General features: G+C 51.5%; 3 protein-coding genes and 1 non-coding gene across 5 annotated transcripts; 3 read left to right on the plus strand and 1 right to left on the minus strand.

Moving 5' to 3' along the window:
- Nucleotides 1–4,102: 4,102 nt before the first annotated feature.
- Nucleotides 4,103–15,024, plus strand: EEF2 (eukaryotic translation elongation factor 2). Its single transcript, XM_044998646.1, has 15 exons — nt 4,103–4,254; nt 5,560–5,774; nt 6,498–6,679; nt 6,770–6,981; nt 7,342–7,520; nt 8,103–8,208; nt 8,579–8,692; nt 8,863–9,001; nt 9,427–9,622; nt 9,909–10,167; nt 11,783–11,890; nt 12,507–12,860; nt 13,383–13,565; nt 13,701–13,833; nt 14,220–15,024. Exons 1-15 carry the CDS (start codon nt 4,252–4,254, stop codon nt 14,411–14,413), a joined length of 2,577 nt encoding a protein of 858 aa, XP_044854581.1. The 5' UTR covers nt 4,103–4,251; the 3' UTR covers nt 14,414–15,024.
- Nucleotides 8,268–8,338, plus strand: LOC123356136. Its single transcript, XR_006575291.1, has one exon. It is a non-coding gene; the product is annotated as a small nucleolar RNA SNORD37 (small nucleolar RNA).
- Nucleotides 15,025–19,649: 4,625 nt separating the features above from the next.
- On the plus strand, nt 19,650–38,617 carry DAPK3 (death associated protein kinase 3). 2 transcript variants are annotated; one of them, XM_044998625.1, is made up of 9 exons: nt 19,650–19,750; nt 22,005–22,127; nt 27,079–27,439; nt 28,770–28,899; nt 29,297–29,345; nt 30,587–30,613; nt 30,896–31,048; nt 31,769–31,814; nt 33,036–38,617. In XM_044998625.1, the coding sequence occupies exons 2-9, from the start codon at nt 22,066–22,068 to the stop codon at nt 33,576–33,578; spliced, it is 1,371 nt and encodes a 456-aa protein (XP_044854560.1). In that variant the 5' UTR covers nt 19,650–19,750; nt 22,005–22,065; the 3' UTR covers nt 33,579–38,617. The 2 variants fall into 2 exon arrangements, with proteins under 2 accessions (XP_044854560.1, XP_044854561.1); XM_044998626.1 differs by lacking the exon at nt 19,650–19,750 and adding an exon at nt 21,037–21,236.
- Nucleotides 38,618–46,244: 7,627 nt separating this feature from the next.
- NMRK2 (nicotinamide riboside kinase 2) lies at nt 46,245–54,921 on the minus strand. Its single transcript, XM_044998903.1, has 7 exons — nt 54,896–54,921; nt 53,143–53,233; nt 51,021–51,069; nt 50,665–50,836; nt 48,086–48,157; nt 47,002–47,108; nt 46,245–46,545 (listed from the first exon to the last, which is right to left on the minus strand). The coding sequence occupies exons 1-7, from the start codon at nt 54,919–54,921 to the stop codon at nt 46,460–46,462; spliced, it is 603 nt and encodes a 200-aa protein (XP_044854838.1). The 3' UTR covers nt 46,245–46,459.
- Between the last annotated feature and the right edge of the window lie 2,298 nt (nt 54,922–57,219).

The raw sequence follows: 57,219 nt of genomic DNA on the forward strand, positions 1-57,219 counted from the left end.
TGCCGGTCGCCGGAAGGGCGGCAGGCAGAGTGCCTTCGGCAGCTTGCCTGCGGGAGGTCCACCAGAGCCGCGGGACCGGCGACCGGCAGAGCGCCCCCCGCAGCATGCCGCCGTGCTTGGGGCGGCGAAATGTCTAGAGCTGCCCCTGCTTCAATGAAGTTACTTCTGACTTATATCCGTGTGAGAGAAGAATCTGAAGATGTTTTTGAAGCACTCTGAGCTGCTCATGGGGCAGAGTAAAGCATGAGGTGGGGCAGGGCAGATAGCTGATATTTAGGTCATGTCTACATGCCATAGTGTAGATGACGCTACCATCAGCTTAGCCATGTCTACACTTGGGGTTAGGTTGTCTTAATTTTTCACATCCCCGAGTACCTAACTTTTAAGTATAGACCAGGCCTTAGGGGTCATAAGGGTGTATTTTCTGAGTCATACTTTGATTTTTAGATGTATTTTCAACAGGAAACAAACCATCCAGAGTAAGAAGAACAGGAGTCCGTGTGGCACCTTAGAGACTAACAAATTTATTTGAGCATAAGCTTTCGTGGGCTACAAGCCCACTTCATTGGATGCATGCAGTGGAAAATACAGTAGGAAGATGTGAATATACACAGAGAACATGAAACAATGGGTGTTACCATACACACTCTAACGAGAGTGATCAGTTAAGGTGAGCTATTACCAGCAGGAGATCTACTGCATCTGATGAAGTGGGCTGTAGCCCACAAAAGCTTATGCCCAAATAAATTTGTTAGTATCTAAGGTGGCACAAGGACTCCTGTTCTTTTTGCGGATACACACTAACACGGCTGCTACTCTAAAACCATTCAGAGTAAGCTAATTGCAGAATGGTTAAATACTGAGCAAGGTGCAACTTCTGAAAGGGTCTGGATGACGAGTGAATTTCTCACCTGGAGGGTGTGAATCCCCAGACCATCCTCTGATACAACTGGGCTTGCAAAAAAATTACCATCCAGCCTGAGCCAAGCAGGTGGCCTCAACTCAGTGCCAGACTATATTGCCCCACCCTCAAAGCACTCCACTCCCCTGTGCACTTTGGGATCCTGATTTGATCCATCCAACTTCATTGGCCTTGCTCCAACCCTCTCTCAGCTCCTCCTTTCATCTAGCAACAACCTCCTCTCTGTGCCTTCATGCCATTTCACCGCTGTTGTGAGAGCCTTCCCCTCTGCAGCTCCTGCCACCTGTCCCTCTTCCAATGGTGAATGTGCTTTAAGGGGAGCCTGCCTTTTTAAGGTTTCTGCAGTTAGTCTCAGTCTGTGAAGGGAACAGAGCCAGGACCCCACCCTGCCAGGAAACAGGATGAGTTTGCATTCTTCGGGGCCCAGTGCAAGATGCATTTGTTTGCACAATCTTCTCATCCATGCTAGTAAGGAATAGATAGGCCAGCACTGGCTCTTCTGGAGAAAAAGCCAGAGCACTTAAGGGAGCTGGCTAAAACCATGGAGATCGTTAGATGCTATGTTTCATTTTATTGGTTGCTTAGATACCCTAGTGATGAGCCCGCTGAAAGTGCCTAACTAGACAGATATGGGCCACCCATTCCTCCACCTGCAATGAGCTGACCATTCTGCCAAAGCGGGAGGAGGTCTGCAGCATGTATTTCAAGGAGACATTTTAAAAGCCTCCCTCGCTGCCGGGCGCGGGCCGAAATCTCCCCCCTCGAAGATCTTTGCACAGGTGACGCCTGCGAGAATCGAAGCGCATGACAGAGCCATATACACAGGCCCCCCAAGAGCCAGGTTTCAGTGGAGGCTCTAAAAATAATTCTCTTTAGCACATGATTTATGCAGCGCTGCAGAGCAGCCCTGATCTCCCCTCCTGGCATGCCAGCAAACACATGAGCCAGCTAAAGCAGCACCTCTGGGAGTGCTTGGCTTGCAGTGGAACCTCCTTTCCTGTAGGTGTAGCTGCTGCCCCTCCTCTTGCAGGCATTACATGCGCAGCACAGGCTCCCTGCAGAGGTTTTTATTTCCCTTCCCTGACCCCTCCTTCAATATTTAATGCAGGCCTCTGAGGCCTTCCCACCTGCCCCCACCCCTGGGTATTTTGGTTATAAGCACAGAAATGATTGAGCTAATGCAGCAGCAAAGAGACAAAAAAACAAAATACAGAGGCCAAAAAAATCCAGGGAGGTTAATATCAGAAAGGAACACAAAGTGCTGAATGATTCCAGCTTCTGTTGAATTGTAAGCATCTGGCAGCAGCTGCATTTGAAAGCTCTGACAGCAGCCCTATAGGGGGCAATAGTTTCAAGGAGAATAAGGGTTCTAAGATTCAGCCTGCAAATTAAAAGCAACCCCCAGCAATCGGCAGTGCTATATTCTCACAAACTCTTTAGATGTATATTTAGGGTGATAAAAGCTTTTCCTTTGATTTACAGCAAAGGAATGGACCAAGCTGGGGCCCAATCCGGAAAACCTTCACTCACACAGCCGTTTCCTTAGGCTTCAATGGGACAACACACGCAGGATTACTTGCTTGCCTAGGGAATTGCAAGATCAGGTCTCGGTTTCCAGCTGACCAAACGTTAACACAGTGAGCTAAAGGTTAGTGCTTCAAGAAGCGGTGGCGCTTTTTAAAAAACACCCTTATTTGCATCTTGCTTCTAAGAACAAGACTAGAGAGCCTGCAATGAGCAAAGCCCAGGTGCAAGCCTGTGCTTCTGCAGAGACCCTGTGACTTAACCAGGGCTCCGCATGGAGTCTGCCCATGCAGAGCTCATTGCAGGATCAGGGCCAAAGTAAGAAATAATGTATACAGGCTATAGTCTAGGGTGTTTTTGCACCCCCAAGTGAGAAAGTTGCAGCGCTGTTAATTGCCAGTGTAGACAAGCCCCAGTCATAACTTGTTTTCACCAAAGAATACTGGGAATTCCCTTAGAACCCAATTCTCCTTCCAGTTTTAATAAATGGCAAAATTTCCCTTTGACTTTAATGAGAGCTGTATCTGACCCTTGGTTATAATTTATTATACAAGAATCTGAACAAAAATTAACTGAGGTATAAGAAGCCAAACTACTACAGTCCTATCTAATCATCATGGTGAAGTGAGTCATATAGAGATAACATCATCGGTAATTAATTTTTGTGCTTAGAGGATTATATTCATATGCTTAATTCCATTTAATCACGGTGTGTCAAACAGAACCAACATCCAGGACTAGCTTGTATTCTTGATAAATGTTTTAAGCAGAATGCACTTTCATTCACTATGTAGTGGTTTTACTAACATATTTTACATAGACTCATAGACTTTAAGGTCAGAAGGGACCATTATGATCATCTAGTCTGACCTCCTGCACAATGCAGGCCACAGAATCTTACTCATCCACTTCTATAACAAACCCCTATGTATCCTATGAAATCTGGCCCCAGTCCTGAAAAGGGATTTGAGTGGACAGATCCTCGTGCCTTGCTGGAATCCCTCTGATTTCAACAGAACACCAGGCAGGGCCCTTTGAGGGATCATATATCTGTGACCCATAACTAGAGGGTCGGCTGCGGGGGATTTGTATTCCAGCCCTGCACCTTAGCCCTAGGTTGTGAGTGTGACTCAGATCAGAACTCCCCATACCACCCTACACTAAAAATGAAGTTGATTTCGCCCACAGAGGAGGGCCCTTTATGGACAAGTATTAAGGGATTCCCAGTTCCCCCAAGGAGCTTGCAAATATGAAATGTGTTACTTATGTATATGCCTCAAACCCGCAATATCTAATACCATCCTTCGTATGTCTTACCCACGTTTTAGTCTTCCTTGACTTTACTTTTAAAAGTGGAGAGCTGGTTATTCCCTGTTGTGTTGCTTTGAATCATACATGGAATTCTATAACTGGTGTTAAAGGTTAAACAGCCCAAGTCTCCGCCTGTCTAGCGTTTAGAGCAGCCCCAGGGCTCTGCCCTGTAGGAGATTTGAGCAGACTGGCGTCTGGGGCTCCCCCTATGCACAGCCACGTGGTTGCAGCATGTCCCTTGTTAGTTAAAGGCCCTTCGGACCATAGAGATCCCTTAAGGGCACGGGGGAAATAGAGCGGCTCTGGCGCATGCGCCTTGAGCAGCCCGCTGCCCCCGCCTCCACGCCGGCTCCGGCCTATAAGAGGGCTGGTCGTTGACGTCAGCTTTCTCTTCCGCCCGCTCTGTCCCCGCCAGCGAGACAGGGCCGCAGCCGCCGCCATTACCGGTCCCCTCCTTTCCTCCGCTCCCGGAGAATCCGCCGCCATCCGCAGCCATGGTGAGCCATCCGCGCCCCGGGGGCGGCTGGGGGGACGCGGGGGGCCCGGACCCGGGCGGGCCGCTGGGTATGGCCGCCCCCTGGCCGGTATCGATCGACGGGGCGGCCTGGGAAGTGGGGGGTGGGGCGGCGGCGGCCTGGGAAGGGGGGGGCGGGGCGGCTGGACCCCTAAATACTCCTCCCCCCTCCCATACCTGGGACTGCGGGGCCCTGGAGCCGGGTAGGGGGAGGAGGGGGTCCGTCCCTTTCCTGGGTGTGGCTTGTGCCGGCCAGGGCAGTGCCCCCTAATGGGAAGTGGGGAATGGAGGGTTAACGGGGGGTGGGGTGGGGTGCCCCTTCTCTAGGGTAGATCTGGCCCGTGTTGGAGCGGGCTGTGCTGCCCCCGTTAAAGGAAGCCCCGTCCCCGGGGGAACTGGGTGCGCCTCTCGCAGTGGGGCGGTTGCCCAGTGGGGTCTGCTAGCCCCCCCTTTTTTGGGGGGGTGATCTGTGCCCTGGCACAGCGAACACAGACCTTCCCCCTCTTCTGCCAGGTGTGGATGCGCCATTGGGGCGGGGGGCGGAGGCTCTGGGGCCTGCTAGCTCTCCCCGGCCTCCTTGCTGAGCACTGGGGGTAGGCGTGAGCGTGCCCTTGTACGCCCAGTGGCTGTGCAGGTTGCTCAGTGATGCTGATCGGCCTCCTCCCCACAGAGACAGGAGGGCGGGGCGGGCCCCCCCAGCCCCACTCTCCCGGCGAGGGGTTGGTTTGGTGGCGCCCCGAAGCTGCGGTGCGGCTAGGAGTGATGTGGCGGGGTGGGGGAAGGCAAGTGCCAGGATGATGTTTCTGGTCTCTCCTCTCTGGTCAAAGGGAGGTACTGCAGCCCGGGGGGGGGGGGGGGAATATTTCCTGCAATGAGGCAGTAGCGCTCTTATGTAACTCTGCAGTCTGGAGTAAAATCCGAGCTCGGGTGCTTGGGTTGTGAAAGAGTGAGCTGGTGCGGAAGGTGTCCTGAGTGGGCTTCTTTTGTGACCTAGTGGGATAGCTGTGTGTGGTCAGGGTAGGAGCCCAGGTGTGAAATGTGAGTGATGGTGATCTTAAGACGGGGTTACAGGGGAATTTATTGACTGTCAGAGCCTATTAGGCTGTGGAAGAGTTGCCCCAAGGCAATTGTAAAAGCCACTGGTTGGGGCATTCAGCTAGATGGGAATGCACTGGGAAACGCTGCTCCCTGTAATGTCTGCCGCAATAAACAGAGTGACTAAGCTTGGCATTGCTATGTTTGGATTCCTGGAAGAACTTGCCCCTGATCATATAACCTTCTCTTCAAGGTGAACTTCACAGTAGACCAGATTCGGGCCATTATGGACAAAAAGGCCAATATCCGAAACATGTCTGTGATTGCCCATGTGGACCATGGCAAATCCACCTTGACTGACTCCCTAGTATGCAAAGCTGGTATCATTGCTTCTGCCCGTGCTGGTGAGACCCGGTTCACTGACACGAGAAAAGATGAGCAGGAAAGGTGCATCACTATCAAGTCAACGTAAGTTCCTTCGCTTCAAGCATCCTGGTGTTCAGTTGCTTCTCTTCCTTGAGTCATGGTCTGATCACAGGACTGGGACCTAGGAACTCCTCCTGGGTTCTAGTTTAGTTTCTGATACTAAGCTGGGGGAAGAAGAAACTACATAATAAAGTGCTTTGGTTGCCACCAGAGGCTTACTTCCCTGCAACCTAGGGCAATGTAGTACGTCTCAAACTGGGGGTTGGGACCCCTCAGGGGATCATGAGGTTGTTACATGAGGGGGTCACGAGCTGTCAGCCTCCACCCCAAGCCCTGCTTTGCCTCCAGCATTTATAATAGTTATATAAGTGGTTTTTTGTTTATTAGAGGGGTCACACTCAGAGGCTTGCTATAAGAAAGGGGTCACCAGTACAAAAGTTTGAGAATCACTGGTAGGAGTACTAAATACTGGCTTGTACATGGTGCATCAATTACTGTCTCTAGGTAGTCAAAACTGTAAACAATCTTTCGTGCAATCATAAATTAAAATGTTCCCTGTTAGTATCTACTTATGTTAACTGATGTGGAATCCCTGGAGCTGGTTTGTTTAATGCATTTCTTTAGCCAGCAACTTTCTGGTCTCTTTTATCAGGAGTATGCCAAGCTACCTGAGCTAAATGTCCTATAAATGCATTGCCAAAAATAGAATGCATTAAAGAAGAGTATTATCACGTAGCACTACTTTTGTGTATCTTTATTTTTCAGAGCTATCTCTCTCTTCTACGAGCTGTCTGAAAATGACTTGGCCTTCATCAAACAGAGCAAGGATGGTTCTGGTTTCCTGATCAACTTGATTGACTCACCTGGACACGTAGATTTCTCTTCTGAAGTCACAGCGGCTCTCCGTGTCACTGATGGTGCCCTGGTTGTCGTAGACTGTGTCTCTGGTGAGAACCTGTAGCACGTTTAAATGCATGTTGTATAGAAATAGCATGCTTGTCCTGCAGCAGTAATCACCAAGATTCTGCCTCCTCCAGGTGTGTGTGTACAGACGGAAACTGTGCTGCGACAGGCCATTGCTGAGAGGATCAAGCCTGTCCTGATGATGAACAAGATGGACAGAGCACTGCTGGAGCTGCAGTTGGAGCCAGAAGAGCTGTACCAGACCTTCCAGCGTATTGTGGAGAATGTCAATGTCATCATTTCTACCTATGGGGAAGGAGAGAGTGGCCCCATGGGAAACATCATGGTAAGGAGAGGAATCAAGGGAATGTATTCCAAGTGAACACCTGTCCAGAGCTTGCCCTCGGGTGTTTTGAGACATCCTTCCCCTTTGAAGCAAGGAGCAGTTGTCTGAGATTCCTCTGGAGGTTACTTCCATCGTAAATTGACATTGGGGACCCAGAAGAATGTTTACTATAACACAGTATGGGTAGTTGGCTTGAAATACAATTGACTTATAGTCATGCCTCAGTTTGGATGCACTGAATTACAGGTTTAATCATATTGCGATCTGACCTACTTGGTGTCAAACCACAGTTGGTGGGGGTGGGGGGGAAGAATGTCAATACAAACTTCACCTCAACACTAATCTTCTGATCTCTTTCAGATTGATCCTGTGCTAGGTACAGTTGGCTTTGGTTCTGGCCTGCATGGCTGGGCTTTCACCCTGAAACAGTTTGCTGAGATGTATGTTGCAAAGTTTGCTGCAAAGGGTGATGGGCAACTGGGTGCTGCTGAGCGTGCCAAGAAGGTAGAGGACATGATGAAGAAGCTGTGGGGAGACAGGTAAGTGACCTGAGCTCATGGGTTTATCGTGCTGCTGGTTTCCGAGCTTGGGCTTACCCTATCTAGTATTACCTGAGCTACACCTTGAAGCAGCTAGCTGAAACAGTGACCCCATAACTAGAGATGGCAGAGCACAGAGGTGGTCTGTAAACTCAGACCAGGCAGTGGTGGGGAATACCTGTATAACAGCTCCAGGACAGGGGAATACTTGCGCTCTCCTGAGCTGGGAGCAAGGAAGCAACAGTATGGTAGCACCCAAAGGAAGGAATCCTAATTACGGTGGGTGGCTTATTGTGCTGACTGCTTGCAAATCCTTCATGGGAGGGACTTTAAATCTAGATTTAATCAGACAAATATTAGGGGATGGGATCAGGAATACACCATACAGGCAGATCTCTCTCAGTTTTGCTTTTGAAGCAAGTGACTGAAAGTGCATCAAATCTCAGGAAATAGAGGTAAACTCATCTCAAAACAGTCTTTGACTTGATAACCCTTCCCTCCATCTTGAAAGGCCAACAGAATAAGCAGTGCTAATTAAACAAGATGGCAAAACCACAATCCCCTCTGATTGGATTTTTCTAGATATTTTGATCCTGCTTCTGGCAAGTTCAGCAAATCTGCTACCAGCCCTGATGGAAAGAAACTGCCCAGGACTTTCTGCCAGCTGATCCTAGACCCCATCTTCAAGGTAACTACCATGGTACTAAGTCTCCTCTTAACTGGCCGTGGTCTGTGCCTCCTTTGTGTGTGCATGATGATGGAAAAATTTCTTCACTTTGACCTGACTTGACTGTTTGAAGAAATTTAAATATCTGACCCACACACAGAGCTGAGCTGTGCACTAAGGGCTGGGAGAGTTACTGCTCTCTAGACAAGAAGCTGTTTATAAACCATGTATCTGATCAGCTGACCTACTAATTGGCCGATACAAGGGTTGCTGTTAATAAGGCAGTTAAACTGCCTTTTACTGGCTGACCCTGGAGAAGGAGCATGAGCTGCTTTCTCTGTGAACTGGGTTGCTTGATGCTTTCTCCCCTAACTTTGAACTCTTGCGCTAGGTCTTTGATGCAATCATGAACTTCAAGAAAGAGGAGACTGCTAAACTGATCGAGAAACTGGACATCAAACTTGACAGTGAGGATAAAGACAAGGAGGGCAAACCCCTACTGAAGGTAAGAACTGCCGGGCATTGCAGTGGGATGCTGAGCTAGTCTTTCAACACTGGGCTGTCGGTAGATAACTGAAGTCTTCATAACTTGGATGAGAAACTTAAAGGGGGGAGGCAGTAGTATGAGCAAAGATGGGTTTGCCTGAGCCTCATGCCTCCAATCTGCTTTTTCAGGCTGTGATGAGGCGCTGGCTGCCTGCCGGAGAAGCTCTGCTGCAGATGATCACCATCCACCTGCCTTCCCCTGTCACAGCTCAGAAATACCGCTGTGAGCTGCTGTACGAGGGCCCCCCTGACGACGAAGCTGCCATGGGTATGACGCACTTGTAGTGTGCAGGAGCATAACTGCATTAAGGCTCTAAAAGGCCCAGAGCTGTTTGTTTGCTTTTCAACAAGTATACAGCTGGGCTGCAGTCGTAATTCCTGCACCTGCAGCCTTTCTGGTGTGGATCAGACCAGCTTATTAGTGAGCAGCTTTCCTGTGTATAGCTGGGCTAGCCAAGTACCTGGATAGTAGCCAGAGTATATACTAAAGGCTCAGTCTATGTTGATTACAATGATCTCTTGGCACATGGCTTTTCCTTGCCAGTTGGGCTAGCCAGCTACTTGGATGGTAGCCAGCAGGCAGGTGTCACAACTGCTGCATTCCATCTGAGTGATTACCTTGCTCCAAAGCAGAGAGCACTAGTAGTGGAAGAAAGGACCACAGGTCAGCACTGATCACGTCTTCTCTCCCAGGTATTAAGAACTGTGACCCCAAAGGGCCCCTGATGATGTACATCTCTAAAATGGTGCCAACCTCAGACAAAGGTCGTTTCTATGCTTTTGGACGTGTCTTCTCTGGTCTCGTCTCTACTGGCTTGAAAGTCAGAATCATGGGACCAAATTACACTCCTGGCAAGAAGGAAGATCTGTACCTGAAACCAATCCAAAGGTCAGTAAAGGCAGGGATTGATCCCATGTTGAGATTAGATTTAATGCCTCATTTTCCCCCACCCCCTTGATGCAGGTTCCATATTTACATCTACATTCCCAGCCCTTGGCGTGACCGTTTAGTAGTGTCCTGATGTTTGTCTGTCTTCAGTGGCCCTTTTCTGCCCCTCACTGGTCTACTCAGTCAAGAGACAAGGCATCTAGCTTTCCTGTGCAAACCTGTCACTTGTAGGCTGGTATCCTTTCTAAGGAACCATCCAGATTGACTAGAGTTTTTCTTCACCCAGGACCATTCTTATGATGGGCCGTTACGTTGAACCCATTGAGGACGTGCCTTGTGGTAACATCGTTGGGCTGGTCGGTGTTGACCAGTACCTAGTCAAGACCGGCACCATCACCACCTTTGAGCATGCTCACAACATGAGAGTGATGAAGTTCAGCGTCAGCCCCGTGGTGCGTGTGGCTGTTGAAGCAAAGAACCCAGCTGACCTGCCCAAGCTAGTAGAAGGACTGAAGCGTTTGGCCAAGTCTGACCCTATGGTGCAGGTAAGGGTCCTCTGAGGGAAACTCTTCAATAGCAGTTCCTTGGCGATCTAGGAGATTTGTTGGAGTATTGTCCACAAACTACACATGTAATGATGCAGCCCAGTACCATAGAGGAACAATGTTTGCTCATCTCCCCAAGCCACAACATTTGAGTAGAAGAGATTTGAGGGAATACTGGCAGAGAGCTTCCAAAACTCATCCATGTGAAGGCCTTCACTTGGATGAAACCTGCAGCATGCCATGGAAGCATGGGACAGGGATAAGATTTTTATTTTTTGGGGTCAAGGTCCAGACTCTAGAGCGGGGGTGGGCAAACTTTTTTTGGCCTGAGGCCCACATCTGGAAATAGAAATTATATGGCAGGCCATGAATGCTCATAAAACTGGGGTTGGAGTGCAGGGTGGGGTGAGGGCTGGGGATGAGGCGTTTGGGGTGCAGAAGGGTGCTTTGGCCTGGGACCCAAGGGGTTGGGAGGGGGGATCAGGGCTGCGGCAGGGGGTTGGGGCACAGGGGTGCAGGCTCTGGGCGGTGCTTACCGGAAGTGGCTCTCAGAAGCAGCAGTATGTCCCTTCTCCAGCTCCTGCACAGCCAGGCAGCTCTACATGCTCCGCTGTCCACAGGCACCGCCCCTACAGCTCCCATTGGCTGGGAGCTGCAGGGGCAGCATGCAGAGCAGAGCCCCCGGCTTCCCCATACGTACAAGCTGGAGGGTGGTCATGCTGCTGCTTCTGGGAGCTGTGTGGATCAACCCTGCTCTCTGGTCGGAGTGCCAGAGCAGGGACAGCCCCAGACCCTGCTCCCCAGTGGGAGCTCGAGGGCTGGATCTGGCCTGTGGGCTGTAGCTTGCCTACCCCTGCTCTAGAGAATAAATTGACACTTTTGAATGTCCTGCAAATGGGTTTTAATCAATTGGGTTTGGCCCATGGTCTGCATATTGACTGACTACCCCTGGGTTGGGATCAACTGCATCTCTGGCTGGGGTGAAATGATCTCCCTGAATGCTCCACCACATGAAGGTCAGTCTGGGGACCATTGGCAGGATCCTGGATAATCTTCAGTCTTGACTAAGCTCCAGAGTAGCAACCCAAGATCCTCAACAGCATGATTTAGTTAACACATCACTATCCGCTGTACACCTATTGAGGGGACATTTGCGCATTGAAAGGCTGCTGGAACAAAGCATGTGGCATGCATAACTATTTTTTTGCCACCTGAGGCTACATACAGCTTCCATCAAAGTTCTTAACAGAATGTGGAAAACACCTTAAGGGTCTCCTGTAACTTAACCATTGCAATGGATGTCATGGTGATTCCTCTTCCGGTCAGAAAAGGAAGGGACTGGGAAGCACAGCATCTCTGCTTCTCCTGTTCAGAGGCAGAAAACTATCACCCTGGCAAATATCTTCAGTGACAAGACTTACTAACCTTGCTGGGCCACCACCAAGTTTTTTTTCCTCCCCCCCCACCCCCCCTGTAAATCATTGATAGTGTAAAGATCCAACGTCTCAAGTGACTTTTTTAACAATATAGACCAGCACACACAGGTGCTTTAATGGAGTCCTAGTAAGGAGTCTCCTCCTCCCTACCCCCACTGCATGACTGGTCTCTGTTTCAGTGCATCATTGAAGAGTCTGGAGAACACATCATTGCTGGTGCAGGAGAGCTGCATTTGGAGATCTGCCTGAAGGATCTGGAAGAGGACCATGCATGCATTCCAATTAAGGTAAATCTGCCACATCTTCCCTCTTGGTCTAAGCCTAGAAGAACTCAACTGAAAGCTGAGTGGATGAAATGGCTGCAGATCTAGTCAGTCTGAACTCCTGGATTACTGGGAGCAAGTACAACTGCTGAAGCTGTTTTCATGATGGGGAAATGCAGTAGCTCTGTAGGTACCAAATCCATGAGGCTGCAGCAGGGTGTGGAATACCCTGTCTCCACAACAGAGGTGCTGTGGCTAGTGGACTGACCATAGGGCTGAGTCAGGTGTTTCTAACCCAGCTGAGCTACTGACTTCTCCTAATTCTGCTTTCCTTAAGTATATACTAATCTATAAAATGGAGACGGATGCCTAAAATGAGTGAGTCTCCTACAAAAAGGGTGGCTGACGTCTAGTGCAGGAACACTTCAGAGTAGTAACAGTTGTCTTGTGTTTCTGGTATATTAATAATGCTGACTGGATGTCCTGCTAAATTTTTCTATGCTGGATACAATCTTGCACTTCAAAGGCCTTTCATATGGCTTGTGGGTGTAGAGTAGGCTTCACAGCTCAGTTAAGTGACTGACTATTGCTTTACTCTTTCCAAATCCTCTGGAACTAACTGGTGACTGTTTGTCTGCAGAAATCTGACCCTGTCGTGTCTTACCGCGAGACGGTCAGTGAGGAATCCGATGTGCTGTGCCTTTCCAAGTCCCCCAACAAGCACAACAGGCTGTACATGAAGGCCCGACCCTTCCCAGATGGATTGGCTGAGGATATCGACAAAGGCGACGTCTCTTCCCGTCAGGAGCTGAAGCAGCGTGCACGCTACCTAGCTGAGAAGTATGAGTGGGATGTCACTGAAGCCCGTAAAATCTGGTGCTTTGGTCCAGATGGCACTGGCCCCAACATCCTGACTGATATCACCAAGGGAGTGCAGTATCTGAATGAAATCAAGGACAGTGTTGTGGCTGGCTTCCAGTGGGCTACTAAGGAGGTAGGTGCAGTAAACTGCTATTGATCAAAAACAGGAATTTGTTGCTTTTGCCTCTTCTCCCCTCTCTCCACCCAGGTACTACATGGCTCACTAGTATGGCAGTACAACATACTGCAGTCCTCCCCTGGGTAGCTAACATTGACTGGCTGGCATATCTTGATGCAGCTGCTAAAATTGCCTTTAATTTCATCCCATAAAATAGGGGAGACTTTCTCCGTTTATTAAGGATTCTGATATGCTAGGACCACAGTAACTCTTGGCAGTACTTTCCCTTGGCATCTGGAGATGAATGGATGTTTGGCCTGTGTGAGACACTGACTCTGAGCCAGCAGTGGCATCTGTTTCTAGCGCGTTGCTGTTAATAGCACCTGGCATGCCCCTGCTAGAGAACTGTTTGCAAAGCTCTGCAGGACATGGCTGGCACTGTCCTGCATTTGGGATCTGTCCCAACAAAGTGGTACCTAGTGAGTGGCCTGGGGAATCTCAGCTGGCCGCTGATATCTGGGCTATGTTCTCTTTCAGGGAGCTCTGTGTGAGGAGAACATGCGCGGAGTCCGCTTTGATGTGCACGACGTGACCCTGCACGCTGATGCCATTCACCGTGGTGGTGGGCAGATCATCCCTACTGCCAGGAGGTGCCTGTATGCCTGTGTGCTCACTGCTCAGCCAAGACTTATGGAGCCCATCTATCTTGTAGAGATCCAGGTACTTGCACTTTGCTTAGATTCAGATCTAACGTTTGCAGCTCTTTGAGACACAAACAATCCTACAATTAAAGGACTGACATTTTAAGCTTTAAGATGAAAGCAATGCCTGTAATACAAACTTTCTGTGTCCCAGTGTCCAGAACAAGTAGTTGGTGGGATCTATGGTGTCCTGAACAGGAAGCGTGGCCATGTCTTTGAGGAGTCCCAGGTGGCAGGCACTCCCATGTTCGTTGTTAAGGCCTACCTGCCTGTCAACGAGTCTTTTGGTAAGTGACCTTGTTCTTGGTCATCTGATTCCTTCTATAAGCCTAGGGACTTCTGCTAGAGTGCCACATAGCATGCCTCTAAAATGTTAATTGGGGGGAGGACCCATCTCTGCTTCCTTCACGGGGTCATGGTGCATGGGCCTAGTAGTTAGTCTTCCCTTCACCACCACCTCCCTTTTTTGAGCCTAAACACTATCTCCTCCCTCAAGTGAATGGAACACAACAGTGGCTTCTTGGGGCTTAAATACCATGTGCTCTAATTTCTCTTGGAAAGTACTTGGTTTGCTCTTGGTGACTCTGTTCCTATTTTGGTTTGATCTCAGAACCTCATAATCAAATGTGCTTCTCTTTAAGCTCTTATCCCAATGGACTTTTTTCCTCCATAGGTTTTACAGCTGACTTGAGATCCAACACCGGTGGCCAGGCCTTCCCCCAGTGTGTGTTCGACCACTGGCAGATCCTGCCTGGGGACCCCTTTGACAACACTAGCCGTCCTTGCCAAGTCGTTGCTGAGACCCGCAAACGCAAAGGGCTGAAGGAAGGCATCCCGGCACTAGACAACTTCCTGGACAAATTGTAAAAACTACCCCCCAACACCAGTTTAAAATCACTGTCGTTGGACTCTGAATAAACTAACTAGCATAACATCAAATGCAGCAGGCAACTGTAGACTGCAGTGACCATCTCTTTGCATTATACTTAATCGGTTTCATAGCAATTTGAGACTTTCAGAAAACACGTTGATATTCAGCCTTATAGGTTTCTGTGTTGCACATGACTCATGGGGGCCCCACTTGGTGCCATTGTAACTTAAAAACATTTCCACTTGATGCAACTCAAGTTGCCCAGTTCCATATTTATTTGACACAGGAAAGATGCTTTCCTCTCTGCAGGGATTGGGCAAAAGGGGTGGGGAGGTAAGAGGGCACCTGCCGCTTCAAAGGGGGAAATTCATAATGCCCAACGACTTGCAAACCGAGCAAAACATTGCCCGAAGAGGGTTTGCTTGAGTTAACGGCCTTTAGTATGTTTTTTTTTTTCTTTCTCCCCAGGGGAGGGGGATGTGTAAGGGGACTTGTAGTTGGGCAGAAACTCAAAGGCAGGAAGATCTTGTGCAGTGTGATTGTCATCATGAACATCAACCAATGTATTAGTGCCACTGGAATAATAAATTTGATATGGTGATGAGTATTCAGCTGGATTCTTGTTCAGTTTCACTTCATTCCAGACAGTCCAGCAGAGAGGAAATCTTCCAGCTCCAGTGCAGGCACTGAATCTAGCCCCCCTTCATTAGTGATCCAAAGCTGCTGGGGTGTCTTAACACAGAGTATCACCCCTGCCTGATTCCTAGGGGAGAGGCTCCTGTCACAACTGCCAGGCTCAGCCAAGGGCTTGTATGGAATGTCACTCCAGCTTGTTCTATATGCTACTTTCCCCAGTCAGGAAAGTGTGAGCAGATAATCAAACCTAGGACTGTAATTCATGGTTAGCAGGAAATCTGTACGCCGAAGGTTGTATAGCTCCACTAAAGCAGCAGTGTGTGGTCCAACCTGAATGGTTTGTTTCTGCCATAGTTGTCAAGAAGTGCAGTCTCTTCAGGCTGTATACAAGTCAGGGATTGTTTGCTAGCATTTTATTGCTATTTAATCCTCTCCTACAGGGTTTAGGACTCCTCTGTCCAAAAAGCAGCACTGGTTTAAAATGGAAACTGCTGCAACTTTTCTTGTAGACAAGTCCTTAAGTGTGCTGAATGGAGGAGGGGGATGGTGAACCTGATGTAATGAGTGCAGAGACCTGCCCCTCATGTGTATGGGATGTAGTTGTAGCCACATCAGTCCCAGGATATTAAAGACACAGTGAATAAGGGAATATCTTTTATTGGATCACCTTCTGATAAGCTTCTGAGCCACCCCAAGCTCTTCTGGGAAATGTACTCCCCCTGTTGCAGCAAAATGCAAGGTGGAACATTAAGTAGTTAGCACGCATAAGGGACCATTCAAGATGAAGTGGCTTTAAACATTCTGAAAAATCTCTTCTGAACCCTCCACTTCTGGCCTTCAGACATACCCCTTCTCTTCTCTCCCTCCCCCCAAAAAACAAAACAAAACCAGAAGCAAAGCTCCCCACTGACCAGGCCTTGCCGGAAGTACAGATGCAAAATCTGGACCCATCTCCCCTGCTACAATGATCAACAAACCTTTCAAGATCAATGGATCCTACACATGCCCATCACAAGAGGTGGTATACATCATTCAGTGTGCTAAATGCCCCAATAACACTAGGTGGGTAAAACCAGACAATCCCTATGCTCTTGAATGAACTCCCATAGGGTGTTTGTCTTATTTTCCTATCACCTATTGTTAAGCATATGACTCAGACACATTTTGGGACCTCTGTGTCATCTTTTTGGCCAGGGCTGGATCAGCAGTCAGCCACTAGGCCAAGCCTGGGGATGCCAAAGAGCTGACAGGCAGCTAGCCCTGAGTCCGCTGGGGTTAGTGCAGCAGGAGCAGTGGTGGGGATGGAGCAGCTGCAAGCAGTGCTGTGTCCATCCTGCTGGGTGTTTCTAGTAAAAGTCAGGGACAGGTCATGGGCTTCCAGGAAGTTTTGTTTATGGCCCATGACCTGTCCCTGACTTCTACTAAAAATAGCCATGACAGAATCCTAACCCTACTTATGGGTGAACGCTTCTTTCCATAAAGCAATTAAAACAATCTGTAACCTCCCCACCCACCTTTTTGTCCTATGACTGCAGTGGTGTTAATGGGCCACTCCCCCTTGAATGGAAGATCTTTTCCAGACCTGAAGAAGAGCCCTGAAAGCTTCTCTCTCTTACCAACAGCTGGTCCAGTATTACATCACCTGCCTTGCCTATGTCCTCCCAATTGATGCAACTCCTTCTGCTAACAGTAGGTGGGTGTACTGAGCTCACTCACATAGGTACTTAGCTTCTTAACTATAGTTTGGTCTGTAACATGGCCCTCCATGCTCACCTCTAGCACAAATTAAGGATGCCTTAAGCTCCAGCTAACTGGCCCATCTGTGTGGGTTAGGGTGACCAGATGTCCCAATTTTATAGGGATAGTCCTGATTTTGGGGTCTTTTTCTTATATAGGCTCTTATTACCCCCCACCCCCATCCTGATTTTTCACACATGCTGTCTGGTCACCCTAGTGTGGGTTAAGTTCAACTGCTGCTGGTGGTCCAACTAGTTCCATGGTGTGGGTGCAGTAGCTTGAGTTGCAATATATCTGCTACCCATCCCGTCGGTGTGTTGCAGTGCGGCGGCCCCCTACTCAAGTCGTGCCACTGGTGGAGTGAAGCCACGTTCAAAGGCAAAGGAGTAGCTCTTACTCTTAAGTTTGATTGTTCATAGCATGTCTACATTGCAATAAAACAGAGCTGGCCTGTGTCAGCTGACTTGGGCTGGGGCTGTGGGGGTATAAAACTGCAGTGTAGATGTTCGGGCTCCCTGCTGTGCTCCTGACAGCTGTTAATTCAGCTGACTCTTAGCCCAATTCTACAAGAGAGGAGGTGGGCAGTCCCCTTCAAGAACATGGCTTCTGTGCTGTCAAATAGAATGTGGGATTTGGCTCAGAAATTTCAGGAGGAATTTTTTTTTTTTTTTTTAAGCATTTGAGAAACATGTTCTGTTCAAACATTGCTGTGTCAGCCCAGCACAGAGAGATGTTTGAAGAAAGAGCAGCAACAGGCTCTGTCTGCTGCATTCTGCGCAAAGCGCAGTGCAAGTGTGTGCAGTCTTTTCTGCCCACCTTGGGAGCTTAATATAAAGCTTGGGGAGTGAAGAGTCCAGGGGCCCTCATGTCGAACCCAAAGACTCACAATAAATTGACACACCTGCAGCACTTAAGGACACTTGCCAGTACAATACCATTGGAAAGGACTTGGAAATCTATGGATGAAAAGCACCAAAAGGTGAAATTGTGTTAAAATTACATGTACCTTTCAAGATGGTCCCTGCCCCAAACAGCTTCCAAGCCAGTGCAGCCACCTCTTCCATGGAGGATAGGACATAAAAGGCTACACCAAAATGTGGGAGGGGGATATGGAAGGACCGTGGGGCAAACTTTCCCATACAGTAAGTGCCATGGGTTCACCCAAGCAGCGCGGGAAGGGCCTCTGTTCTTAAATTGTATAGTTAAGAAGAATGGTTTAAAAATCCACACCCATATGACTAACAACCTACATGTCGCTGGCTCTGCCGCGTTGGAACATTGTGGGTGTGGAAAGGCAGGGAGGTCTGATCTCCCAGCTCAGTAGCTGTTAGACACTGATACACAGCACTCCTTGAGCTGTACCTGAAACGCCCAGTGGAGGCTGGGAGACCAGCCCCACTGCAGCCTGGCCCATGGAGGAGCCTGCCTGTTTGCAAGGGTTAAAACAGACAGAAGCGTGTCTGGCTCCTGCGTGTTTTCTGTGACTGAGGTGGAGGGGAGCCCCCCTCCCTGGAGAAGGGGTGTGTGGTACAGCGGTGGGGGATTTTTCTAGGGCGGGGCCATTCAACACATGGCGAGGAACGAAGGAAGGGATGTGAGAACTGGGGGGTGGGGTGGGCAGAGGACGCTCGGGAGATGGGGCAGCAGCAGCCAGGCCACGGGGGGCACTAAGAACCCTGGGGATGGTAGAGTGGGATGGGGCGTGGGTGGGCCTATAGCAGGGGCGGCTCTAGGAATTTGGCCGCCCCAAGCACGCATGACTGTGGAGGGTCCGCTGGTCCCGCGGCTCCAGTGGGCCTCCCGCAGCTGCGGAGGGTTCGCTGGTCCAGCGGCTCCGGTGGAGCATCCGCAGTCATGCCTGCGGGGGGTCCACCCGAGCCGCGGAACCAGCGAACCGTCCGCAGTCATACCTGCGGGAGGTCGACTGGAGCCGCGGGAACACCGGACCCTCCGCAGTCATGCCTGCGGGAGGTCCGCTGGTCCCGCGGCTCCGGTGCACCTCCCGCAGGCATGACTGCGGAAGGTCCACCGGAGCCACCTGCCGCCCTGCCGGCAAAATGCCGCCCCAAGCGGGCGCTTGGGTCTGGAGCCGGCCCTGGCCTATAGGGGAGCCCCGCTGCCCGGGGGGGAGGCAGGAGCGGCGCCAGGGTTTTTGGCGCCCTAGGCGCAGGGCCGGCTCTACCCATTTAGCCGCCACCTCCCGCAGGTGTGCGGATGCTCCACCGGAGCCGCGGGACCAGCGGACCCTCCGCAGGCACGCCTGCGGGAGGTCCACCGGAGCCGCCTGCCGCCCTCCCGGCAAAATGCTGCCCCCCCCCAAATCCTGGCGCCCTAGGCGACTGCCTAGGTCACCTAAATGGAAGCGCCGGCCCTGGGGAGAGGGATGGGGATAGGCCCAGGGGGTGCACGGGGGAGCCCCGCCGGCGGGGGGAGGGGCGGGGATAGGCCCGGGGGATGCACGAGGGGGAGGGGTGGGGATCGGACCGGGGGGAGGGGCGGGTATAGGCCCAGGGGGGTGCACGGGGGAAGCCCCGCCGCCAGGGGGGAGGGGCGGGGATCGGGCCGGGGATGAGCCCGGGGGATGCACGAGGGGGAGGGGCGGGGAGGGGCCCGGGGGGGCCCCGCCGCCAGGGGGGAGGGGCGGGGAGGGGCCCGGGGGGTGCACGGGGGGGAGGGGCGGGGATAGACTCGGGGGGGGGGGGGGGGCGGGGATAGACTCGGGGGGGGGGGGCCCGCCGCCCGGGCGGGGGAGGGGCGGTCCCGGGGAATCCCGGCTGGTCCCGGAGCTGCAGCCTCTCCCCAGCGCGAGGCTTTGCCCCGTGACGCGCTGCCGGCTCGGCCAATGGCGCGCACGGGGCCGGGCTGGCTGCGGTGACGTAGCAGCCGCGGCTCAGCCAATGGTGGGCGCGGGGCGAGGGGAGCGAGTCGGGAGTGTCGGAATGCAGCAGCCGCGGGCCCAGGTGGGGGTCCGGATCGGGGCCGGGGCTCGGGCGGCTGCGGCTGCTGGGGAGTGGGGGCCTCGAGGGGCGAGGCGGGGCTCGGGCCGGGGTTGTGGGGCGGCCCCTGGCGGGGGGTGGATGGTGGGGGCCACAGGGATCGGGGCAGGGGGCTGTGTGGGGGCTCGGGGGCAGGGTGGGGGGGGGGCACAGGGATCGGGGCAGGGGGCTGTGTGGGGGCTAGGGGGCAGGGTGGGGGGGCACAGGGAGCGAGGCGGGGTGTGTGTGGGGGGGGTGGGGGGGCACAGGGAGTGAGGCGGGGTGTGTGTGGGGGCTAGGGGGCAGGGTGGGGGGGCACAGGGAGTGAGGCGGGGTGTGTGGGGGGGCTAGGGGGCAGGGTGGGGGGGCACAGGGAGTGAGGCGGGGTGTGTGTGTCGGCTAGGGGGCAGGGTGGGGGGGCACAGGGAGTGAGGCGGGGTGTGTGGGGGGGCTAGGGGGCAGGGTGGGGGGGCACAGGGAGTGAGGCGGGGTGTGTGGGGGGGCTAGGGGGCAGGGTGGGGGGGCACAGGGAGGGAGGCGGGGTGTGTGGGGGGGCGAGGGGGCAAGGGTCGGGGGCACAGGGAGTTAGGCGGGGTGTGTGTGGGGGCTAGGGGCAGGGTGGGGGGGCACAGGGAGTGAGGCGGGGTGTGTGTGGGGGCTAGGGGGCAGGGTGGGGGGGCACAGGGAGCGAGGCGGGGTGTGTGTGGGGGCTAGGGGGCAGGGTGGGGGGGCACAGGGAGTGAGGCGGGGTGTGTGGGGGGGCGAGGGGATAGGGTGGGGGGCACAGGGAGTGAGGCGGGGTGTGTTTGGGGGCTAGGGGGCAGGGTGGTGATGGGCCACAGGGAGTGAGGCGGGGTGTGTGTGGGGGTTAGGGGGCAGGGTGGGGGGGCACAGGGAGTGAGGCGGGGTGTGGGGGGGGGTTAGGGGGCGGTGGGGGGTAGTGTGGTGCTGGCCACAGGGAGCGGGGGCTGCGTGTGGGTGGTGAGTGGGGCAGGGGGCTGTGTGGGGGCTAGGGGGCAGGGTGGTGATGGGCCACAGGGAGTGAGGCCGGTGTGTGTGTGGGGGGGGGTTATGGGGCTGGGTGGGGGGTAGTGTGGTGCTGGCCACAGGGAGTGGGGGCTGCGTCTGCGTAGGGAGTGAGGCGGGGGCTGTGTGGGGGCAGGGTGGAGCACTGTGCGGAGTACTAGGGGGCTGCGTGGTGGGGCAGGGGACTGTGTTGGGCCGAGGGGTAGAGAGGGGGTGAGGGGTTAGGCGTGGAGGGTTGTGTGGAGCTCCAGGCAAGTGTAACTTGGGGACAGTCAGAGGTGCTGGAAGTGGGGCTACTGCCGCCCCCCGTGGCTTGAAGCGGTTTCCATCACATCCAGGGTTCACAGTTTGGTTCGATGGCTCTTAGCACCCCCCCCCTGTACAGATTGTTCCTGCACCCCTGGGGACAGTGGTTCTTGTATTGTAGTTGGAGTGTGGTGAGAGGGTGAGGCCTGAAGTTCCTTTGTGTAGATCCCTCTCTCCTCCAGTGCACCCCAGTGGGCAGAGTGGAAACATCAGAACAAGCTCGGCTTTGCTTCCTCCTCTTTCAGATTTATAAAATCAATGTGCTGATTGAGCCCCTCGTCGCCTCCATTCAGGGCCTGGTGACTTATTTAGGGGTCTTACCCAGTGCTGTGTCATGGGGCTGAGTAGGGGAGGGTGAGCTTTCCTCTCCCTTAGCAGAGGATGTCGGGGAAGCTGAACAAAAAGGGTGGGAAGGAGGGTGGCTGAGGGACAAAGAATGATGGTTTGGGGGTTATAGCACTGGACTAGGACTCACGAAATTTGGGTTTAATCCCTGGCTCTGCCACAGACTCCCTCTGTGACTATGGGTCAGTCCTTGGGCATGGACAGTCTCTTGCTATGCATCTATACAGCACCTACCACAATGGGGCTCTGTCCGTAGCTCCTCGGGGCTACTGTAATAATCTGCTAGACTGAAATATCTTCCCACAAGCAGGGGGGCGGGCACTGAATCATAACCCTGGAGAGCAGACGGCAGGGATCAGTCCTGCCTTGGCTGGGTGCGAATGAACTAGAAATAGATGCAACGTAAGAGCAGAGCTCATCCATCTCTTGTATCCATTCACGTGCCAGTTTAGAGCAGGTGCCGCTGCGTCATGCAGGGGTTCTGTTGCTCATCCCACAGCGCTGGAATGTCTGTGGCTGATTGGGGCATGACAATTCTCTTGTTCCCCTTGTCTCCTTCCAGGGTTGAACTGAGCTGTCTGGCTCTCTGAAGGGTGGGCTGGGCTCCTTTTGGTCTGACAGCCATGTCCACCTTCAGGCAGGAGAATGTGGATGACCATTATGAGATGGGAGAAGAGTTGGGCAGGTGAGTGTGCTAACTAGGGGGCGTGCTCTGCTGCGGGTGGTGCAGTCTCCTGGCCATAAAGCCAAGAGCCTGACTGCTTATAGTCATTAAATAAACTCATGGCATTTCTTTTGCAATTTCCATTTCTGGTCGCTACACCCTGTCTCCATGTTCCCACCCTGCGTGTTCCATCAGGTGTGGGATTCTCTACCACTTGCTGTTTTAAAGTGTTGGGCAGTTCTGCTGTTCAGCTGCTGTGTCTTTCTCCAGAGCCAGCTTTATTGCTTAAGGGATCTGTTTATATCCCTTATCTACCTCCCAGGGGTGGGTCGGGGGAGGCTTAATGAATATTTAAAACTTGAGCTGGTTGGGAATTTAACACCTCTTTGTTTTGGCCAGACAAATGTTGATTCATTGAAACAAACTTTTTATGGGAATGGGCCAGTTTTGATAATTCTTTAGTTGGGAAGGTTTCTCAGGTTCAGGGTGGAGTTTCAACAGAGCGCCCGCCAGGCAGCCTGATGGGGGTGGGCGTGGGGGGAGGTCTCAATCTCTCCTGCTGGAGTTGTTCCAGTTTGTATAAATATTCATTGGGCCAATCAGAGAGACCAGACGGTGACAGGCTCTTATACAAAGGCCAAGCATTTTTAGTCACAATTCGCTCCTTTTTCTAGTGGAGCTATGGCTCTTTTCCCCATAAGCCGCTCACATCATGTCCCTGTTTGGCTGGATCTGCCCTGCCTCAAAAAGATCACTGTGGCTTGCTTAGCATTCTTCATTGGTGTCTCAGTCGCTCTGCATGTTTGAGGCATGTTCCTGCTATGAATCATCTTTGCCTCTCAGCAGAAGCTCAGCTGTCTTTAGAACACAGGAAGAGGAGGCTGTTGGGTTGCATGCAGACTGGACTTATTCACATTGGATGCAAAACCTGTGTGCATCTTAGCTGTGCTCCATGTCTTAGCGTCAACAGAAACCCTCCCCAAGTTTTTGGTGTTGATGATGGAGCTACTATTTATTGCAGCAGTGTCCAAAGGTCCCACTTGGTGGAGGCCTTTGCTCCAGGTGCTATACAAACCCATAGGAAGATGCAACCCCTGTTCCAAAGGGCTTATGGTCTAACACAGTGATAGTCAGACAGGCTCGTGAGCTGCGAGTGGCTCTTCAATGTGTCTCCTGCGGCTCTTTGTAGCACATATTAAAACACCGTGTGATTGAATTATTAACCAATCAGGATGCTCTTACTATGTTATTAACCAGTTGTAGTTGCTAAGATAATAATGGTCAGTCATTTTGCTGTGAGAATAATATATCCAAATAGGAAATGAAACAGTGAATTCACATGACTGTGGCTCTTTTGGGTAACGCTGCTGGCTAATTTGACTCATGAACCACTGAGGTCTGAGTATCACTGGAGTTTGACTCTGTAGGGGAATGCTTGCTTGTAAACAGTAAAATAAAAGTGGAAAAATCCTGTGTTGAGAACATTTCTGATGATCTTCGGCTTCTTAGAAAACCTTTCCCCACCAAATTAAACTTCTGAATCAAATTGAGGTTGTTGGTGTCCCTTGAAGTCTGTATTCCAAGTCTGAAACGTAGAAGGAGAGTTAAAGTGGTTCAGATGTAGCAAGCCCAGAAAATTCTGGTGTGCGTGTGTGAGAATGGCGTTTAAGTTTGGCATTAGACTTCGACATCTAAACCTAGCTGGTGATTGCCATGGTGTCTCTGGTTTAAATAACATGCAATGTTAGATGTTTTGTGGACTGCCTTCAGCGTCCGCCGCCGCTAGCTAAGGCGTGTTGTGTATTGGAATACAGCTCGGGAGTTCCTTAGGGGCAGTGTTTTCCTTTTGAGTGCGGTAACAGCACAGGTGGCCTTGTTGGTGTTTAAATAAGAATGGCGCTCGTTGGAACCCTGCACTGGCTCAAAGCGTTTTCCAAGCAATCCTCCCGGCCTGTCCACCTTACAGGAGCGGAGGGAGTGTTACCTGGGCAGTGGTATTGTGTGGTGCTTTGTGGGTCTGGCCCACGCTGCAGTGCATATGTGCCTCTTTCTGTTTACTTTGAGATGGTAATCGGTCTTCTCCATTGCCGAGAATGTGTGTGGGCATAAGAGCTGGCAGTTCTCAGGTGAACTCTTCGGAGACTGTTAAGGCTACATTCCTGGGCCTTTTGACCTTTAGTTGAATTCTCTTTTCAAGTCTGCTGGACCAACCTGCTGCTGCTGTAGTTCTGCCTTCTTGGGATGCGGCCGAAAGTTTGTTTCATGGGTTCCTCTAATCCCTGGGCTCCCCAGCCCCTTGGGGAAGGAGTTTTGTGTCACCATCCCGTCCAGCTGAGCAAGGAGCGGCATGGGTTCCCCTTGCTCCCTGCTGTTCAGGCAGCTGGAAGGTTGATGACTGTGGCAGTGAAGAGAGATGGGTGCAGAGGGGGACACAAGATGTTTAAAGGAGGAAAGTGGCTCCCCCCTTCCTCTGTGCTTTGGGTTTGACTAATGTGCTCATAAAGGGGTGAGCAGCTTAAAACGAGTGTGCCTATTGTGCTCCCTGGGGAAGGAATCCAGGGAATCTAAGGCTTTGCTGCTCTGGCGGTAGCTCTCCTTCGGTGTGTGACTATTTCATCACTTCTCTGTCCCGACAAGGTGACCTCCTTATTTCTGCATTTCCTAGAAGACATTGGTTTGTTAGACACTTCACCCGTCACAGCCCACTTCTTCCTCCCCTGCTCAGTACGCTCTAATCCAGGCAGGCTGCTGGGAGGTAAGAGGCTGTTGGTCTGGGAAGTTTTTAGCATTTGATCAGCTCTGACTGTTTCCTGTCCAAGCACAAGCCTTATATGGAAAGTTCAGGCCTGGCAGCCGCCAGCCAGTGAAGCAAGCCTTGATGTCACTGTTTAAAAATGTAAATAACCCAGTTGGAGGCAAAGATGCTTGCAGTGTAAGGGGGGGGGGGGAGGGTGACCAGATGTCCCCATTTTATAGGGACAGCCCTGATATTTGGGGCTTTGTCTTTATACAGGCGCCTATTACCCCCTCCCGCTGCCAGTCCCGATTTTTCACACTTGCTATCTGGTCACCCTAACGCAGGGGCAGTTAATTTTGATCCTCCCAGGAAGAGGAAGAAATCCATCTAAATCTGGGCCTGTAACTTCCGGAGGCAGCATAGTTTTGTGGGTCCGGGGGGGTCAGGATTCCCTGGGTTCTGTTTTTTGACTCTGTCGCCAACCCCCTGCGTGTCAGTAACATAACCTCTCAGAGCCTCAATTTTCCTGCTTGTAAAATAGGGGTGTCACTGACGTAGACCACAGGGGGAGCACGTGTTATAAATTAGTATTCACAAAGCACTTGCAAATCTAAAGAGCTCTGTCAGTGCTGAGCATTGCTGTCTGGGTCAGTTGCACGGGCATGCTTCTTCCCAAATGCTCCTCACGGTGAAATCGACATCTCGGGGTGCTCCAGAATGGTGATTGGAACTCTTGAGCCACTGGATTCGTAGATCTGAAGGCCGGAAGGGACCTTTGTGATCATCAGGCCACGGGAACTGCCTGATTCCGGCACTGAGCCTTGTAACTTGCGGTTATATATCAGCAGGATATTGCATAAATGCCTAAGCAGCCTAATCACATTGTTACCATGATAGGCTTCCTGATACCTGGGTAGATTAATACGTTTCAAGGAAGGGCTAGAGATTTGTATGAATCAGAACAGCATCTGCGGTGACGTACTTAGGATAAAACCAGCATGAACCATCAATCATGCTCTAGGACAGGAGTAGGCAAACTACGGCCTGGGGGGCTGCATCTGGCCCTTCAGACGTTTTAATCTGGCCCTCGAGCTCCTGCTGGGGAGTGGGGTCAGGGGCTTGCCCCTCTCCGCATGTGCCATGGCTCTGCGTGGCTCCTAGAAGCAGCAGCATGTCCCCCCTCTGGCTCCTATGTGTGGGGGCAACCAAGGGGCTCTGCATGCTGCCCCCACCCCAAGCGCCACCCCCACAGCTCCTATTGGCCAGGAACCATGGCCAATGGGAGCTGCAGGGGCAGGGCGCAGAGCCACCTGGCTGAGCCTCCGCGTAGGAGCTGGAGGTGGAAACATGCTGCTGCTTCTGGGAGCAACTGGAGGTAAGCGCCGCCCAGAGCCTGCACCCCCAACTCCCTTCTGTGACCCGACCCCCTGCCCCAGCCCTGATCCCCCTCCTGCCCTCCAAACCCTTTGGTACCAACCCGGAGCACCCTCCTGCACCTCCAACCCCTCATCCCCAGCCCCGACCCAGAGCCCACACCCTAGCCGGAGCCATCACCCCCCTGCCCCTTTCCCACCCCCCTGCATCCCAACCCCAAATTTCGTGAGCATTCATGGCCCGCCACACAATTTCCCTACCCAGATATGGCCCTTGGGCCAAAAAGTTTGCCCACCCCTGCTCTAGGATGTTAACTGAACTCTAGCTGCAGCCAGGAGGGAAGTCTTTTCCTTCCTTCTTTCATCCTACCCAGCACAGTGGCATGTAGTGGCGGTATCGGTTTATTCCAATCCTGCCTCTGATGCCTCACAGACTGACAACCACAGGGGATGAGCTGGGGTATTGATCTGTCCTGGCTTGGCAGCAATTCGGTCTGTTTGTACGCCACAGGCGGTGGAAGTGTGCTCTCCAAGAAGGGGCTTTTATTCTGCCTTGGTGCTCAGCTTTCAGTGTCCATGATGCCCCAATCCCTGAGTTGGCCAAGTGGTGCATGGAGAAGGCAGACGCTTAGACCTAGAGTCGAGTGGAAGGGCTTTACCTGCTGCCCACGGAAGTACTGTGGCTCCCAGCAGATTTGTAAGGAGTTGCACCCTTCTCAGTAAGGAAACGTACCTATGGGAGGTCTCTTTAGACTCCAAGCTTTGCAGGCTGTAGATACCCCACTGCAGTCACTGACTCCTCCAGGCAGGTGCCAGTGAGGAGAGGTCTTATTAACTGATGCGTCCTTTCTCCTCCGTGCAGCGGCCAGTTTGCCATCGTGCGGAAGTGCCGGGAGAAGAAAAGCGGCCTGGAGTATGCGGCCAAGTTCATCAAGAAGCGGCGCCTGTCGTCCAGCCGGCGGGGCGTGAGCCGGGAGGAGATCGAGAGGGAGGTGGACATCCTGCGGGAGATCCAGCACCCCAACATCATCACGCTCCATGACATCTTCGAGAACAAGACGGACGTGGTGCTGATCCTGGAGCTGGTCTCGGGGGGCGAGCTCTTTGACTTCCTGGCCGAGAAGGAGTCCCTGACGGAGGAAGAGGCCACCCAGTTCCTCAAGCAGATCCTGGATGGAGTCCACTACTTGCATTCCAAGCGCATAGCGCACTTCGACCTGAAGGTAAGTTTCGGCCTATGGTGCCCAGGGCCCTGGCCTGCTAGACACAGCGGAGTCAAGGTGCGGACAGACTTATTGACTGTGAGGCCGACTCCATCTTGTGCGGTGATCTCATGAGATCGTCTCAGCTCAATGAGATCAAAGCCGGTGGATACCGGGTGGCAGATCTCCAAGGGCTGCTGCGGGGAGCCGTTTGTGGTCCAGTAGTTGGCGCTCCTTTTTCTTGGGTGTGGTGTGGTGCTGCGGGGGATAAATGAGGTGCTTTTATCTCTCACTTGGAAGAAAAGTCCCGATTGCTTGGTCTGTCTCCGCTTCCCAAGCCCTCTGAACCCGAACCTACAGGCTGAATTCTGCTCTCGTTTGCACTGGTGCCAATCCACTTACTCCGGTGGAGTACTCTGGGTGTTTGCTAGCATCAGACTCCGGCCTGTCGGTTTGGAGTCAAACCGAAGCGTGTATGCACAGAGGCAAAGGACTGAATCCAGATTGGACACCCTGTGCTTCACATAGGCAGGTGAAGCTCGGAGAGGTGGTGAAGGGCTCTTGAGAGAGAGACAGTAAATACAACCACAGCAGTGAAATAATGCTCAGTGACTTTACACAAGCACTGTGTGTAAGTCCAGAGTCTCAGCTGCAGCTGAGGCTTATCCTTGGCATTCTGGGTGGATGTTTGAAATAGCCACGTGGAAATGGTCCCATACCAGTGCTGCTTAGTCTTTACTTCCTGACGTGTGCATTTTTAACTCCTCTCAGCAGCGGCTGTGGGAGAGCAAGCTGGAATCTGTGCTGTTTCACAAGGCAGCATCAAAGCAGTTGTCAGTGGAGCTCTAACCACAGGGTCTCCGTTACTGATGTGGCAGGAAGGAACCCAGCTTGCCTTTCAGATCCCAGGCAGAGTCTGCAGGGCTGGCAGCTTGGAAAGCCGTGTTCTGAGCAGAAATGACTAAGCTAAAAAATTAATTTGGCCTGAGCTAGGTCGATGTACAGCTGCGGGGGTTCATGTCCATGCTATGCCCCCTCTGTTGGCTATCACGCACTTACCAGGAGCACTTCCACTCACTCAACTGTGTGGAGCACTGAGAGCTAGAGCCCCAGCCCCTGGCACCACCATGCGGGGCTCTCGGCTGGAGCCCCCACCCCTGCCTACAACGTAAGCTACCTTACGTCGACCTAACTCTGTAGTATAGAGTTAGACCAAGTCTGGGAGGGGGGAAGGAGGATAGGGAATCACAGGATGTCTCTTTCCAGTATAGAGTTGCACTCAAAGGTACAGGGATCTTAGTGTTGTCGGAAGCCAATATGAAAAAGCCCTGCTGCGTTTGCTTCTCTCCAGCCCGAGAACATCATGCTGCTGGACAAGAACGTGCCAAACCCCCGCATCAAACTCATCGACTTCGGCATTGCTCACAAAATCGAAGCAGGGAATGAGTTCAAAAACATCTTTGGGACCCCGGAGTTTGTAGGTAAGAGGGAAGTGGGGTGGTGGCGGCTCTCGGTGTTCTGGAGGCTTGTTTGAATCTTGGAAAGATGCTCTGGGACTTTGCAGTGAAGGAGAGCCAGGGGGGCGGTGGAGAGCTGTATTCCTGTATGGTGCCCCTGTGTATCAGAGCCCACAGCAGCCTCCCTTCGCTCTATCAGTTGTGTATCCAGGACCTCCCTGAGTCTGAGGAAGCTGCTAGTGCAGCCCTGGACAGGGCGAGATTTGGGTACCCTTGCTACAACTCTTTGACGTCCCCAGAAGAAAAGTATCACCAAAGCTCTGGCTAAGTCCAGTGGGGGTTTGAGTCGTTGCACGAGATGCCCCAAGCTGCTTGCAATGGAGTCTCCCTGCAGCATAACTTTCTCTCTTTCCTTCTAAAGCCCCTGAAATAGTGAACTACGAGCCCCTGGGGCTGGAGGCTGACATGTGGTGAGTATGCCATGACTCTCCATCATAGCCACAGGCCCGTTGTAGAACAGCTGCTGATGTGGGTGGTTTCGGCCCAGTTCTTAGTGGGCAGGTGTTTGCACCCTCTCTGTGGTAGACACCAGCTGGCAGCTTCCTGACAGAGGCCAAGAATTAAATGCACCTGGGGACTGAACCGTTGTCTTTAGCTGGAGTGGAGTCCCTCTAAGCCAGGGTTGAGGGGTGCTGGTTGGGCAGGGTGAGGGAAGTGGCCCATACTAGCTGTGCTATCTTGGCCCATACACTAGCTTGCAGTGCTAATATGCATGTCATAGAATCATAGAATCTCAGGGTTGGAAGGGACCTCAGGAGGTCATCTAGTCCAACCCCCATGTGGCACATTCATGTAGGTAAATGGGTTGCCTCAGTCTGCGGGGCTGTCAGCCTGGCACTGGCAATCAGCCCAGGAGGAGGGAATTCTGCATCTTTGGGGCTTGTTTCAGTTCCTTGCTTGTCTCCCGTAGCCAGGCAATGTTCTGGCTGGGGTCTGCTGAGCTTGTTGCTGTCTGCTCAATGCCATAGAATCTCAGGGTTGGAAGGGACCTCGGGAGGTATCTAGTCCAACCCCCTGCTCAAAGCAGGACCAATCCCCAACTAAATCATCCCAGCCAGGGCTTTGTCAAGCCTGACCATCTAATTCCCTCCTTTTATATCTTTTTGTCCCTCGCTCCTGTTCCTGTTTCATCTGTTGTCCCAGGTCAATTCCCGGTTCTGTGGTACCCCTCTCGCTGAAGAGGGCAGGCCTTTAATTCCTGGTGGGCCCCAGCAATCTGACTTTCAGACAGGCTGGTCTCTTTGAATGCTGCTAAATCTAGCTCTGGGGTGGGGGTGGGTGGGTGTTGGGTATTTGCACCAGGGCTCGGGATAGGCCTGTAATCGCTGAAGGCTGAGTGGGATTTGGTTGACTTGCACATCCTGGAAGCTTCTAATGAAATAACCAAACCCCGGATTCCCTGACCTGAGCTTTGATCCTTAACTCGGGCAGCTCAGAGACGTGAACGGGGAACCTTGTCCTAGACCTAGAAAGCGTCTGTGCTAAGGGAAAGATGAAATCTTGGGGCAAGCTGGCTGCAGGGTGGACTGATCTGTCACTAACACGTGCCCTCCGCTGGAAAACCTAAAAGACTTAAGGCTGGAGTGAGGAAAGACCTGACTAAAAACTGCTCTACAATGCAGTGATCTTGTGTCCTCTCCCTCTCTCCTAGGAGCATCGGGGTCATCACATACATTCTGTGAGTACAAGGACAATTATTCTTCTCTCTGGGTAAGAATATGCTCTGCTGTGCTTGAGGAGACAGTGTTGTCAAAGGCTGGGATTCAGACGTCCTGGGTCCTACTCCCAGCGTTGCCACTGAGTCACTGCCTGACCTGGGGCAAGTCCTTTTTCCCCCTCTCTGACCCAAGTCAGGGGAACCAAAGTAATGTTAGTGCAGGTGTTTGGGAGCGAGCGGCAGGGCTTGGCGCTGTCGGCACCGAGCGGTGTCTGATGGTAACTGTCTGATCTCGCCCTGCAGTCTAAGTGGCGCCTCTCCGTTCCTGGGCGAAACGAAGCAGGAGACGCTGACGAACATCTCCGCCGTGAACTACGACTTCGACGAGGAGTATTTCAGCAACACCAGCGAGCTGGCCAAGGACTTCATCCGGCGCCTGCTTGTCAAAGATCCCAAGTACGAGACCAGTCGGTTGAAACGAACCGCGGGGAGCGAGGCATGGGGACGGTCTGCTGTGTGCCTAGCACTGCCCGCTGCCAGCAGCCTCCAAAAGCCCCAGCCTCTCTCTTGCTGCCGCTGTGCAGTGGATGAGCTTGGCTAACCTGCTGCTTGTTGTCACCACACAGCACACTCAGTGTAAGAGGAATGGCAGGCGACTGCCCCATGTTTTAGGCCAGAAGTGCTGTTTTCTCACGTCCGTAACCTCCGACAGCTGCTTCTTATCTGCCGTCAACAGGGTCCAGTCTCTCACAATATCCTCAAAGCAAAAATATCTGCCGCTCCAGGTGTGCAGGTTTAATGGGAGCCGTTGGACTGGCTCTCGGCTCTCCAGGACGATAGTCTGGTACCAGACTGCCGTTGCAGCATCTCTGGAAGCCAGCTCCCCTCTAATGGGAATCCTGCACTTAGCAGAGAAGCTAGCTTGCCTTGGGCAGCGGTTGGGTCTGCAGGGCAGCAAGGCAAATAATTCCAGTACAGAGTGTGTCGGCTCAGCTGATGGAAGGGGGAAGCTGCTGCTGATTTGACGGCTGGCACTTGGTGGGATTAAAACAGAGACTGAGAATAACTGGCTCAGCTCTCTGCGTGCGGGTTTCAGCTGAAAACTAGTGACCCCGAGCAGGCCAAAAACTCGGTCCAGCTGCTGTAGCATAACGAACAGACCTAATGTCGTTGCAGGAAGCGGATGACAATTGCCCAGAGCCTGGAGCATCCCTGGATTAAGGTAAAAATCCATAAATTCTTGTGGCCTGGCTCTGTTTCCCAAAGGTACCGAACAGCCCAACTCCCACGGATGGGAACAGCGTGCACTCAGCCCCTCTGGAGAATCAGGCCATTTGTTGTGGCATCTAATTGCTCTTGGTATCACCCTTTAAGCAAGAAGCGTTTGCTTCTCATTCACTCCACGAGCCTGGAGAGAGCTAGCAGCTGTGCTGACTTGGTCTAGAGGGAGCTGATTCCTGGCCAGCCTTGAAGCAGGGGTGGGGACAAAACAATCTGGAATTCTCTACAGGCAGGGGGCAGTGGGGGACCGGTGGCCATGTCTCCATCAGTATTGGCTTGCACCATGGAGGTAGGGGAACTGCACTGCACGTGGGTTGGCTCTGAACCATGCGCAAAGTGTATGGCGTGAATGCAACTGCCAGCTTGCTGTTGGCCTGCACTGCTACAGACTAGGGACCGAATGGCTAGGCAGCAGTTCTGCAGAAAAGGACCTAGAGGTTACAGTGGACGAGAAGCTGGATATGAGTCAGCAGTGGGCCCTTGTTGCCAAGAAGGCTAATGGCATTTTGGGCTGTATAAGTAGGGGCATTGCCAGCAGATCGAGGGATGTGATCATTCCCCTCTACTCAGCACTGGTGAGGCCTCATCTGGAGTACTGTGTCCAGTTTTGGGCCCCACACTACAAGAAGGATGTGGAAAAATTGGAAAGAGTCCAGTGGAGGGCAACAAAAATGTTTAGGGGGCTGGAGCACATGACTTATGAGGAGAGGCTGAGGGAACTGGAATTGTTCATTCTGCAGAAGAGAAGAATGAGGGGGGATTTGATAGCTGCTTTCAACTAGCTGAAAGGGGGTTCCCAAGAGGATGGATCTAGACTGTGCTCAGTGGTACCAGATGACAGAACAAGGAACAATGGTCTCAAGCTGAAGTGAGGGAGGTCTAGGTTGGATATTAGGAAACACTATTTCACTAGGAGGGTGGTGAAGCACTGGAATGGGTTATCTAGGGAGGTGGTGGAATCTCCATCTTTAGAGGTTTTTAAGGCCTGGTTTGATTTAGTTGGGGGTTGGTCCTGCTTTGAGCAGGGGGTTGGACTAGATGACCTCCTGAGGTCCCTTCCAGCCCTGATATTCTATGAAATGTGCAGCCTGGGGGTGGGAGGGAAGAGTCATTGACCCTGGACAGTACCTGAGAGCTGAGTTTTCCCTTCTCCTCCTTGCAGGTGATCAAGAGGAGGAACGTCCGCAATGAAGACAACGGCAAGAAGCCGGAGAGGCGGCGTCTCAAGACCACTCGGCTCAAGGAGTACACCATCAAGTCCCACTCCAGCATGCCCCCCAACAACACCTACATCAACTTTGAGCGCTTCTCCAAGGTCCTGGAGTACGTGGCTGTGGTTGAGGAGAGCCTCCGGGAGATGGAGAGGAACAAGAAGTCCTTCCGGGAGGACATCGAAGCCTTGCGCTCCATCTACGAGGAGAAGGAGTCCTGGTACAAGGAGGAGAATGAGATCATCCGCCAGGACCTGCGCCAGATCCGGCAGGAGCTGCAGAAGACAGAGGCCCTGAAAAAGCAGACCCAGGAGGAGACCAAGAGCACCCTGCTGGTGGCCAATGGGCTTAAACGGCGCTACCGGAAGCTGGAGAACCGCTATGAGGCTCTGGCCAAGCAGGTGGCCTCGGAGATGAAATTTGCGCAGGAGCTGGTGTGGTCAGTGGAGCAGGAGAAGCTGCAGGGTGGAGAGGGGGACTGCAGCATCCGCTAGCCTTCATCCTCTGAGCTTGTGGGGCTGGCGAGGAGAACACGCTGTGGGGGAGAATACCTTTGCCATGGCCTGTATAGGGGAGACACCCAATCTGTGCCCACCTGAGCTTCATCTATTCACTAGGAGCCCAAGAGGCTTGGCCTTAATGGCATAAAACTGGAATAGACTGCAGCAGTATTTAGTATGCAGGTATGACAGCCTGGACACTACAACTCCCATCATGCAATGCTTCTGATCCAAACTGTAGTCTGCTGAGCCCACTGCATGCTGGGACCTGTAGTCTTCCCCAAATTGCCCCACCATATTAAAGGAGAAGGCTGCACTCTTTATGGGCTGGTCTCCGGCCAGCCCCCTGTTTTGAGGGTATATTGGCAATGGCAGCTTTTAATTACTTGCGAGTGGGTCCAGCCTTTGTCCAAGGACTTGGGCTGTTTCTTACTCTGATATTAACAAAATCCCATGCTGATCATTGGTAATGTTCCATCTCTCTTCCCTGCTGCCTCTGACCACCAGCAGTGAAGCTTTGACTTGTCTAATTCCCAGGAGCCACGACTGTGGCTATGCTGACCTGGGTACTGCAGCCGTTTGGATTTCGAGAGCATCCTGGCAGCGGGAGCTGCTCTTGCAAGTTCACAAGACTCTTGCCTGTCTGGGGGGAGAGACCAGCGGGTGTTCCCAGGGGAGAGCTGAACGGCTCAGGGAGGGGGCCTTGATCTGGGCATTGTACAGACTGTCTCGATAGCTCCTGACACGTTTGGAGAGCGAAGAGCCAAACCCTTTGGAAAAGGGGCTTCTAGCTGGCCAGTCCGTAACCTGGCTGTCAAGCCCTCCTGACCTGGGCAACTTGCCTTAGCCGGCTCGTGCGGTGGCGGCCTGTCTGTACTCTCGCCCGTAGAATCTCTCTCTCTCTCTCTCGCTGATTTGCAGGCTCCTTGAGAGCGGTTGCCTCAGCAGCGTGACCTTCCTTCCTTCCTTCTCGGGAACTGCCTTTGACCCTCAGCGACCCAAGTGCTGCTTTATTCCCTGGTGTGAGGGGAGGGCTTTAATTTCTTTTTAACCTCTCCAGGCCACTCTGCTGTTGGAAATATGTTTTCTTACCAATCTGGGCGGAGAATCGATCACCTTGCGATAATGCGAACCATTGAGACTAGAGCTGCCTCCCGTCCAGCAGTTACTAGCTATAACCTGTGGGGCTTGGGCTTGCTTTAGGGCTTCTGGGCACTGGTCCCCGCCGCAAAGGATTCTCTGGAATGCTAGGGTGTCCTCTGCGTGATCCTTGCCCTTTTCCAGGGTTTAATTTGCACCTCTCTTGGTCCTGGCCATGGAAGAGACTGGCTGAGCTCTCCTGAGCCAGTGCTGGGTTGGAGAATTGAATCTCCTACCTAATGAGGGCAGGGTTTGGCCTTCTCCTGCCACGCTTCCTCCCTGCTGGCCTCCATATCAAAGACCCAGCTTTATTTGTGGCAGGAGAGCACTGGGAGTCTAGGATCTTGAACCCAAGCAGGCGTCTTCCCAAGATACGCTGGGTAGCTGCAGCTCTGACGGCCGCAGGGGCTGCCATGAACATACCTGCCCATGTCAACTCCCTGTGCCTGGTCTGTTCTGCACCTCCTGGCCTGGCTGTTCCTCTGGCGCCATCTTGGCTGGGGTTGTTCCTGCTCCTTTTTGGAGCCTTTTCCACCTGTCAGTTGCTCGTTGTCTGCTGAAGCAGCTGGATACCTCCCAACTTCGGTCTCTGCCTGTCCTGTGGCTTCTGTTTTCCCTCCGCTTGGTGCCACTCAGCCCTGAGCCCTCGTAGGAGTTTGTGCAGCCTCTTCTCTAACAACCTCTTTCTTCGTTGTACAATAGGAGTCCCAGTGTCATGGAAGCCAGAGGTGGGAGAGATCAACTAGCAGGCACATGGAGTTGGCTAACGCAATGCAGGTCCTTCCTTGCTGTGTCTTCTGCCTCTTCCCTGATTCTCTTCTCACGCATGTAACAGGCTGCCTGGCATCCTGCCCAGTACTCCGGGCCGGCTTTGCTGGCCACGGGAGGGCCGGGCCCTAAGGGTCTCGCCTCACTCCTGCTCCTTGTTCTGCGTGTTCCTAACCCGCTGCTTGTCACCGACCAGATCTTCAATTTCAATCCTGCCCTGGTGGCCTGATTCAGTGTTTGACCCTATAGGGCCTAATGCCCTTGCACGTTTCTCCCCCGCCCTCTCCTTACGTTCGTCATGTGCAGAAGCCACTTGTCAGGGCTTGTCCCTTTTCTCCCCTACTCCCGCCCCACCTTTGGGCATGGACTGGCCTCTGCGCACTTCCCATCTCCCTGCATGTTGCCAGCATGCGCCAGCTCAGGGCCTGCGGTCTATAGTGCTTGATTTCACTTCCCTGGAGTTATTCCCGTAACGCCTTCCAACCAGGGACCTGAGAGTGCTTTGCTGAACCTCAGTTGACCCTGTGGGCAGAATCCGTGTGTGTTTCTAGAGGTGAACTGAATTGCACAGTCAAGTCATGGGAACAGAACCCAGGAGTCCTGCCTTCCATCCCCATCTCGACCCACTTGCCAATCCTCTTGCCTGCGAGCTAAACCACATTTCTGCCTCCACCACCCGTGTCCGGTTACGGCTGCTCTGTGGCCTGTTATCCAGCCAAGTTTAACTTTGTGTTTCGTCGTCAGTAAAACGTTCGCTGCCCCCTTGCTGCAATGTACCGACAGCTGCTTTGATAGTTCAAGGCAACTGTTTGTTTATAGTTTACCTTGAATTTCAGTTTCCCTAACTTTGACCCTTACAGCCATGTTCTGTCTTCAACCCCAGATCCAATCAGTCTCCTTTCTTGGCTTCCCTCCCGTCTGTTCTAGCCTGGGGTTGCTCTCTACAACCACCCAGTGCAAGAAAGAGTCTGGGTGCAGACTGGCAGTGGTGGGGGAAGAAACCGTCTCAAGCTGGAAAACAATAATCAGGCTGCAAAGGTGGCATGTGCAGCTTGTCTGGTCTCTTCTAGTCTGTGGACTCCAGCATCAGGAGGGGAAGAATGCCAAGAATGCCCTGGAAGCAGTGAGGAATTTGTTGTTTTATGGCTTGTGCATCTGCATTGAAAAGCCAAGCAGGCTAGTAGCTGCCTTGCTTCAGAGTCCCTTTTCAGCTGGTCTCTCTAAACCCCTGCTTTCTTCCCTGTCTCTCTGCCTTGTCCTTTTAAGCAATCTATGACCAAAGACTTTGAATCTCACGGGGGCCCAGTCCTTGCAGTTGCCAGATACCCTCCAGTCCTGTCGTTTTCACTGGGAATAAAGGATTGCTTGCCACTTCCCAGGATCAGGTCCCACGTGACTTCTGCTCTGCGCTCATGTCACTTGTTGCCAGGCTATGTAACCAGAGAGGGAGTAGGACCCTGGCGGTCGGAGTTCGGGGCTGGGTGCTGCAAGGCTGTATCCTGGGTGTGGTCGCATGTGTCAGCAGCTACACCTGGAAATCTCTCGACCGTTCTCTTTACCCAGCTTAAGGATTTGGGCTCCATACTGTAAAATGAAAGAGCAAGAAAATGCCTAGCGGAGAATATTGCTGTTGCCTCTTCCTCTGCAGAGGCAACGTTTGATGCACTTATCTCATTCCAATTGTATTCCCCTTTTCTCCTGTGCCATAGCTCCAGAGGCCGTGGATTCGAAAGGCACCCCCGTGCCTGCGTAAGGTGCAGCATTGAGGGCTGTCAGGTAACTCTTGAACTCTGAGCTGTAGTGCTCCCGGTGCTGCCTCAGAGATGAAATAGACCCGTGCGTTTGTGCCAATCTGAGTCAAAAGCACCATTGCATGTGCCGTAACCCAGCACCCAACTTCCGTAACGAAGTGGACGCCGGCCAGAGGGCGCTTTCAGGCGAACTTATTCTAGTGGCACAGAAATGTGTCTGTGAAATGAGGGAGGGGCCTGGACTGGTTCATCTCTAGGCCTGTTTGGATACACAGTCGATCAGAGAAACCAGATACTGAACCAAGAGATGTTGGTTGCCAAGATCTGCAGAAAACTTGTGTTTTCCCGGCCTGTGATGTGTGATCTCCAAGTGTCCTTTCCGTACCAGTGTGCTGTGCGTTCCCAGGGGCTGGAGGAGGGAACCGTGCAGCCACTCCTGTGTGTTCCTGGTTTTTTGAATACCTTTACCCTCAGTCCTGGAGAAAGCAGGTGCCGGTGCAGGATTAAATAGATGAGGGGAGGCAGGTGTGAACTACCAGGTGAGCAGTGAGGTCTGTCCATGGGCTGGTCTCGAGCTGCTCGGATGAGTTGGGAGCCCCCTGGTGTGCCTGGGTGTATTGCACTGTGGCAATCCTTGGCTGTCCTTGAGCAAGGACCAGCGTCTCTTCCCGTCCAGGGAAAGTCCTTAGTCACTCCCTGAAGCTGCACGCAGCTGTCAACACAACACAGGGCCTTGAGGAGGGAGAAGAGCGTGGGCTGGATCTTGGGGAATCCCGATGCTTGTCATGAATGTGACAGTGGGGCAGATAGAAACTCCTGTGTGAGAGCCACTAGTTAGTGGGACCCCTGGCCCCTTCCCAGAGAAAGTCTCCACTCTGCCTAGGGGTCCCCAAAAGAGAGGCTGAGAGCGGGCTCTGGGGAACAGCGGCTCTGCCATTGCTTGGGGCAGGGAGTTGACTGGTCTGTATCAGAACCTAGGGTTGAAAGGCAGACGGTGCCTCCAGCTCCTTGCCTGAACCCTGTGTTGGAAGGAGAGCTGTAGCACAGCTCAGCAGCAACAACTAGTAGCCAATCAGTGTTCAACTTTGCCTGAAGGGAGTCAGGGGTTGGCCAATCACTGACTCTCAGTGTAGACAGGGGCTGAGCCCTCTTTCTTGGTTCACCCACTTGGCTATCTGGGCTCATGGGTCGTGTTGTTCTGTGCCATGCCCTAGTGCCTGTGTAGCAGAGAGCTGTATTAACCTTGGGCTAGGTTCACTTTTAGTAGGCAGGAGTGACCCCATGTACCCCTCTGCTCTGGGACACACACAATCCAGTACCAATGGGTTACACCAGCCTGTCTTTATTTTAAGGGAATAAAGATTTCTGTATCAACAGGCTGTGGCGTTGGCTTGTGTTCTGCCGTGGGTGGGAGGAACCTGGCTTTAGGGGAGGGGATAAGGTAGCCTCAGGGGGGAGACCTTATACTGGTTAAACTTTCTGTCTGCCCCTCTCCTCCAAGCTGCTGGTTCGAATCCAGCCGGAGGAGAGAGCTTCACCGTAGATCACCATCAGGGTGCCCTGCGTAGAGTCCCATTCTTTGCATCCATGTGATTGCAAACCCTCCCCTGCTCCATGGGCCCAGGCCCTGCTCTGTGGCTGAACACAGGCCTTTCTTCTCCATGGTTGGGAGGCTGGTTATCTCTTTTGTGCGCTAAATTCACACCACTTGAAACACCTCAGCTGGATTCCCTGGGGCAGGAGCTCTCTGCACTGGATTCCCTGGGGCAGACTCTGTACTTTTGCTGGTTGAGTTAAAGGTGTCGGTGTCCTTCTCCCTGACCCCTGGCACTGATCTGACAGGAAAACCTACTGCAGGTAGGCCAGGGCATGTGTGAGCCTGTCTCGCTAGGAGCGTCCCGTGTAGGATAACAACCTACTCATGTGCCCATGCAGAGAAAACTGCCCTTGGTGCTGGAGCTCTTGGTTTCTCTCCCTCCTGCAGCCATTTCTTTTGCTGGCCCGGGAGCAGGCAGCCTGCAGGACCCACAGCAGCTGAAAACTTCCGTCTGCTGCATGAGTGATGCTCACGTGGGAGTGCTAAGAGGGGAAACACCCCTTCATACCTACCTGTGTGTGAGATTGAGCCCCCCCTACGCTGCCCCTAGATCATCACCTCCTGCATGCCACAGAGAGGGCTCCGTGTAGGCCAGGAGGTGGCTGTGGGCCTGGACAGCCCTATGCTGGGGTGCTGTACGTGCTGCAGCTGGTACAACCACCCAAACACGTCTCAACAGCCTGCGGGGGGAGGAGTCCATTGCTCCCAGTCTGGCACTGAGACTTGGGGTGGGATCTGCCCCGTGGGATGCTTTAAAAAAGGCACATGGTGATTTAGGCTGCTCCTTCTCAGAGGGCTCCTAGGCTTGGTCGAAATCCTGCTGCCTCCACGTCTGTTTCCTGTGATGATCCATGACCAAGTGGGTCAGAAAAATGTGTGTTGGTTGGTTCATTTCAAAGGAAAACAAAATATGGAATCGTGGAGGTTTTGTGTCTAAAATCTCGGGGGTAGGTGCCAAAAACCCCAGGGATTCCCCTAGAGAGTCACCAGGGCTTGTGCCCGCTGGTCCATTGCCAACACAACATTAGGCTCCAGTTTTGGGACGCTGACAGCTGCATCTCATGGGCGAACTCGCACGCTGTATCCCACCTGTGGGATGGCCAGCAAAGGCCGAACCTGGCACCTCTGGTTTTCAAAGCATATCCTCTAGTGCTGCCTGAGCGAAAAGAACCACCTCTGTTAGCTGAGGTTGGGGTAGGGTTATCAACCTCCGTGTGTGACCCAGGCACCATCAGAGGGGATCTGAGCCCCACACAGGGGTGGGTGGGTTACAGGTGCTGAGTTACACTGCCTGGGCCTTGAGAATTTGGCCCCAGATCTGCAAAGGAGTTTGGTTTGGGGGACCTTGTTAGATCCAAGTTTGGCAGAGATGGGCCTGATTCTGCTGTGTAGGACGGTGGTGTAAATCAGGAGTCACTCCATGGAAGGGACACTGGGGTCAGACCAGCATAAACAGCTGGAGAATCAGGTTGGGTGAGTCTAATCCAGAATGAACCAGTGACTGTTAGAACATCTATCTAGTGAATTCCAGCTTGATGCATCATTCCGCCGGCCCCAAAGCTGTTCAGCGGGGCCAGGATTTTAGCTCAGCACGAGGCTCGAAGGCTGTTTTCAGCTGGAATCTAGTAGCAGGTGTTTCGTTGCTACGGGGCAGGCTCGCCACGGGTTCCTTTGGCATAAGGCAGCCGCACAGTAGCGGAGCCGCAAGTTCCAGGCTCTTGTCACTTTCCGAACTGCCTGCCTGCCAGGTGACCTCTGGAAATAGCCGGAGAAAGACCAGCTGAAAGACTTTGACTTGGGGCCTTTCAGAATTCAGCCACGAGGTGGCAGCGCAGAAATGGGCAAGGATTTCAGCAGCTCACATCATTCCCCACTGCAATTTTCCTTGTGCGCTACCAGTTTTTTAATTCGTGTTTTATTTGTTTTTTTGGCTGGGAGATGCAATGCCCAGACCGGCTCGAACTAAACTGGTTGGAGGTACTTATAACTACCAAGGCATCTGCACCACCACCCTGATCTATCTATGATCCTTACAGAGCCCGGCTGTCTAGTATCTGAGCAGCTCTCAATCTTTAATGTATTTACCCCCCCACACACACCGTGGGGTAGGGCAGTGCCCCATTTTATAGAGGGGAACGGGGGCACAGAGACATCAAGACTTTGTTGCGAAGGCCAAGACTATAACAGGGTTCAAAAAAGAACTAGATAAGTTCATGGAGGACAGGTCCATCAATGGCGATTAGCCAGGCTGGGAAGGGATGGTGTCCCTAGCCTCTGTTTGCCAGGAGCTGGGAATGGGTGACAGGGGATGGATCACTTGGTGATTCCCTGTTCTGTCCATTCCCTCTGGGGCACCTGGCATCGGAAGACAGGACACTGGGCTAGATGGACCTTTGGTCTGACCCATGATGGCCGTTCTTATGTTCTTGTGTCTACGCTCATAAGCACCAACTTCCTCTGGCACTGGTGGGTGCCTGCCCCCCCTGCCCCTTTCCCTGCCCCAGCTCCACCCCGGAGGCCCCATCCCTGCTCCGCCTGTACCCCTGAGGCCCCACCCCCATCACTTGTTCCTTTCCATCCCTCCCTCCGTCACTCGCTGGGTCATCTCAAGGAGCCTGCCTGCAGGTAGGAAGCCCTCAACAGAAGGACAGGCATGGATCCTGTGTGCTCTTGGCATGCAGATGGGCGCACCGGGAGCTGGTGCTGTCAGCCACATGGCTCAGCGTGACAGGAGGGCAGCGAGCCAGTGATTAGATACTGGCCGAGGAGCCGATAGGGTCAGAGCAAAAAGCCCTGATGGTGCCTGGATCCCCAGTCACTTGTGTCTGTCAGAACGTAGGCAGCTGCTCTGCCTCTGTTTGTTTCTCTCCTCCTTCTACTTTGTTCCTTCGCTAGACAGGGCTGGCGTCTGATGTGAGCGTGACTGGGGCGATAAAAGGCGACGTGCCCCAGATAACTCACCCAGCGAGGGGTTTGCATAGCAGAGATTCTCCTGAATGCTGGCCAGGACGAGGTCATGACTTTCTGCCCGCGTTGGGTCTGAGCGGTGCAGTTCAGATCAGGATCCAAAGTCGTGTGGGGGGATCCTGAACCCGCATTCTTGTTCGGGCCTGGAGCTAGTTAAAATATACAAACCTGGCCCCCCTCTCGGTAACCCCATTGCCCTTGTGGGAGGCAGAATCCCATCGGCCGTTTCACTAGCTGGGATCAAATTACCCATATTGGTTGCCATGCTTCAGGACACGGAGTTGTCAGGGGCTGTGGGTCAGGAAGACACTTCCTCCCGGCGGTAACAGCAATCATTGCAACTAGACAGCAGCGGTTCTGAGCCCCGTGGTGGGGTCCGGGAAGCTTAAGAAACCTGCAACCTGCTGGATGTTCCTTAGTGGGGCGCAGGAGGGCCGTTACTCCCCCATAACCCAGTCTAGATGGGAAGCTCAGGTCAGTCTGCCATTCATGAACCACTGTCCCATGCTGCACCACTGAAAGAGTCTTGTATGGGGGAGAGGGCACCCTATCAGATCAATTCACAGGCAGCAGCACCGGGGCTGAAATTCTGAGCCCCTTTCGAACAGACGGTGGGCGCAGCCACCTACTAATAACGCCTAGCTCTGATCTAGCACTTTTCACCTCTAAATCTTGCAGTGCTTTTCAAAGGAGGCCAGTATCATTTTTTGCAGGAGGGGAAACTGAGGCACGGAGCAGGGAAAGTGACTTGTCCGAGGTCACCCAACAGGCAAATAGCAGGGCTCGGATTAGAGCCCTGGTCTTCTAAATTCCAGTCTTGTGCATTAACCCCTAGGCCACTCTGCCTCCTTGATCCCCAGAAGCAGCCAAAGTTTCGGTGCCCTTGCAAAGCAGACTCTGGCAGGGGAAGGGCTGGATTTGATGGACCGTGACACTGACCCTGTTCCTTGCTGGGGAGGGGAGGCGGCTGTTCTGGTGGCTTTGTCACACAGTGTTTGGCTCTCAGCCCGTGGTGTCAGTGATCGGAGCTTGTGGAACGAACCCTGTGAGCCGTGCTGACCCCAGGTAAGTCAGGCCCTGTTCCCAGCTGTGTGCGCTGATGGAGGGGAAGGCCGGCTGCCAATCCCCCTCCCAAGGCAGCCAGACAGTCCCAGCTTGACGGCCAGACACCGGATCGCTTGCTTACGCGAACAGGGGGTGTCGGTTTCATCCTGACACATGGAGCACGCAGGCCTGGGGATAATTATAGCCCCCCAGGCCAGCTACCCCCGCTCCAGCTGCGTCTCTGAGAACCAGCCCACCCCCAGTGCTGTGGCAACTACTGCAGCCTTGTGCATAGCTGGGCTGGCAGGGGCACCCAGGGGTGACCCCTATGACCTGAAGCGTGAGATTTAAATGCCCTGGCTCTAGGGACGCATCTTAATTGTTGCTTGTTCTTTGTATTACAGCAGCAGCTGGCGGCCTGTAACACGGCAGGTTTTCCCTCAGCCTGTGCTCCGTGTTGCGAACAGCCCTCACGCCCGGCTGCAGCACGTTCAACAGCCAGTGCGTGATTTCCAGCACGCCATGCAAGTGCCTGTTCCCCACGGGTGGGAGAGCGTCGCCCGCCGACGGAGCTCTGTCCACACCGGCGCCTCTGTCAGTGTAACTCAGGCCAGGGGGGTGTTTTTTTCCCACACTCCTGAGCGACGTACATTTTACTGCTAGTGTTGACTGTCTTCTGCTGAAGAGTGGAATCACCTTGTTAATGGGTGAATTGCCTGGTGCTTAATCAATTGTCTTGTCAATTTAGCACAGGGGTTCTCAAACTGGGGGCCGGGACCCCTGAGCGGGTTGTGAGGTTATTACATGAGGGGGTCGCGAGCTGTCACCCTCCACCCCAAACCCTGCTTTGCCTCCAGCATTTATAATGGTGTTAAATATGTAAAAAAGTGGTTTTAATGCATTAGGGGGGGTCGCAATCAGAGGCTTGCTGTGTGAAAGGGGTCACCAGTACAAAAGTCTGAGAACCCCTGATTTAGCACCTGTGGGGACGCTTACTGTTCCCGCTCTGTCACAGGCCCCTAGCGAAGATCGGGGCCCCACTGTGCCTGGCACTGCACAAACCCAGGTGGGAGGCAGCCCTTGCCCCACAGAGCTGACAATGGTCACGCCTCAGAGCTGACACAATACAGAGCCCTGCAGCGTATTCTCACGGGCTTCGTCCAGTTTAGCTGCAGATGACGTCCTTTAAGGCTGCCTTCTGTCAGCGCCCAGGAGCGCCTGCTGAGGCTGTTTTCCCCCCGTCTAGGAGCACGGCATTTAACAAAACACCGAATGCAGAGACGGTGGCAACGGGGGCAGATCGGTCGACTTCCCTGCCGTTGCACCAGGGCTGAATTTGTCTCACTCCCTCGTGCTGTAGGGCCAGCGCGTCCGCGTGGCTATTTGTCCCCACAGCCAGCGCAGGAGTGGATGCCTGGAAATCCTCCAGCAACGGTTGTCCCGGGGCTCTGCAAGACTCACACGGTGCTACAGCTTGCGGAATGTTTCTCTTGCCCACGGTTCTAATTCTGGGCCCTTGAGGGAAACCGGTTCTTGGAAGTGATTTACTGTGTTCTGCTTGTGGGAAATAATTACTCCAGTCTCCGGAGCAGTTCTTTCATGGGATGACCTGTTGTATTAATTTGGATGGAGCATATGGGCTAACGGTGTTAACATAACCCACTCGCTATCCAACATTAGACAGTGTTGGACAAGGTCCGGGATTGGTCTGCAGCAGAGGTCCCTAAACTGTGGGGTGCGTCTCCCCAGGCGGTGTGTGTAGGAAAGTCTGGGGTGTGTGTGTGCAGTGGGGCCCGGTGGGGGGGGGCAGGAAGGGAGTGCCACCTAGCCCCTCCTCATCCATGGCTCTGCTCCAGTTTTGCTGCTATTTATAGCTTGGCTAAACAAAAAGCCACAGGTGACTTGCAGCGTTCTTACAGTAAACTGTATTAAAAAGTGTTTTTCATTTATGGGGGGGGTGGGTCGCACTCAGAGGCTTGGTACGTGAAAGGGGTCACCCGCACAATAGTTTGAGAACCACTCACTTGCCAGATGAATAACTGGAAAAAAGCAAAACTCCTCGGGACATTTACAGCTCATGAAATTGTGACTGGGGTATTCTACTCTGTTTGAGAGGAAGCTTTTGCCAAGTGCACAATTTATTATGTGGGTAAGAGCGCCCCTCCACGACACGTTATTTTGATCACAGTTCCAGCTGCTTGATTCTGAAATGGTATTGACGAGGGTTTTGTCCGGTGTATGACTGATTAGCGCAGCCTTTGAGCATGAGGATAGGCCTGCCGAATTCAATCAAACTGCTCACATGCTTGAAGTAGATCTTCAAACATTTGCAGGATCAGGATCTATATTAGAACTTGAGGCGTTTTCAGGACAAATACCTGAAAAACCTTTCCCCAGTTCAGATCCGTCTCAGTTTAATATTAAAGTCTGGGCCGATTCTACCCTCCCTCACATCTGTGCAGTCCCAGCGAAGTCACGGGCAGTGCCGAAGTGCAATGGTGGTCCAGATTCTGCCCTCTGACTTTTACACTCCATAACATGGCCGTTTCTGCTGCTGATGCAGTCCTAGGAACTGGGGAATTCAAGGCTGAATAACTTTCATGCTCAGATTACAAGATGAAGAGGAGCCAGGAGCTCCCACTTAAAATTCTTTATCTTACAAAGGCAATTGACTGTAGAGTGTGAAACAGACCATTGTGCCGGTGTGCTGAGAGCCAGCACCTGACCCAGCCTTCACTGTCACTTACTAGTTCCCCCAAAGAAGCCCTGATTGAGGGGAGGAAGACTTAATTATCTAATCAGATTGGGGGCTGATGAGCTAAGGGGTTAATTATCCCATCAGCTGAGATGGTAGTTAAAAAGCACAGGCACTGGGTACAAAAGGAAGGCTTGCAGAGCCCAGGGGAAGATAGGTTTCTGGCTGGTGAGAGGCCTCCTGCTCCTTGGAGACAGGGCTGAGGATTGAAGGTAGATCTACTGCATGGGGACTGTGGTAGTAACATCAATATACTCACAGAGGTGTTGATAATTAAGAGGCATCTGACTGTGGAGAACTCCAGGGTGGGAGAGGCACTAGCCTCCTGAAAGCCACAATATTTTAGGGTAAATGCAAATTTGGCTCAAGCATAAAATAATGTGTAGAGGTTTGACTGACATTCAGCTAATTTCCTTCCGATCAGCATGTTTTAAAAAACTTGAACTTAAAAGGTGGTGTCACAGGCAATAAAACAAAGGTTTAACATCAGCTCAGAAACACAGGCAGACCAGATGGGGGTTTTCTGAATGTTTTGTTATAAAAATGCATCTTAAACCATTACATATATAAACCAGTGGAATATAAAAAACTGCCTGTGGCTGTGTCGTAAATAACTTCTCTTCATTTTTTTTCAATTATATACATAAGATCTTTCCCAAAGGACAGTATGTGACTGGTTTACACAAATAAACCCTACATGATTCTATCTTCTAATGTCTAAAGTATTATCTACATCTGATCTATGCCGGGGTCTTTCAGCTCTCCTCAGACCTTGAAAAGCAAGACGAAAGTAATACCCGAGTGCTGTTTCAGTGGGGTCAACCAATGCGCATAGAAGCAGATGCATATTTCTCTATGAACAATTTAAAAGCATGTTCTGAATCTCTTCAAAGACCTGATTGTACAGCTCATCTCTGGACTTCAATCCATCCAGATAAACTGAAAGAGGGAAAAAAAATCAATGATTAGTTTGCAGTCAGAATGGCATTTGTGAGGGTCAAATTTCCAAAGCGCTTGAACCGTGTCTTGCAGGCGGCCAGCACAAAATAACCCCCGGCCCCAAAACACCTGCATTTTCAACCCAAATAAATCTCATTCCACAGAGCCTCTCAGCTTGGTTTAGACTTCCGGGAATAACCTGTTCCTAGGGCTGCACGGTTCTAAATAACACTTTGCCTTTGAATGGTGTTTTCTAATCAAAGCTGTTAGCTACCCCTGAGCAATTTCATTAAAGTTAATGAGACTGCAAAAGTTCAGCTGAGCAGAATCCAGGCCAGCGTTCTTGGCTTCATCACAAGCAAAATAGCAGGCAGCAGAATGACAGGGAATAACCTCCTTGAATGAAGTCCTGACTGCCTTAAATCAGCAGCACCGTTTGCCGCGAGAGTAACTTACCAGCATCAACCCCATGGGTCTCCATTTCCTTCCTGTATTTTAAATACATGGGCCACACGTGTCCATCGAAAAGACCGGGTGGGTCAGGTATAGGATAATGTCGTGTACTGTGGGTGTTAGAATGGAAAAGAATCTGTTAGATTACCGCCGACTCCGTGGGTGCAGAGGGGCTGGAGTACCCATGGGGAAAAATTAGCGGGTGCTCCATGCCCACCGGCAGCCAAGCTCCCCCCACCCCAGCCTCGCCTCCTACCCTGCTCCCTCCCAGCACTTCCTGTCCGCCGCCTAACAGCTGTTTGGCAGCGCTTAGGACTTTACGGGAGGGAGGGGGAGGAGCGGGGATGCAGCCCACTCGGGGGAGGAGGTGGGGCAGAGGCGGGGACTTGGGGGAAGGGGCGGAATTGGAGCGGAGCGAGGGTGGTACAGGGGTGGGGCTGTGGAACGGGGGCTCGAGCACCCACGGGGCAGAGGGGAAGTCGGCACCTATGTCTGGCACCATGCTAAAGACCAAAGGCAGGTATCTGATGGTTCTTCAATAGTATATGTGTAATGAGATTCCTTCCTAGGTGGTGTGCTGGGGAGTGGGTTAGCACTGGAGCCTGTTTTATTTTTTTAATGGCGATTCTTCAGGCTGATGCCAAGACTATTTGGTGACGGGGCCGCGTGTTGCCCGTTGAAATTTTGTTGGTTGCTTTCAGGTTTACAGAGCCGTCAAGACACAACACTTCAACTCTGCCCTTAAAAACAGAAGCCCTCCCATCGTAACCAATTCAATTCCAAGCATTCTCCCTCGCCCCCCACCCCGCTTTGCAAAAATGGTGACGTCTGAGGTTTCCTAAGGGAGTTAAGTGCCCAGAGACGATAAGAGTTGGACATTTCTGGAAGTAAAGCTGTCTGTGCCCCATTAGCTGTCCTCGTCCTCTGACTGCCTTGAAAGTTTGGAACTGGAACTTCAGTTGGAAAGTGACGTCAATACGTATATTGAATCACAACAGTCACGTGGCTAATGTGCGGTTTTGCATAGATGCGCAGAACCTATATCAAAGCCAAATATTATTAAACGTAGCTCAAGCAATTAGCTTACCTCCTCCTCCTCTTGCATTCGTCATAGGGAACTGTCAGATAGTAGCGTTTGTTGAACAAGTCGGTCAGCGGTCTGGGGAAGCAAGGGAAAAAAGGCAACACTAGATCACTTATTTCCTCCGATGGAGAGACAAATGCTAGTGGCCACGCTGCGACAAACAAAAGCTTTCGACATTTCTTCTATGACTTGGCTTCAAATTCTGCAGCAGACAATGTTTCAATCAGCCTGAAATTTCCAAACACTCTTGCGTACTACACAGAAGGAAGGTGTCTAAAGGGACCCGAACAGCCAGATTTGGCACAAGAAAGCTAGTCAGCCCGTGATCCTGGGGGGAAAACCAATGCAGGCGGGTAATTCTTTCACATTTGACTTGAATTATGCTCCTACTAGGCTTGAAAAAAACACTCCCTGGAGAGGTCAGATCAGACCAGAGGATCACTGCAAGGCCAATCAGATTTGTACAGCAGGGTTGAGCAAAGTTTGGCTGACAGAATTCTGATACCTCCCATGAAGGCTCCCAGAATGCAGCATTCCATCTTGGCCTACATACAGGCTGTTCACTTCAAGATGGAGCATTTCATAATGGGACCCAAAGTCTCATTTGGGCAACATTCAGGCACTGTACAGGCCTTGGGCCCCCCAGGCAAGGTACCGATGTAGTCTTCAATGAGGCTGTCCTAATATGTAGTCTGTGGAGACAACCCATTTACATTTGACGTTCAGCTTCAGAAAGCAGATTGCCGCTACCTGTGAAGCTTGATAAACTCAGTGTTTAAATGTCGAGCAGGTGTCATCGTACATGCTGTCCCCGCAAAACCGCCCACCGAGGGTAAGGCCGGAAGGGACCATTGTGATCATCTTGTCTGATCTCCTGTCTAACACAGGCCAGAGAACTTCCCTGAAATAATTCCTTGCGTAGATCTTTTAGAAGGACTTCCAAACTTGATTTAAAAATTGCCATTGAGGGAGAACCCACAATGACCTTCAGTTAATTACTCTCACTGTTAAACATTTATGCCTTTATTTCCAGTCTGAATTTGTTTAACTTCTAGCCATTGGACTGTGTTATGCCTTCTCTGCTAGACTGAAGAGCCCATTATTCAATATTTGTTCCCCATGAGGGTGCTGTTAGGTGGAAATCAAATGGCCTCTGATCCAGTAAATAAACCAGTTGTTGAGAGTTAAGATCCTGATGCAAGGCAACTGTAACGCTTCTTGGAAGTCTCATAGTTGTCAACTGTATTTCACTAAAGTTACATTAAGGTTATATGGAGACTTTCATGTCCCTCCTTCTCCAGCCTAGTCCACCACTCCCCACCTCCAAAACTAATTTTTCACTGCAAGAAGAGTGCAGAAAAATGTTGTTTTTTCTCAAATGTGAAGTTAATTGCTGAGCTCAGTCCAGTTCCTAACTGAGGATTGACCTCACAGGAGGCTATTGGACGGCTTTCCCTTCACCCTCTCCCCTGGTTCTTGTCACGCAGACGGAACGCAGAAGACCAGAAGTCCAAAGTGCAGGCAATACGATGTTTATTGGGGTTAGTTTCCAGCCAGCATGTGACGCCGCCGAGCCTTGTTTCCTAGTGTCCCCTCTCCCCCTCCTCGGCAGGTATAATTATGCCTGAAATGCATCCCCACAGTCCCACCCCTTACAACTTAGGGTCATGTTCTGTTTTGGGTCTGGGGTCTTCATCCTACCTCTTTTGTATCCCTTGGGAGGGGTAAGGAGTGAGGTTGTGCTGCAGTCAGGGACAGGCATTTCTTTGGTCTTTTTTTTTTTTAATACTCCCCCCATCCCTCTTTGCCCCTCCTGACCTGTTGCTTGATCTTGCCTTGAGATAGGGGTTGGGACAATCTTAAAGTGCGCTCTCCAGTAACACTTTAACTGCTCTTAGCTGTTCCCATTGTACTTACAAACCCATCTGGAAGCACCATACACGGAGTCTTTTGTCCTTTGTTTAGACATATTAGTAGAAGATAGAAGAGTATCAAGAAGTCAAACCCAAAATTCTATCCCAGGCTAACAAACAAACCTATGTTCTAACAGAGGCCAAGTACTGAATGGGCTTGGAGAATAAAGTATCTTCTTGTTCCCATCAGTGATCATTGCTGGTCTAGGCTGAGACACACTGGCAGGAGAACACAGGAGGGAAGTTTTAATGACCACTGCAGGATCAGTGGGTAAGGAACTCTGGTCTAAGTAGAAGTCTGGGTGCCTGTCACTCCCAAATTCAAATTCTGGCTCTTGATTAAAAACTTGCCTTGAACACTCAGTGGTTTGAGCGTTGGCCTGCTAAACCCAGGGTTGTGAGTTCAATCCTTGAGGGGGCCATTTAGGGAACTGGGGTTACAAAAAAACTGTCTGGGGATTTGTCCTGCTTTGAGCAGGGGACTGGACTAGATACCTCCTGAGGTCCCTTCCAACCCTGAGATTCTATGATTTCTAAGTCAATCTCTGTCTGTTTCCCCATCAGTAACGTGGGGGAAATTCTTACGTACGGCACTGCAAGGATCAGTTAATTAATTGCAAGGAGGCTTTCATTGCCACACATTTGTCTGTAAATAAAAAGACATTTTACTTGTAATTGTAAAGCAGGAAGCCTTCAATGACCAGGATGTGGATCTCCTCTGGGATGGGGTCTTTAGAGTTAGGCCTAACGTTCACCCCATGGGAGCGGGCAAACTTCCTTGGCTCCTCAATCCACGCATGCACCGTGCTCACCATTGCATCCATGTCCAATGATTCCAGCGCTAGTTAGAAGGAAGTAAGGCGGGGACGTCAAAAGCCAAAAACCACCGAGGCATGAAAGTGTGTAAATATAAACTTGTAATATGGAATTATGGAAATTTACCATTAAATCTTAATGTTAGAGTGAAAAAGAAATACTTAGGAAAAATATACATTACTGCTTCCTACAGCGACCACCGCTCTTACCATCCCATTGTTTAAAGCCGTCTTCCCCGACTTCTATCTGATCTTGTGGCTGAAATATAGCGAGCAATAAAACAGGGCTGCAAATGCAGGGTGACCAGTTAGCTACGATGCGATCACAACCCCCGCACTACACAACGGAGCAAGAGTTCACTTAACAGACCGCCTGCAGCCTCCTTCTGGCGGGGAAACTTGAGGGGGGCTTTTGACAGGCTCCCGCAGCCTGAGAGCATCAGAAAGTTCGTTTGCTCTCTTGTCCCTAGGGGGCGGCTGCTGACAAAGGTTTCTAAGTTTAACGTAGTCTAATAAATGCCAGATCTGGTTAGATCTAGGACCATGGTTTTGCATGAAGAAATAGAATCTTCGGCTATAAAAAACACAGGTCGTATTAAGTGACCATTGCTAGATCGCATGTTCAGCGTAGTAGGAATGAGTGTAACGAACACGTCCCATAAAAGCTGTAGGTCGGCATAGTAAATCTTGCTCCATCTTAGCTCTGCTTTCAAAAACCATTTATAAATGAAACATACCAGAGTGACATTGTATATCTTACAGAAAAAGGTAGCGAGAACTCCACCCCCTTTACCCTGAACTCCTATTCGCATTAATCTAGCTGCATTTTGTGGGTTAGGGTGAAGAAATACTCCCAATTTAGCAGTATATACAATCTATTTAGTTCTATTCAGTAGGGTGTGTATGCTTATGAAGGTTGGACAAACAGGGCTTACAGGTTTGTCAGCACAGGAAAATCTACGAGGCTGGGGGTATCGTATTATTAAAATAGGCTTGCTCCAACTGTATCATCACAACATGGCTTGATCTTCCCTATATCAGTGGGATCAAACTATGGTATAACCTGGGGTAGGTAGGGTGACCAGACAGCAAATGTGAAAAATCAGGATAGAGGGTGGGGGGTAATAGGAGCCTATATAAGAAAAAGACCCCCAAATCGGGACTGCCCCTATAAAATCAGGACATCTGGTCACCCTAGGGGTAGGCAACCTATGGCACGGGTGCCGAAGGCGGCATGCGAGCTGGTTTTCAGTGGCACTCACACTGCCTGAGTCCTGGCCATCGGTCCAGGGGGGCTCTTCATTTTAATCTAATTTTAAATAAAGCTTCTTAAACATTTTAAAAACCTTATTTACTTTCCATACAACAATAGTTTAGTTCTATATTACAGACTTATAGAAAGAGACCTTCTAAAAATGTTAAAATGTATGACTGGCACGTGAAACCTTAAATTAGAGTGAATAAATGAAGACTTGGCACACCACTTCTGAAAGGTTGCCAACCCCTGGTATAACCATTATGAAAATTGTTAGAGTGTGAAACACAATTCAGGAACATGTTCTAACGTGGCTTGGTCTTTGACATCATCTGGGCTTGATCCAACATACCCACTACCTCCAGTGGGAGTCTTTCCACTGACTTCCATTGGCTTTGGCTCAGGGTCCTACAGAGGTAAAACAGAGCTAATGGTATTAGACGGACCCCTGACATAATACTCTTCCTGGCCCAGCTCCTGACAGGTATTTTGACTCCTAACTTCCATTGAAATCAGTGACAGTTAGGAGGATCCTGCATACTTTTGAGGATGTGCCTAAAGGACGATAGATTGGTTTGGCTTTGTTTTAAATTATAAATGCCGACCTGCTTCCAGCTTTGTCATAAAAGATCATTTGAGAGCACTGGAAAGAGAATGATAGCAAGAAAGGGTCAAGGTGGGGACAAACTGGGAAAATAATCTGAAATAAAAGCAAAAAAAAAAAGTTTATTTAAAACCGTGGGTGATCTAAGGTTAGATGCACTTGCTTTGAAATTAAAACTCAAGGAGATAGCGAATGATCATTTCCACAGCCTATGTTCCAGCCTTGTTGGCCTAACACGCTGGGTTCCACACACTGTGTTGAAACTAACACGCTAGCATTTAGTAAAAGGCAATTATATTTCAGTCTGTCCAAAACAATTCAAACATGAAATATGTTCTTCCTAAACAGCTTATCCTCACAAATGCACAACAAACTTCCCTGTGGCACATACTTGACATTGTACTAAATAGATAAGTACATTAAATATATAACTATTTATAAAGCCATTAAATAGGCAGAGTAGTTATACTTACCTTGTAAAAATCATCCTGATGGACAACACAACAGTTGGGAAGTGCTTTGATAAGCCGGTTGGTCAAAGTGGTTTTGCCGCCGTTGGTCACACTAAATAGAAAATTTGAAGCAGCATTGGGGAAGATGCATTAGTTCAATGAGCAAGTAGGGCCGACTAGCAGCACTTCTTCAGAGGGTATTTCCATTACAACCAGGTCTGTCTGCTTCTGCGTTATATGAATTAAAAAGAATCTTTAATCAAGAATTCTGATTTGTGGCACGTGTTGAAGGCCAGCAGGCTCCACACTGTTTGCCCTGATGGAAGGAATGGATGTTTCTTACATTAATTCCGTCACTTTCGCTTCAATATTTCTTGCCCCCGCAGGATCCGGCAAAAGGAGGCGAGGGACAGCATCCCTGCCTGTCCTAATAGCCACTGATGGACCTGCCCTCCATTAATTTATCTAGTTCTGTTATAGACTTGGCCTTCACAACATCTCCAGGGTCCTCCTCTCAAGAACCAGAGCCAAAGGGAGGGAACCCTCTAGTCAGAGGGAAAGTCCCCGTGTCCTTCAGATTGTTCCCCTCAGTCTCAAATGGGGGGTGTTCTATGAAACCTCTAGTTAAATTGCTCCCCTGTTGGGGGCGCAGGATCTCTGCCATATGTGTTTCAATGGGAGCCCTGAAATCTCTCTGAGACCCATGTGGCTTCAGCCTGAAGGGGCAAAGTTGCTCACTTAAAATATCGCCCCATCTTTAAATCCTGGGATTATGAACAAGGAACATGAGCAGACATCTCCCAGGGATTCACTCGCTGGGGACTGGCCCAGGCGGGCACCCTTTGATGAACAAGCCATTTTAAAAATAGATTCCAAATGTCGTCTGATTGGCATTGCTTTAGCCCTGTTACCCTGCTATCTGTGGGATTTAGGATACATCAGTTGATACAGCCAAGATCCTTGAGACTTTAAAAAAAAATCTGCCACAAGAGGGAAATGCTTTAAACAGCTGCCTTAAAAATAACCCCAAAGCAGGGAGTCTGCCTTTGCTGTCCTGTGAATGAGGCTTGGGGCAGATCTGGATTCAAACTCCCACGTCCCCCCTACAACTGCATCCCCAAGCGGAGGGATTTTCCTCCCCAGAGGAGGGCGGGAGTCATCAGGGCTGAATGTGCCAACTTCAAACATTTCATTCCAAAGCTTTCACCCTCGCGTGCTTTTCCAGACCCCTATAAATCAGATCCTCCACTGGTGTCAGTTGAATGGCCCATGACAACCGGCACCCGCAGAGGATCTGTCCCCTGCAGTCACCCAATTCTGGAGGTTTATGCAGCTCTACTTCCCAGTCTCATGCATTTGGAGGGGAAGAAAAAAAAGACCCTCCTTTTTGGATCCATTTTAGGAAGCTTTTCCATCAACTTAACTGCCCACCCCTGTGTTTTGCAATGGAGCACTTAAAACCTCACTCTGCCTTGAAAGGCTCTTTCATTTTCTTAGCTGTTTAAACCTACTCAGAAATCACGTATAAAGATAAAGCTTTTCTGGCTTCAGCTCCCTCCCTTTATTACTATATAAATCCCAGCCCGCGGAGCGCTCCGCAAGCAATATAAGAAGCATGATCTAGAGTTAGGAGACATTAGTGCTAGATTTTGCCTTATTTAAATCCCCGCCTTATTACCACATAAAAGTACATGTCATCTTCACGCCCCAGGGCATGCCGCGCGCAACAAAAATAAAAAGCAGGCAATAAATGCAGTATCACCTAGCGACTTACCCCCCTATACCTATGATGTATTTCATCTTCCTGGAGTTGTGTCCTCAGCAGCAAGCGGGAGGGAAGAAACTTGGATCCACGAGCAGAAAGGACGCAGAGCTAATGCCTGATCCTTTCTCTCCCTAAACGAGTGGCTGTCTGCAGCCTCTCGCTCTCAGCTCTGCCTTGCAAGTCGCTTGACTATTTCATTGAGGCAAAAAAGCCGTGGGCGCCTTTAATTTATACCCCGCTACTGCAACGACCTCCCCGCCTCCCTCAGCCTTTCCGGGCCCCACGGGGTGATGGAAAAGCACTACGGCTATCATGAGATGCAATACTTTAGAAGCTGGTCTTAGCCAGTCCTGCTGGGTCAGGCGCACAGCAGCGGCACCTGTTTTCCACCCCTCTCAGAGCTCTTGACTACCCCGTGCTAGCTGGGTTATAAATACCTTCTTGGCAAACCTTTCCTTTGCCTAAATTAGTAATGGGCCAGCTGGGACTGTCCCCCCTTTTGACATTTCCATGAGGGCTTCTGGGATAGGGGCGGGAGGTTAGGGAATGGCAAAATGAAAAGCCTTGTCTTTTCCCTGAAGTGACACACACAACTTCTATGCCTTCCTCCTGTGTTTCCAAGTGTCTCACAGCGAAAGCACGAGAACTCAGGATTCCACCGATGATTTTTAGAGGAACATGTCAAAGAAGAACGCAGGGGGAGGCGGTGAAATGATGCTGGGCTCCCACCCCTTGAGGCTTTTTTGGGATGGCCATGTTGGCGTAACCGACCCCTGTTTGGGCTTATTTCTTCCACGTTGACACAAACGCCTGAACAATTACATGAGCTGCCTTCCTAAGCGCCTGCTTCTGCAAAATTGACTCCCATTGAGTAGCACTTACTCATGGGAGTTGACCTGAGCTGGACTACACACTTGAATACCACTCGGTGTGAGCAAAGATTGGAGAACCTGCCCCCAAACCTTTATTCTTTCCAAAGGCCCTGCTTTCTTTGTCCTAAAATGAAATACTGAGACTCAGCTGCTTTTGCGGGTATAAGGAACTGGGGACCTTTTGAAGTGAAGGCTAAAAAAAGCTGGTGTTAACCTGGAGATCATTTTGAATGATCTTTTTTTCCAGATCAATATGATGCTAACAGTGCATAAAATACACTTAAACCTCCTCTGTTTTGGGTTTGAATTCCCCAGCCACAGTGTATCTTTTCTGTTGTGCGTTTATAGAATCAGCGGATAGACAAAAACTTACCAAAAGATTCCTTACTGTGCAAGGCTTCGTATGCACCATTGTAAACGCCGGTGCCGTTGATTTTTATTTAAACGACACGGTGGGCGAGTTCTGTCCCTTTCTGCTTCACTGTTTTGCAGTCCCAGAGAGCCACATTTTGCACTGTGCTCTTGGGGTTACTGTACATGTGGGTAGTTCTGAGGTGGGGGCTTAGCCAGTGGTTTGTCAGGCTGCAAGCCAAGCTGAAGGAGAATGCAGGGGGCTCAGACACTCCTGCAGCACTGAGGTTGCATTAATGGTCATGGAAAGGGTTCCCAGGTGCCCTGCTGTAAGGATTTTTAGGGAGCATATCTGACCAGAAGACTTTGGGGAGCCTTACAGTATCCCTCCTGCTGGGTCCCCACTTAAGCCCACGTATCAGAGCTGGAATAAAAGAAACCACCACATGGAGATGAACTCACAACACTCTATTTACTAAAGGAGAAGGAAGGAGCGGGAGGGGGATGGATTAAGGACACTGGAGATTTCGAATATAAGCAAAGATGTTTTTCTACCTCCTTCAGGGACTGCCGGTGGCGAGGCTGCAGAATCCGGACTGGTGAGATCAGCGATGGACACCAGTGGTGGATCACAGGGGACCAAGACAGGTAAGTAACCCTCTCTCAGACCCACCCTGTCCCTCTTTGCGTCGTCTGTGGGTGAGTTTCAGATCTAACTAACCGGATCTAGTCCGAGAGTGCACGTCTGCTTCCCAAAAGCAAATAACTAATAAACCCCAAACTGACAACTTCGTTCAGTGCATGGCTACTGCAGGCCAGTAACCCATGTGGGACCTGTACCACCCCACAGAGAGAGAGCTTTTAGACACCCGAGCCCCAAAGATTAGACAAGAGCCCCTGGCCTCTCCCTTCATTTGTTTATATAGAAACCGGTTACTTAGCAACAACTGATTCCCGCTCTTTTCACTTTCCCGCCTTTTGCATGGAGGTCACCTTGTTCTTATCCAGACCAAGATGGCCACCTAATAAACAATGCCCTAAAATCCAACTAGGTGTGTGCCTTCCCCAAGAATTTGGCAGGGTTGTAATTAACACTGCAGCTTGGAGAAG

This window comes from Mauremys mutica, chromosome 24 (genome assembly GCF_020497125.1).
Source record: "Mauremys mutica isolate MM-2020 ecotype Southern chromosome 24, ASM2049712v1, whole genome shotgun sequence".
NCBI classification, from domain to species: Eukaryota; Metazoa; Chordata; order Testudines; family Geoemydidae; genus Mauremys; species Mauremys mutica.

What these genes read in the sequence shown, in the direction of transcription:
- EEF2 (XM_044998646.1), top strand. An exon ending in TGTCGTAGACTGTGTCTCTG is followed by an intron (nt 6,680 to 6,769) that starts GTGAGAACCTGT and finishes TGCCTCCTCCAG; the next exon opens with GTGTGTGTGTACAGACGGAA. An exon ending in GCCTGTCAACGAGTCTTTTG is followed by an intron (nt 13,834 to 14,219) that starts GTAAGTGACCTT and finishes TTTCCTCCATAG; the next exon opens with GTTTTACAGCTGACTTGAGA.
- DAPK3 (XM_044998625.1), top strand. Translation starts at nt 22,066, where the DNA reads ATGTCCACCTTCAGGCAGGAGAATGTGGATGACCATTATGAGATGGGA. An exon ending in TAGCGCACTTCGACCTGAAG is followed by an intron (nt 27,440 to 28,769) that starts GTAAGTTTCGGC and finishes GCTTCTCTCCAG; the next exon opens with CCCGAGAACATCATGCTGCT. An exon ending in GGGGTCATCACATACATTCT is followed by an intron (nt 30,614 to 30,895) that starts GTGAGTACAAGG and finishes CTCGCCCTGCAG; the next exon opens with TCTAAGTGGCGCCTCTCCGT.
- NMRK2 (XM_044998903.1), bottom strand. Translation starts at nt 54,921, where the DNA reads ATGAAATACATCATAGGTATAGGGGG. An exon ending in CGGCTTTAAACAATGGGATG is followed by an intron (nt 50,837 to 51,020) that starts GTAAGAGCGGTG and finishes CCTTCTAACTAG; the next exon opens with CGCTGGAATCATTGGACATG. An exon ending in GAATGCAAGAGGAGGAGGAG is followed by an intron (nt 47,109 to 48,085) that starts GTAAGCTAATTG and finishes TAACACCCACAG; the next exon opens with TACACGACATTATCCTATAC.